Source organism: Leuciscus leuciscus (genome assembly GCF_965113295.1).
Source record: "Leuciscus leuciscus genome assembly, chromosome: 8".
Lineage (NCBI taxonomy): Eukaryota > Metazoa > Chordata > Actinopteri > Cypriniformes > Leuciscidae > Leuciscus > Leuciscus leuciscus.
The window spans coordinates 41,306,884-41,367,831 of NC_138732.1; the positions used below are offsets into that span (position 1 = coordinate 41,306,884).

Genomic DNA, 60,948 nt, shown 5'->3' on the forward strand with positions numbered 1-60,948 from the left:
CAGTGTAAATAGAGCTTGAAAACAGTAAAAAATCAACCTCATTAATTATTCAAGGCCCAGTGCATGATATGAACACCAGTATCAGAAAAGTTGAGTAATTTTACTTAATTTTATAACGTTGATATTTACGTGAATAGCACATAACAGGCACAATACTGGTATAAACATGAATATCTATTGGTACAATATGCGTCACATGACTAAATTTACGTCATCGTTTTTAAATCCCTCCGGTTTCACAGTCCACACTACGACGCAAAAACGGCATTTTCAAATGTATACGCTTTGGAGTGCGTTTTCAAAAAGCTTCGTTTTCATTAATAAAAACGCCGTCTCAGTGTGGACGGAAGACCAAAACGGAGAGAAAAAGATGCGGTTTCAAACGAAAACGTATTAGTGTGGACATGGCCTAAGGGCCCGTCCACACGGAGACGCGTTTCGCTGTATACGTATACATTTTTTATCGTATTGGTGTTTCGTCCACACGGATCCGGCGTTTTCGGGGACTGAAACCGCTATTTTTTGAAACCGGGTCCCAAGGTGGATAAATCTGAAAACGCCGCCCTTGCGTTTTCGTGTGTACGGCCAATCCGTATATTTTGTGAAACGATGATGTCATCACACCAAGTGTCAACTAGTCAGACACCGTTAAGTCACAGCAACTACATTTATGGTTTTTCATATTGTTCAACAAAGTTCTTGATTAAAAAAGAAAAAAGAAAAAAAGAAGCTACTGTGCCTAATATTATTGTTGTATACAGCGCGCAAGGTTTATGCGCGAGCTCCAAGTCTTCTTCTCCGTTTTTAGTGCATGTCTGTGGCAGAATTACAGCGCCACATTCTGGTCTGACATGTATACTACATCGTTTTGAGTCGGTTTCAGTGGTTTCGTGTGTACGCAGATATTTCTTGAGACAACGGCGTGTTTACGGAATTTTTTTTTTGAACGGGGAAAAAAAATTTCGGATAGGGAAAGCTCTGGCTTCGTGTGGATGTGGCCTAAAACACAACCCGCGTTCTTTGGGCTTATTGAAGTGCGATATGTGAATTGCATACAGACAGAGAGAGCACTGGAGGACATCACAAACTCCGATTCTTTCTTGACCTAAGAAATTATTAAAACGTGTTCCCATCTCGTGCAGCAGTACAGTCAAAATGCTGCATCTGTAACATGAGAGGATAATGTGTGTCCGTAAATTTCCCGCTGACATGTTGAAATACTCTAGGATCTTTTTTTTTACCTCACTATACCGGGAAATAACCTGATTTAGCCTATTAATAAACACTCCACCTTTGCTAGCAAAATAGAAAACAATTCTCATATATAAAACGAACTAATAAAACAAGCAAATTAACGAGTAAATAAGCAAGTTAATAATCAAATAAGTAAGCCCCGCCCCCTCACGATAATATCGTGTATCGCCGATCTCAAAGGCTGACGATAGGACGATATGAAAATAGAGCATATCACCCAATACTACTTCCAGCACAGAACACCAACTGACCTTCCAAACCTAATCAAACACACCTGAACAAGCTAATCAAGGTCTTCAAGATTAGGCTACTAGAAAGCTACACACAGGTGAGTTTCATCAGTTACCCATCAGTTACCGTTTTCAGAAAACCTTTATACAGTGATTTATGTTGTGGGATTCAGCAGCACATGTTTGCTTTGTAGTATTGTGTGCCTCACTGTTCATTCTGACTGACTGATTCAGCGTGTTTTCCAGCAGAGCTCATTGTGAGATCACAGGTCGAGAGGATGACAGCTCGAGTGTACTGCTGGTTGGGTGTTGTTTTATTGTGCCTGTCTGCATGTTTGAGCACAACACACGCCGGAGTTGCAGGTGAGAAGATATTTTAGCTTCATTACACAGTCTGAAGAAGTGCATAAATAAGTGACTTACAAAACAATTTCTTATGAACATGTACTGTAGCTACAGTACATTTTTGCAATGGTACACCACATTAACTGTCCATGTCTTCTGCATTGTGCTTGTATTACACACCTCACTACTCTTTGTTTTTAAAACTGATTGACAGTTTAGTGATAAATGGAATTTATTCTTGTTTTTTTTTAAGCAGGTAAATATACATATTTTCAAGTTTGAGACCTATATTTCAAACCTCTGACTTATAAATACTTAAGCCATTACAACACTCCCTGGTCCCTTTAACGATCCTCTTGAATCCTCTTCTGTAGAGTCCGGTCAGTGTCTGGAGATGCTGATGGTCGTGCCGTCCCAACGAGGAAATTTTGCACATAGCAAAGTTTCACAGAATAGCTTAACAAAAAAAAGAATATTTAAAATACAATTCACTCTTGATGTTCTCGATTGAGTTTTGTGCTGAATGCCACAGAAAGGACAGACTAAAGATGACTCTGTATCCCTCCAGTGAAGCCTGTGGCTGGACCGCCAAAGCCTGCCGTGAAGCCTGTGGCCGGACCGCCAAAGCCTGCCGTGAAGCCTGCGGCCGGACCGCCAAAGCCTGCCGTGAAGCCTGCGGCCAAACCGCCAAAGCGGTTACTAGTGAAATTTGGTCCCTGCCTTGATGGCCAGTGTGAATGTGAATCATGACATTGATTTAGTCAAACTCATGCTGAAGTTCTTTTACAGATCAATTCAGTGCTTTATTCGTATGGAATGTTCCCTGATTTAGTCAAACTCATGCTGAAGTTCTTTTACAGATCAATTCAGTGCTTTATTCGTATGGAATGTTCCCTGTTTATCACCAAATAAATCATTTAATGAAATATTTGTGCTTTTTTGGTAGGCTACAAAAAGTACTTCTCTTTCTGTGGAGTACATGTGGTTATCCTCTTGTGTCGACAGAAGTGTTTCATCCTCCATAGTCAAGGAAGTTGGTTTATCCTGTCTAATCAGGGAAGGTTGTGTTTACGTTCTCCTCTGCAATGCAAGAGAAGAGTCATTCTCTGTAAAGTAAGGGAAGATTTATCCTCTGCTCAATCAGGGAAGGTTAACTGCTTTTACAGTTCATGTTAAGGTGTTTTATTCTCTTTGTCAGGAAAACATCACAAAGGTTAAAAGAAATTCTACGTTAACCCTCTGAGGTCTGAGGGGTTTTTGGGGTCCTTGCGATGTTCTGACATGCCCTGACATTTGTGCTTTTTTCAGTTGCTTATAAACATATTAATGGCAAAGGTATAATTACACTCTATTTAGCACAAACAGGGCTACCATAATATGTGAGCAACATGCATGTACATGTTTGTATTTTTGAGAGAATAATGTTTATGCATGGTTATTGAAAAAACTAAAGTTTCTGAAATAAGGCCACAAAACACATACTAAATACGTGTCAATAAGACTTTTGACTAATTGATGTCTTTGCCTAGAGTTTTTTCTTCAAAATGATGTGAAAATCATCCTGCCCTTATCATTCACATAACACAATACATTGATTTAAATCTTGTAAAACACTTTTTGTTTGTAAAGGCAATATGCGCAAGGGGCGTCAACCATTCAACAGCATCATGCATATGTAGTGGTTCACACCTAGGGTTGGGTACTGAAACCCGGTTCCAATAGGGAACCGGTTCCGACGTAAACGGTAGTAACCAGACCGAATAAGAACGAAACTTTCGGTGCCTGATTTCGGTGCCTGACTTTTTTCACCGCCCCCTATAAAACATCTCGCGGCACGAATGATCCAATAACAAAACATCTCCAGTTAACCAGCAGAGCATTCATTTCGTTCGTTTGTTAAATAAGAGACGATCTAGCGCTGAAAATTCTTTTCTCTTGTGGCTCGCGCACACCGCACTCGGACGCGCGCTTCAATACGTTGCAGAGATCGATCTATTTATGAGGCGCCGTCTATATAAGAGTATGTGCTTGGAGAGTTTGTGTGTGCGTGCTCGCGTCTCAGATGAGTATGTGCGCGAGTTTGTGTGTGTGTGTGCTCGCGTCTCAGATGAGCATGTGCGCGAGTTTGTGTGTGTGTGTGTGTGTGTGTGCTCGCGTCTCAGATGAGTATGTGCGCGAGTTTATGTGTGTGTGTGATGTGCTCGCGTCTCAGATGAGTATGTGCGCGGTTTGTGTGTGTGTGTGTGTGAGCGACTTTAGATGTGACGTTGTGCATTTCATATAGTTGGAGCATTCAGCAGTATACATGTATGTGTGACTACTTAGTATATGTGTATGCAAGCGTTTTATGTGTGCGTGAATGAAGTTCGATTTAAGCCCTAGACGGCGCCTCATATCTATTCGTTCTGGTGAAATCACAACATATAATGCACACAAAGTGTCCCTGCTTGATATACAACCACTGATGAGCATTATCGGTTTAAAAAAACTACGCATGCAGATTAGAACCCAAAACCTCTGACATTCTTGACTAAAGTTCAAGTTCAGCTGCAGTGTTCCTCTTCGGGTAAGTCTAGTATTTTAATGCCAACTGCAAATCTTGCATATCAAGTATGAAGTATATCAAGTATATTTATATGAGGCTATACTTTGTGTGTTAAATATTTCTGCTCAGTGTCAGATATTTCTCTGTTTTGTAAAAGTCTATAATATATAATATGTAATATAATTGATATATAATATATATATATATATATATATATATATATATATATATATAATGTATATAAATAATATTAGAAGACAAAATTTTTATCTTAACTTAAGTGTTTTCGGCTACATCAGCACAATTTTTTATTTAATCAGAAATCAGAAAATCTTTTTCAGAAAACACACACAGATATAATTTTTTTTTGATAAAGTGTGTGCAGTTTCGTTTTCTTAAGTACCGGTTTAAGAACCGTTTAAGCACCGGAACCGTTTGAAAAATACCGAGTAGGTACTGGTATCGGATAAAACCCAACCAATACCCAACCCTATTCACACCTTAGGAGACAATGGGGCCCGCATACTTAATGAGCCATTCATTCAGGTGTGTCACCTATAGCCACAAGAAAGAATGCAAGAGCAATATATATATACAGTATATATATATATATATATATATTCTACCAAATTGGTTCACAGTTGGAAGCATGTCAATTTTTTTTTTTTTTTTACAAATTTTGCTTGCAAATTGTATAATATCCAAGGAAAACATGTCTATTAATTGTGCAGTTAATTCTCATACTGTATTTTCAGTTTTGGAATATGTATCCTCTCCCCAAATTTGTCAATAATAAAACACAATAAAAATTATTTAAAGAAAATGCTTATATTTACCTTTTAAAATTTGTTTACATCTACCTTGTAAATATATATTTTTTTATTAAAAAGGTTACAATTACAACAACAATTGAAGTGTAATCTTTCTTTGTAAAAACTAAAGTATACATTTTATCATACATATTTCAAACTTCGAATATAGCCTACATTGACAAAACATACTATATTTAACATATTAGCAAAAATTGGCAAACAAAAGCTTATTTGAGGTGGCAGATATTTTACAGTAAAAATGTGTAATCTATCCAAAACTAATCAACGAAATGTTGTCTTTCATTTGTCTGTAACATAGGTCTTTCGTTTTTATTATAAGGAATATAAATGTTAATTTGCAGTTTAATACGTTGCTTATACAAATACATTTTATTTCAACATATTTCAATCGATTTTACTCAGTATAGCAAAATAGTTTGCTAAAAGCAGATCATTTATTCACACACAGAAACGCAATTCAAATTTAAACGTCTTTTTGCGAGTTGTGGTAAACAGCGCATCTCTGCGTTTATTCATTCACACAGAAACGCGATTTACTTGAGAATGAAAAAAAAAACGTACTACATTATTCCATCCGTTGCTCCTCGAAATACCAGCACTTCTGAGGTAAGTTTTCCATTATTATTATTCCTCACAGCGCTGCGAGACAGTGTAGACAAGTACACTGATCTGAATAAACTTGATGTGTTTTCTCGAGCTGATATGTGGGCGTTCACAGTTTGTATGGGATCGTCTCAGTCATTTGCGTTTGAATAGCGCGCGCTCTCCGTGGGCGTGGCCGATTATAACGTAATGAGATGAGATGAGCTCGACTGGAATCGCTCTCTTTTAATACAGATTTCACAAGATGAGAATATTTGTTTTTCATATAAATTACTTCATTTAAAAGAAGAGAATTCAAGCTTCATGCCTGTGTGTCTGTATGCCTGTTTGACTGAGTATTCGCTCAGTTATTGTTCATTTTCGGACGCGTTTCAGAATGGACTTCACTGGCAGAGAGAAGGCAGAACTCGCTTCGTGTTTATTTTTCTTTATTTGGCAAAAAGCACAACACTTTGTTTTTATTGTGAGTATACACAAAGATAATACACATTTAACAGAATCGATTGATGTATGAAACTCCTATGGAAAATCAAAGTCAACAGAGTATTTATGAGTTTCTTTTACATTGATAAAAAAAAAGCGAGCTGGTATCGCCGGCGATACCGTAGACCTCAGGGGGTTAATCTCCAACAACTGATAAATCAAGTGAAAAGAAGACCTGGTCTTTTCAGCTTGCCACTATAAATTGCTCTTTTTCTGCACTAAACTAGTGAATTTTGCCAAGATATATTCAGAGATGATAGACAAGATGCTATAGAATAATAATTTAATAAAAACCCAATTTTGACACAACTGACATTCAATCTATTTTTAGATCTCACAGAAAACATACCAGTGTGACGGGTTTTCCCAGAGTTCAATTGCTTTCCTGTATTTATGTAGCCTTTCTATCTTCCTCTTTTTGCTTTGTGTTTGGAACCTACCAAAAGGCAAGCTGGTGAGCTGCTTTAATGTTATATTGGGCCAATGAAGGATTATAACTTTCGCTGTCACACCAACTAAATCTTTGAGCATTTTCCGGATACAGTGCTGTGTCAGTGCTGTGTCTGTGCTGTCCAATTGTGGCAGTGTATTGTCTGAATGAATGTGCTCTGTCTCATCATTGATTTCACTTCTGACTGTCTGACTTTCATAGACTTTATTTGCCACCAACACACACATAATTCACCCAAACTGTTAGTTAAACAAGAGCACTGTAGTTTAGAAACAAAGACTATGCCCACGTGGTCATTATAGTGGACCACAATCGTGTTCCCATCAATCAAGAATCGTCTCTGCTTTTTGTTGTTGCAGTGCAACTATGTCCACCTTATCCTTTGCCACCTCTAGAGCTAATGCTAAGTGCTTGCACTTTTGACCCTGTCCATTGACTGGACATTGGCACAAACAGTGCAGCAAATCAACCTCATAAAAAATACCAGGTTTATTTTCTGAGGGTACACGAAAGAGACCTCCAGACAGATGACTGACATTTTGATCAAGTCCATGAGACCTCATCCTCTCAGCTGCTTTATCACTGTCATTGGGATGTGACACTTGGGATGGGACTCGGCCAGCAAGTTTAAGCTCATCCAGATGGCTAAAGACATAAGGGTTTAGAATCAACGGGTAGCCAGTGTTTCATAGAGTTAGACTAACCACCACCCACCCACCTATACAAATTCTGGCTATACAAAATATGAACTTTTTACATTTACATTTACATTTACATTTTTAATGACCTTGAACTTGTTAATGTTCTTCAGTGTTAGTATTTATTCTGTTTACAGTACTGAATATTTGAACCAAGAACCCACATAAAGGTATGGATATAGAGACTTACCAGTAGTATTTCACAACATGGTTATGAAGGATAAATAATACTTCAAGAGCAGTTCCCCCTTGAATTTGTTGTTGCATTTAGGCACATTGAAAGATTTGCCCACCACTCAACAACATTATTTGTTTCACTCTGGTGGTGGAAAAACATCCGGCCAAAATTGGACCACATGGCACCACACTGTATCCAATTGTCCTTCAGGTAGTTCAGCACTCTGTCTGACCCCGTCACTTTGTGATTATTTTTAAGGACCGTAGAAGCTGTCTGGTGAAATTCTTTCTCCTAGAAATGTAGGTGAAATTAGGACAATGATTAGACCATTTTTATAATTACGATCCCCCACCCGCCCTTACTCCATTTTCTTACTCTGCACACAAATACAGCCCATCAGATGGGAGGGGTATGAACTCAGCCTACTGTTACACTGACAAATTCCTGCTGAATTCTTAGTGGGCTTGACTGGATAATGGCTGACAGGACATTTTATGTGAGCACAATCCCGTCTATCATGGTGAAGTTTCAGAAGGAAGAACACTTAACTGTACGTCATTGCTTCAGTGAACATACTCCTTGAATAATGATGTTTCTCACAGCTGGATCGTGGACATGGCCTCCATCTTCAGAATCAGAATCAGAATCAGAAAGAGCTTTATTGCCAAGTGTGCTTGCACCCACAAGGAATTTTTCTTGGTACTGAAGCTTCCAGTGCACATATACAAATACAAATACAACAAGAAACATAGTAATACAAATTCTAAGAATAAAATATATAAAAAAATAAAATAAAATAAAATAGTATAAAAAGTAAAAAAAAGGGGTCACAGTTGGGTTTAGTCTGAATAAACATTTACAGATTATGAACATATTTACAGTATTTTGAGAAGTATGAATAATATAAATATAAATATCACCTGAGTTAGAGAATATTACACTAGACAGTGGGAGTCTAGTGCATGTTACAGATTATGAACATATTTACAGTATTTTGAGTAGTATGAATAATATAAATATAAATATCACCTGAGTTAAGAGAATATTGCACTAGACAGTGGGAGTATTGCACTTGCAGGCATATGCCTTGGGGGGCATGTTAAGTGTTCAGAAGGGAAATGGCCTGTGGAAAGAAACTGTTCCTGTGCCTGGATGTTCTTGTGGCCAGTGATCTGTGTCGCCGTCCTGACGGTAACAGTTCAAACAGGGGGTGTCCAGGGTGAGTGGAGTCTGTGATGATTTTACCTGCTCTCTTCCTCACTCTGGAAGAGTACAGGTCCTGGAGGGTTGGCAGGGGGGCACCAATAATCCTCTCTGCTGTCCGGACTGTCCGTTGTAGTCTCCTGATGTCCGATTTGGTAGCTGAACCAAACCAGACAGTGATGGAAGTGCTTAAAACAGACTCAATGACGGCTGAGTAGAACTGGATCAGCAGCTCCTGTGGCAGATTGAACTTCTTCAGCTGGCGAAGGAAGTACAGTCTCTGCTGGGCCTTTTTCACAATGGAGTCAATGTGATTTGCCCACTTCAGGTCCTGAGAGATGGTAGAGCCCAGGAACCTGAATGACTCCACTGCTTCCACAGTGCTGTTCATGATGGTGAGAGGGGGGAGTGCTGGGGATTTTCTCCTGAAATCCACAATCATCTCCACTGTTTTGAGCGTGTTCAGCTCAAGGTTGTTATAGCTGCACCAGACAGCCAGCTGTTCAACCCCCAGTCTGTAAGCAGACTCGTCACCATTTTGGATGAGACCGATGACGGTGGTGTCGTCTGCAAATTTCAGGAGCTTGACAGAGGGGTCTTTAGAAGTGCAGTCATTAGTGTACAGGGAGAAGAGCAGTGGGGAGAGAACGCACCCTTGGGGGGCGCCAGTGCTGATGGTGAGGGTCCTGGATGTGAGCTTCCCCAGTCTCACTCGCTGCTGCCGGTCTGTCAGGAAGCTGGAGATCCACTGACAGATTGAGGATGGCATGGAGAGCTGAGTCAGTTTGGCTGTGAGAAGATCAGGGATGATGGTATTGAAGGCCGAACTGAAGTCCACAAATAAGATCCGTGCATAAGTCCCAGGTCTGTCAAGATGTTGCAGGATATAGTGCAGTCCCATGTTGACTGCATCATCCACAGACCTGTTTGCTCTGTAAGCAAACTGAAAGGGATCCAGAAGGGGTCCAGTGATGTCCTTCAGATAGGCCAACACCAGTCTTTCAAACGACTTCATGACCACAGACGTGAGAGCGACAGGTCTGTAGTCATTAAGTCCAGTGATTTTAGGTTTTTTGGGAACCGGAATGATAGTGGAGCGTTTGAAGCAGCAGGGAACTTCACACTGCTCCAATGATCTGTTGAAGATCTGCGTGAAGACTGGGGCCAGTTGGTCAGCGCAGGCTTTTAGACAAGCAGATGAGATGCCGTCTGGGCCTGAAGCTTTCCTAGTCTTCTGTTTTTTGAAGACTCGGCTCACGTCCTCCACACAGACCTTAAGCTCAGGTTGGATGGCAGAAGGGGGGAGGAGAGGGGTTGCAGGAGGTGATGGTGGATGTGTGAAGTGCACATCAGAGCGGGTGTGAGGTGTGAGTCTGGGCTTCTCAAACCTGCAATAGAATGCATTGAGAGTGTCAGCCAGTTGTTGATTCTCCACAGATCGGGGGGATGGTGATTTGTAGTTGGTGATGTTCCTCAGGCCTCTCCAGACTGATGCCGGGTCGTTGGCTGAAAACTGGTTTTTCAGCTTTTCAGAGTAGCTTCTTTTAGCAACTCTGATCTCCTTTGTCAGTCTGTTTCTGGCCTGGTTATACAAGATTTTATCTCCACTTCTGTAAGCATCCTCTTTGGCATGACGAAGCTGTTTGAGTTTCCCAGTAAACCATGGTTTATCATTAGTGAATGATAAGAATGTCCTGGTAGGAATGCATGTATCCTCACAGAAACTGATATATGATGTTACAGTATCTGTGAGCTCATCCAGATCGGTGGCTGCAGCTTCAAAAACAGTCCAATCAGTGCAATCGAAGCAGGCCTGTAGATCCTGCTCTGCTTCGTTGGTCCATCTTTTTACAGTCCTTATTACAGGTTTAGCTGATTTCAGTTTCTGCCTGTAGGTCGGTATAAGATGAACCAAACAATGATCAGAGAGCCCCAAAGCTGCCCGTGGGACGGAGTGATACGCATTCTTTATCGTGGTGTAACAGTGGTCCAATATATTACTGTCTCTGGTAGGACATGTAACATGCTGTCTGTATTTTGGCAGTTCACGGGAGAGATTTGCTTTGTTAAAATCCCCAAGAATGATTAAAAGAGAGTCTGGGTACCTTTGTTCCATTTCAGCTATATGTTCAGCCAGCTGTTGTATCGCCGCGCTCACACACGCGTCTGGAGGAATGTAAACATTCGCGAGAATGAATGAGGAAAACTCCCGCGGCGAGTAGAAAGGTTTACAGTTTATGAAATGTGCCTCTAAATTAGGAGAGCACATCTTCTTCAGTGTTGTTACATCTGAACACCAACTTTCGTTAATGTAGAAACACAATCCACCACCTCTCGTTTTCCCCGTTAGTTCCGCGATGCGATCCGCTCGGAACAGCTGAAAGCCCGGCAGATGTAGTGCGTTGTCCGGTATGGCTTCACTCAGCCAGGTTTCAGTGAAGCACAGAGCAGCGGAGTTTAAAAAATCCTTGTTAGTGCGGGTGAGGAGAAGAAGTTCATCCATTTTGTTAGGAAGAGATCGGAGATTCGCAAGATGAATACTGGGGAGTGCAGTACGGAGGCCGCGCTCGCGGAGTTTAACCAGCGCGCCAGCACGCTTCCAGCGTTTGCGTCTGACCGCACGTTTGAACAACACCGCTGCCCCTCCGACGAGAATGTCCAGTAAAACGTCTGAGTAATCAAAATCTGTAAAAAAGTTGTCTGGTGTGTGTTTCCTAATGTCCAGTAGTTCGTCTTTGGTGAAACTGATAGGAAAAGAATGACTAAACGCAGAACAAACCAACAAAAACAACACAATAACTGGAGAGCTCCACACCGAGGCAGCCATCCACGGCGCCATCTTGGATATATAAAAAAATCTTGCTTGACAAGTCAACGATGGATTGCCTTCATGTCAACAAAATTAACAATGACAGAATTACTGATGACTCTTTAGATCTTTTTACAAATCCTACCATTAATTTAGGAAGTAATCTTTGAAATCTTGAAAACAGCAATATATTTTTTCAAGGTTACACATCTCCATTACTCCTATAAGTTATGCTTACTTGGAGGACATGAAACCAGCAAAGCAACAGAGGCATGCGGGAAGACAGTCTTAATTGCCTTGATTTCTTTCTGGTCCTTGTCAACCATAACACATCTAGGAATGGAAATTGAACTTGTTGAACTTGGAAATTGAAGTGTTAAGTTCATAAAATTATCATTATTCATAATTCAAAGTTCAGACTGAAACCCAACCAACTAGAACCATTAACCATTAATACCTTGGTGTGAGGTCATCTGCTGCCTCTTTAAGTGTCTTAAGGCAAACTTCTAGAATAGATGTCGTCTCTTCACTCAAAATAAAAAATGACACAGGTACTCCTTTACCTTCTTCATTTTTCACCATGACTGCATAAAAGGCAAATCCATATTGAGTGATACTTTTGTAGGTAGCATCCAAAAACAACATTTGTCCCCCAAATTTTTTAAGCTGCTCCAGCTGCCATGTGGAACTGTAGACAATCATCAGGGGCTGATCCTCACTATGTGAGAGTGGTTGAAAAAGTAAAATACTGTCTTTCAACTCAGACTGGATTAGTTTTTCAACAGATACACTGTCATTTCCGTCCACTCTAATGCATTTATTGAAGCTAGCTCTAATTTGTGTTATGTCCTCTGGAGAGACAAAGAATGTTCTGTCCATAAAGTCTGTTTTTCCTTGGCTCTGACACCAGTCAATGCATTTTAAAAGAATGGCGCTATTTGAGAGCCCTTGAGAAATACTACTATGAATGAATTCTACCAAGTTCTCGTCTATGCGGTTCATTCTATTTTCTTTTGTGTTAGTTAGGTCATGGCCACTATGCTCAGACATCTGCCTCACAACACAACCCCTGATATTGGCAGATGTTAGGAAATGGAAGGACACATATGCCAGAAAGGAATTTGCCCTTGTCGTCTCAGGGTCACCAGCCGAAGAACCTGTTTGATGGTTTGACCGCTCACACCTCCACTGGATTACATTTTTCCTGGTCTTCATATAGCAGAATCTCCCTTTTCCATCCTCATGTAGGCCATCCAGGTGGTTCCTCATGAAAAAGTCATCTGGAATAGTCCCAACATTTTCTATTGTGCGCTGTATTCTCGGATCTCTTTCTTTCCTAAGACCATCCTCAATGGACTTTCTCCAATATGTCTCCAGACGATTATAGAACAGACGATTATACATAGCACACGTACGCATACCTCCATATCTTGTCAACTATTAGCAACCAGTATTGTAAAGCAACCTAGAAGTCAACTCCTCATCTAATTCTTCAGTCCCTTATAGGTATTCCCATGACCACACATGATGTAAAAATCACTGCACCATCAAGTATATTTGATATTTTTCTTGTGCTATCCTGATTATGCAGTACAGACCCTGTCACACCTGAGGAAGTCAGAGCCGCTCTGGAAAAAACGTAACAACAGGAAAGCCCCCGGCATCTGTGCAATAACCGCTGAGATGCTAAAATCAGGCAGTGAAAGCATCGTCGAGTGGCTTACCCACATATTCAATGAGGTGTGGGAGACAGAGAGGCTTCCCAGCGACTGGACCAGAGGAGTCATCTTGCCCTTCTGGAAACGTAAGGGTGACAGGCTAGTCTGCGGCAACCACAGAGGCATTACCCTTCTCTCCATCCCCGGCAAGCTCTTTACCAGGATCTTGCTCACTCGTGCTCTCCCAGCCATCAGAAGCAGCCGCCGTCCCCAGCAGGCTGGCTTCATGCCTAACCGCTCCACAACAGACCAAATCTCCGCCGTTCGCTTGCTGATAGAGAAGACCTATGAATTCCGTAAAGATCGCCATCTTTACATCAGGTTCATAGATCTGAAGGCTGCCTTTGACACCGTTTACCACACTTCACTGTGGAATATCCTACATGCCCTTGGAGCACCACCCAAGATTGTTGCCCTGTTCAAGCTGCTTTATAGCAACGCTCAGAGCTGTGTCCGCATCAACGGCAGAGACTCAGACTGGTTTCCCATCTCCAGTGGCGTTCGCCAGGGCTGCGTGGCTGCTCCTGACCTCTTCAACTGCATCATTGACCATCTGATGTCCAGGGTTTGTGAGCGGGTCCCCGGAGTGTCCTTCGGCAGTTACAACCTGACTGACCTGGAGTACGCTGACGACACCATCCTGCTCAGCACGTCCTACAGCCAGCTGAGAGACGCTCTGGGTATATACAGTGAAGAGGCTGAAAAACATGGCCTCCAGGTGAGCTGGACGAAAACCAAGTTCATGTATGTCGGTGACAGACCACATCCACCTTCCCTGCGGCTTGGCAATAACATTGTAGAGCCTGTCAAGAACTTTGTGTATCTGGGATCCATAGTGACAGACAATGGGGACCTAAAACCAGAGATTACCCGCAGAAGAGCCCTGGCTGCGTCAGCCCTGCAGTCCCTCTGGAAACCACTCTGGCGGCACCAGACCATCTCACGCAAGACGAAGCTCCGGATTTACAACTCAGCAGTACTCTCCATCCTGCTTTATGGCTTGGAGACTTGGCCCTTAAATAAGACACTGGCTGCAAGATTAGATGGCTTTGATAGCAGGGCTCTCAGAACCATCGAGAACATCAGGTGGCCCCAGCGGGTTTCCAATCAAGTGCTTAGAGCCCGCACGTGCCAGCCCAGAGCATCCTGCCTGGCTGCGCAACGTCGCACCTGCTGGTTCGGCCATGTCCTCCAGCTCCCTCCTGACCATCCGACGAGAGCCATTCTCCAGTTTGATCCGAGGGCCGCAGGCTGGAGACGACCACGAGGTAGACCCCGGACCCGATGGCTTGACGTCCTTGCGGGCGACCTCCAACAACATGGAGTTGCTGTGGAGGATGCAGAGCAGCTGGCACAAGACCGTCAGCACTGGAAACAACTGGTTCATCTGGTCGGCTCTACGCACAGGGATGGGACGCCTCCCTACCCATCGCAGGAGCCAAAATAGAATAAAATAGAATATCCTGATTATAAATTATCTACTTCGCAACACTGCGTGTGAGTAACTTGGAACTTGCCCAAGGTGCCATAGTTATCTGAAATTCAACAGGCTGCCTCAGAGGTAGCCAGCGTTGCAAAGCTAGGTGGAAGTCAGTTGGTCTTAACCTACTTATGTCAAGGTGTCTTACAGCTATCTAGCAACAACTGGATGTCTGTGAGTAACTCATTGTGACAACATCCCCTCAACTGCCTTGAACTGCCAATTCAATAGGCTGCCTCAGAGTTATCCGGGATTACAAAGCTGCTTGGAAGTTAGTCTGTCTTAACTACTTATGTCTGGGTACCTTCCAGTTATCTCACAACCAATGGCTACCTGGGAGGTACCAAGTAAAGGAGCTACCTACGTCTAGGTGCCTTCCATTTATCTATCAACAACAATGTCTGTGAGTTACCCAGTGTGACATCACCCAAACTGCATTGAAAATATCTACAACACAACAGGCTGCCTCTGAGGTAGCCAGCATTACAAAGTTAGCTGGAAGTCAATGTCTGCACCTACCTCTGTCTAGATGACTTCCATTTATCTAATAACAAATGGCTGCCTGCAAGTTAGCCAGTGTTACGACATCACCTCAGCTGCCTTCCAGTTATCTACAATTTAACAAGCTGCCTTAGAGGTAGCCAGTATTACAAAGCTGCCTGGAAGTTAGTCTGTCTTAGTCAAGTCAAGTCAAGTCAAGTCAAGTCAAGTCAAGACATCCTCATTTATATAGCGCTTTTAACAATGTAGATTGTTTCAAAGCAGCTTTACAGAGATAAGCATATAATCTAAGGTAACAGAGATTGTTTTGGCTTTATAGCGGTTCTTTAATAAAGTTATTTTCCAGCTAAAGTTAGTTTTGATTGATTCGCTTCCGTCGCAACGATCATTTGTTATTAAATTAGGGGCCGCCAAGACGACACCATTCTCTCTACATAGAATTTAAACGCGAACCTGTGATAAACGCTGATGGCGTTCACATGCGCATTAAGAATTGGTTCTATAGTTATGTGCGTTTGAATATATGTACGCAGGTTTGGATTTCCCTACAGACCAAGCCTAAATAAAGTACTGGTCTTTCCTTATAAATTTTAATACATTATTTTATTTTATTTTGTCACTTCAGGGTAGGTACGCGAAACTAATTTACCCGACAACGCTTTATCTGTAGAGTGGTAAAGGGATCCTCCATAGGGAGAGACTAGTTGGCACTTCAGCACTGCGTTGTCATCGGGTCCAGGCGAAGGTCCTTCGTCAGATCTGGATACGGCCTGGATCCGGCAGGCTGCGGGAAAACCTCGGGATAAACAAAGACACTAAAATTAGCGTAGATGCCATTCTTCTTCTTTTTTTAAATTTTTAAATTTTTAATTTTTTAATTTTAGGATCTACAGATTTTTATATCATTTATTTATAAACTTTTTCAAAGCATTAACAGAAAGTTTCATACAATTTAAGTTATAGTTTTTCCCCCCTTTATAACCCTTTCCGCCAAAATAATTAACCATACATTACATAAAGTAAGACAATAATAATACTCATAATAACAAAAAAAAAGATTATATATAAAATAACAATAAGAAATATACATGTATACACAAATACATAGCCAATAATAAAATTTCCTGACATATTCGTGGTCCGTACACAATTATAAAACAAAACTCCAATTGGTGATTAATATTTAACATTGATCAATAAGTGGGAGAGTCTTCATCTTCTCAAAATATGTAATCATGGGTTGCCAAGTCTTATAGAAAATTTGGACAGATCCTTTCATTAAATATTAAATTTTTTCTAATTTTAAGTATGATACTAGATCACATAACCACATTGAGGCTTTAGGCGGGCTTGTTGACTTCCACTCCAATAATATTCTTCTTCTCGCTAATAAGGTGGCAAAAGCAATAACATTTTTTACTTTATTTGTCAGTGATACTCCGTGTTCTGGTACTCCAAAAATAGCAACTTCAGCACTGGGTTTTACATCCAAACTAAAGGCCTCATTTAATGTTTTAAATATGAATGTCCAATAGTCACTCAACTTTTCACAAGCCCAAAACATATGAAAAAAGTCTACTTTGTCACCTTTACATCGATCACACAAATCATCAACATTTGGGTACATTTTTTGAAAGTCTACATTTTGTGTAGTAGACACGATGAAGGACTTTAAGTTGTAGCCAGTGTTGCCAGATGTACGATAATTATCGTATTTGTACGATAATTTTGACCTCTGTACGATGTACGATCAATAATGGAAAAAATCCTATAATGTACGATCATTTCAGACCTATGTGACACTTCAAATGATGGTCATTGTAATCATAGGGTTTCTCATTGATCTAGCTGTGGATTCTACGTCTACCGGGGGAAGAACGTGTAGAGAGAGGGAGCGAGAGACCTTGCGTGTGTGTGCTAGTGTGCCTCACGAAGCACATGTAAGGACCCAACCAATTAATTGTAAGAACTGCCCAATTTTGAGATCGCAATAGACGTGAAGGACTATAATGCGTTAAGAGCTCGCTCAAGTACTGCGGAGCTAAACCATTTAGTGCTTTGTAAGTAATCAGCAATATTTTAAAATGTATGCGATGTTTAATAGGGAGCCATAAGTTGACAGAACAGGGCTAATATGGTCAGACTTCCTGGTTCTGGTAAGAACTCGAGCTGCTGCGTTTTGAACTAGCTGTAGTTTGTTTATTAAGTGTCACAGTGTCTGGTTGTGTTTCCCTGGGTAACCACTAGAGGTCCTTGTCCCCCACGGTGTCATTCTCTCATGCACTACATTTCCCATCATCCTGTTCTGTCTAATCATTGATCATTGCACACAGCTGTTTCCCGTCACCTTGTTAGTATCTGTGTGTATATATACCCTGTTTGTTTCAGTGTTTATCACGGAGTCCTTGTTTAATGTCATATCACTTCTGTAGTTCTGGTCTTTTGGTGTTCTTGTTTTATTCTTGTCTTTTGGATTGCTTGTTTGGTTTTGACCCTTGCCTGGTAGGGATGGGGAAATGAAGCCTCATGAATCACTGAGGCTTTCCCCTGACTGTTCCGGGAAAAGATTCAAAGCTTCGAGAGTGTCGAGAACTGGTCGAGAACAGCGCCATCTGGTGGTTATTTAAAATAAAGCAGCCAGAAGCCTGTGTTAGAAGCTCTGGCAGATGAAGCAACCACAACACACACACCTTACATGTTTGTGTTTGATTTGTTCATTAAATAAATTCATTTTCCCATTAAAGTGTGACAATAAAATATAATATAAGCTTATATGATTCAACAAGATTTAATGTAGGCCTACTCTCTCTCTCTCTCTCTCTCTCTCTCTCTCTCTCTCTCTCTCTCTCTCTCTCTCTCTCTCTCTCTCCACACACACACACACACAAAATGAATAAGGACATTGTCTGATAGGATCATCTGTTATTAAATGCGCTTATGACACTTGTTACTGATAGTGCTTAACTGTAGGAATGACAGAAAGGTGATAAAGTTTTTAATTATATTTATTATTTGTGGCTGTTGCCATTGCTTTAAATACAAACCCTTCACCAAACACCAACACCCTATCCCTTCCCCCCTAATCCCACCTTAAACCCAAATACCAACACCAAATGACCTAAAATCACCAAAAAAATGCAAAGATTTTATAATAACAAAAAGACACAAAAACAACAAAAAATAATAGCCTAAGTAGTGAAAAATAAATGTTGGTTATTTAAATGTAATATATTGATTAATTTTCAAAGTACAACACTCTCCTCACAAACACATCAACCAGACTGAGGCAACAATGACTCGTTAAATAAGATCTGGAGTTCGAGCCTTCTGACACCCAAAGCGAAACGTGCACGTGATTTGACAGAAAGTGAGGCTTCGTTTGTCATCGATCACGTGACTCTAGTAAACCGATACACGCCCCGATACGGGGCTTCACTAGAAACTGTGTCGCTTGTGTGATACGCGCATCGAAGCTTCAGTGTCATATGTAACATCACTATTGCCTGGACTGGTTTATGATTTCGGATTACCCAATAAATACTGCACTTGGATCTACCTTGTTTCATCTGTGTGTGGATCGTGACAGAAAGCGTGTAGGGCAACCTCCCAGTAGAGCATTACAATAATCTAGCCTTGAGGTCATGAACGCATGAACTAATTGTTTCGCATTTGTCAATGAGAGCATATGGCGTAATTTGGATATATTTTTAAGATGGAAAAATGCGGTTTTACAGATACTAGACACGTGACTTTCAAATGAAAGATTGGTATCAAAGAGCAAACCCAGTTCTCTTACGAGAGGTCTCTCGTACTGCGTAAGTATCTTACGCTAGGGGAAAATCCCTTTTCCGCGAGATATTGAAGCCAAAAAATTATCCTTAATTTTGTATTATTGTAAAACGCGTTGCGGCAGCATACAGACATAGGCAAGACGGCTCGTGTGCCAATTGGCTGTTCTGCGGCAACTGCAGCAGCCTATCGAGCGAGGCCTAGCGTGACGTCAGACCCAATGAGGGTGCTTCGCGCCCACTGCGTCACGTCCCGCCGAAACGGGCGTGGCTTAGGCCTATAAATACTGCTCGCAGGCAGCTGATATCTGATTTTTCATCTCTTCAGCGAAGCACACGCATCGCTGGATCCGGGGAGAAGCCGCGGCGTCTGAGGAAGCACTTGCAGCTGGACGAGTCGTCACTGAAATCGCTGGCCGCGCCGCCTTCAATCGCCTTCCTGCTGCGCTATCCGGCGCCTATATCCTTTACACTCTCTGTTGTGTGTGTGTTCGCCGCCGCGACACACACTGTCTAAAAGAGCTTGCGTCTTTTTAAAGATGCCTTCCTGCGGCTCGTGCAGAGCCACACTCAGCGACGGGGACCGCCACGTTATCTGCGTTTCCTGCCTGGGTGAGGATCATGCAGCTCTCGCGCTCGCTGACGGCGGCTGCCATCACTGCGAGCTACTGCCTATGGCGACTCTGAGGACTCGCCTGGCATATTTCCTATGGCCACACTGCAAATTTTCCAGGCCGATCTCCTCCGAAAGCTGCACGAGAATGGACCAGATGCAATTTGCGTGCCAGACTTGAGAAGTGCTACGGACCTCGCTCTCCGCGCTACTAAGTCTGCTGCACAGGCCATAGGATGGAGCATGGCCTCTCTCACTGTGACTGAGAGACACCTATGGCTAACGCTCTCTGAGATGTCTGAGTCTGAGCGCGCCGCGTTCCTCGACGCTCCGCTTTCTCCCGCTGGCCTCTTCGGAACTTCCGTCAAAGATTTCGCGGAAAGATTCGCCGAGGTACAGAAAGCGTCACAGGCTATGAAGCACTTCATGCCGAAGCGCTCCAGTTCAGCAGCAGGCCGTGCGAAACCGTCTGCTCAGAGCTCACAGCCTCAGCCTCCGCCGCCACTTCGCAGCGCCGACAGGCCCGAAGCGCGAGACCGCGCTCTCGCTCATCTGGCCGCCGCCCCGCCCCGCGTGGGCCGCGGCCCAGGATTGCGGTAAAGCCCGAGGCCCCGAAGTCGTCTTAGCACGCCTAGGGAAACGACGGTGTCCAAGTCCCGCTGCGGCCGGACTTCCACCGAAACTCATCGCTCGTTCAGTTCCAAGAAATGTGACTGTTCCAGTGTATTTTGCAGTCAACAAGCCGGTTCCACTGCCCGCTTGCCTGCACACAAATGCCTATTTTTACGGCCACCCAGATAAATCCCATAAAGAGTGTATTTTCTGGTGTCCCGGCCACGGCCGATGGTGTTATGAGTGTAGACAAAATGCCCACTGCCCAGTGCCCATTCCTACACACAAGCACAGCCCGTCACACAGGGCTCGCGCACATAAAATCGACCCAGTTCGATTGCGCATTAAACGTAGCAGATGTGCCCACTGCCCAGTGCCCACAATCACTACGTCCTGCATGTCTCGAGGTTTCTGTAAAAACAAAACCAACGTGCATTCGCTCTGCTCAGGCGGACAATGCTCTCGGTGTGGTAAATGTGCCCGCTATCCCGCGCCCACATCCACACACAGACATGACAAGTCCTACGGGACTCGGCCAGCCCTCCCCCTCTCGGTTAACCACCGCAGAGGAGCCGAGCGCGGGCAATATGCCCGCTGTTATCAGCGCGCCCTCTGCCTCAAATGTCATAAGCACGACGCTTGTGTTACAGCACACCGAAGCCCCTCTGTCACTGAGCGACCAGAGCGCGCTTCGCATTCAACCCCTAGCCATTCATGCAGATGCATGGGCGAGGCTACCCGGGGTTTCGAAGTGGGTGCTAGACATTATAAAAAGAGGCTATTCGCTACAGTTTCGCCAGCACCCTCGTCGCTATGCGACGCGCGTCGAGACCATGGTAAAAACAGAAGTAGCACACCTACTTCGAGCCGAAATTTTGAAACTATTGAGCAAAGGGGCCATAGAGCCGTTATCTCTAGCTCAGAGCGAAGGAGGGCTATACAGCAGATACTTCCTGGTACCGAAAAAAGACGGGGGTCTCAGACCCATAAAGCAACTGAACAGAGTGCTTGCAAAGCGACAGTTCAGAATGCTCACGACCAGAAAAATCCTCGCGCAGATTTGCCGAGGAGATTGGTTTGTGTCAATAGATCTGAAAGACGCGTATTTTCAAATACAGATAGCGTCACGTCACAGGCGATATTTGAGATTCGCCTTCGAGGGCCAGGCATATCAGTACACAGTCCTACCATTCGGCTTGTCCCTAGCACCCCGTACATTTACGATGTGCATGGACGCAGCGCTCGCACCCCTCAGGCTACAGGGCATGCGAGTATTGAACTACTTGAACGATTGGCTGATTCTAGCTCAATCTCACTCGATGCTCATAGAGCACAGGACCATTTTACTCGATCACCTTGAGAATCTGGGTCTCAGAGTCAATTGGGCGAAGAGTTCTCTGTCCCCCAGACAGATAATATCTTTTCTGGGCACAGAACTGAACTCGCTGTCTATGATAGCGCGACTGTCTCCACAGCACGTGCTAGACATTCAGTGCGCAGCGAGCTCTTTCCGCTGCGGCGCATCTGTCCCGCTCAAGAAATTTCAGAGGATGCTAGGTCTCATGGCCTCAGCATCATCAGTTCTTCAGCTGGGCTTGCTTCGCATGCGCCCGCTACAGTTCTGGCTGAAAGCGCGAGTGCCGCGCCGAGCGTGGGCTTCCGGTCTGCTTCGTCTCAAGGTCAATCAGAAATGCATCGCAGCTCTGAAACCTTGGAAAGCAAACGACTGGTACCAATCAGGTGTAAGCCTGGGGACTTCCTCGAGTGTGAAGGTGGTGTCTACAGACGCATCCACCTTGGGATGGGGAGCGCTGCTCGAGGGCAGACTGTTCTTCGGCCAGTGGTCAGAACGGGAGAAGCTTCTGCACATAAACTGCCTCGAAATGCTGGCAGTAGACAACGCGCTGACGCGTTTTTGTCCCCAAATACGAGGACACCACGTCCTGGTCCGTTCGGATAACATGTCAGTGGTGTCCTACATAAATCGCCAGGGCGGCCTCAGGTCCCGAAACCTGCACAGGCTGACAGAACGCCTCCTGGTGTGGGTTCAGCGCAACCTGCTCTCGCTGAGAGCAGCGCATGTGCCAGGGCTCCTAAACGTAGGACCGGACAGACTGTCCAGGAACAATGTTCCGACAGGCGAGTGGTCTCTACACCCACAGACAGTCCAGCTGCTGTGGAAGAAATTCGGCAGAGCGGAAGTAGACCTGTTCGCGTCTCAAGAAAACGCTCACTGTCTGGAATTTTTCTCCAAGAGCAGGGACGCGCTGGCTCATGTATGGCCCCGCCGCCCGCTCTATGCCTTTCCTCCCGTCTCTCTCCTGCCTCAGGTGATAGAGCGGATCAGGGAAGAAGGATGCTCAGTGCTACTCGTAGCGCCGTTCTGGAAAAACCAACCCTGGTTCCCAGTTCTGATGCAGCTAGCGAGCACTGCCCCATGGCCAGTGCCAGTGAGGAGGGACCTCCTCTCTCAGGCCAAGGGCTCGATTTGGCATCCGCGCCCAGAGCTGTGGTCCCTTCATGTTTGGGCCATCAACGGGTACCCGCTGACCTCCCAAGCGGAGTGTTAAACACGATCACGCAGGCTAGAGCTCCGTCTACGCGACGTCTCTATTCCTCGAAATGGTCAGTGTTCTCCGGCTGGTGCACAGCTCGTGGCGTGTCGCCCCCAGACTGTGGGGTGACGGAGGTTCTCTCCTTCCTACAAGAGCTATTGGACAAGGGCAGGTCCCCTTCCACGCTCAAAGTTTATGTGGCGGCCATAGCAGCGTTCTCAAAAACAACGCTTGGTCAGTCAATAGGAAGGAACGATTTAGTCATCCGCTTCCTTAGAGGAGCTAAGAGACTGAATCCTCCCAGACCTCCCTCAGTCCCTGTATGGGACCTTTCTGTGGTACTGGAGGCCATGAAAGGTGACCCATTCGAGCCTTTACAGACGATTGATCTTAAACACCTGTCTTTCAAGACAGTGTTTCTTCTGGCTCTCGCTTCGGTGAAGCGCATAGGGGACTTACACGCGCTCTCAGTAAGCGCGACGTGCATGGAGTTTGGGCCTAATGACTCAAGAGTTATACTCAAACCTAAGCACGGTTATGTTCCAAAGTCCCTCAACACACCGTTTAGGGCACAGGTAATTTCCCTGTCAGCCCTACCGGTCTCTGACGAGGAAGGAGACGCGAGCTTCCTTTGTCCAGTCAGGGCATTAAGAGCTTATGTGTCTCGCTCATCTGTCTTCAGACAGACGGAGCAGCTCTTCGTTTCGTTCAGCGGACGTTCCAAGGGACTAGCCGCGTCGAAACAGAGCCTATCCAGATGGATAGTTGACGCCATTGCGCTGGCGTACACTTCCAAGGGTATGCAGTGCCCGTTGGGTGTCAGAGCGCACTCCACGAGAAGCATGGCTTCATCGTGGGCCTGGTCAAGTGGGATTGCCTTGCAAGATATATGTATGGCGGCAGGCTGGGCCTCCCTGTCTACATTTATAAGGTTTTATAACCTAGAGGTTCCCGCCTTACAGGCCAGGCTGTTGTCGGTCTAAATATACCAGTACTGTCTGTTCTGATGCTATCGGTTCAGAATACTGTGTCTGCTGAGCACTGCTCGATGAGCACTGCCCGCTGATCGACCGCAAAATGCTTATGGGCAAATAAATAAGACCCACAATTTTCCATCAGCTCAGGCCGTACTCCGCCCTGTCTGTATGATGTAATTTGCGTCTAAGGGACGCTGCTATATGTGGAAGAGCGCGGCTCCGCCCCTCCCTCTTCCCGGACTCCCTGTGAGTTCCCCTGGTGATTATGCACTATATGAACCCCGGGCTTTCGCCCTTGGGTCTTTGGTGTCAGATCCCAGCACGCACAGCGTTTTACATTGGGTCCCCTTGCGTAAGATACTTACGCAGTACGAGAGACCTCTCGTAAGAGAACGTACTCGGTTACTAACGTAACCTCGGTTCTCTCTAGAAGAGGGAACGAGTACTGCGTATCTTGCCGTGCATGCACACGCTCTGGTTAGCTTCGGCGATGAAAAACCAGATATCAGCTGCCTGCGAGCGGTATTTATAGGCCTAAGCCACGCCCGTTTCGGCGGGACGTGACGCAGTGGGCGCGAAGCACCCTCATTGGGTCTGACGTCACGCTAGGCCTCGCTCGATAGGCTACTGCAGTTGCCGCAGAACAGCCAATAGGCACACAAGCCGTCTTGCCTATGTCTGTATGCTGCCGCAACGCGTTTTACAATAATACAAAATTAAGGATAATTTTTTGGCTTCAATATCTCGCGGAAAAGGGATTTTCCCCTAGCGTAAGATACTTACGCAGTACTCGTTCCTTCTTCTAGAGAGAACCGAGGTTACGTTAGTAACCGAGTACGTTTTCTGCTGAAAAATCAAAAGTGATGCTCTTCTCTGGAAAGAAAAATAAAGATGTCAAACTGAAGTTATACAGGAATAATTTGGAAAGAGTTGAAAGTTTTCGTTTTTGGGGGTGTGGTTTGATTCACGATTAACATGGAGATCACACATTAAACAAGTAGAGGATAAATGTAAAAAAGTAATAAATATTATGAGGTGTCTTACAGGAGTGGAGTGGGGAGCAGACTTTAAGTCATTAATATATATATATATATATATATATATATATATATATATATATATATATATATATATATATATATATATATGTATCACTAATAAGATCTAGGTTGGATTATGGGAGTCAGGCATTTGGATCAGCAGCAAAATCAGTATTAGCGAGGTTGGACAATCTTCTGGCACAGGCACTGAGATTATGTCTTGGTAGAGGCAGGAGAAATGCCTTTGAGTCTAAGGCGGAAGCAGCTGCTTGTAAATTACTGGATTAATTTAAGGGGACAAATAGATAGTCACCCAACCAAAAGAGTATTACAAGATAGTTGGGAAAAGGGAAAGGGGAAAAAAATTCGTTTTGGTTGGACAGGAGATGATGCAGCACGTGACTTGGGAGTATATGGAAAGGAGTTTTGTAAAACTGTGGTATGGCCCAATATCCCTATCTGGAGGTTTGAAACTCCAATAGTGGATGTAGAGGTATTACAGACCAAAATAGTAAATAATCAAGTTGATGTGGTGAGTGAATTTTATAGACATGTGAACCAAAAATATAGTAATTTTAAGCAAGTTTTTACAGATGGATCTAAAGACCCAATAACCGGAGTTACAGGTGTTGTAGTTCCCAGCCAGACAATTGAGATGAGCAGGTCATCTTCAGATCACTTAAGTGTATGCTGTTGAGATGTTTGCCATTTTGATGGCATTAGAATGGATAGAAAGCACTAAGTTAAATAAAACTTTAATTTGCAGCGACTCTGTTTCTGTACTGCAGAGTCTTAAGACCGGTATGATCAAGAATCATCAGGAGATGTTTTATGATATTATGGCTATCTATTTAAAAATAAAGAATAAAGGTGATAATGTTATATTTATGTGGGTCCCAGCACATATGGGTATTATAGGAAATGAAAAGGTAGATAAAATTGCTAAGGAAGCACTACAAAAAGAGAATATAGAAGCAGTCATCAGCCTTTCAAGATCAGAAGGAAAGAGTATAGTGTGGGGAGAAATTACCAAAAAATGGCAACAAAGGTGGGACCAAGAAATTAAAGGAAGACATCTATACTCAATTAAAAGAAGAGTTGGCAATGTAGAAAATAAGAGAGGAAACAGGAGAGAATAAACTATTGTAAAATAAAACACCTTGGAAATGAAAGGTATGTACAATGTTTTTAGGAATGGCACAAAGGTCTCTGTCTTTGGATCATTGTTTTCAATGTGCTCTTTTGTCATTTGTTGTGTATTTTTGGATTATGTTGTGTTGTAAATAAATCCAAACAATCTAAAAGCCATTCTTTTTTAAATCTCCTCATTCTTTGTGCAAGGTTGCTCTGAATGACAGGGCCTGATAGCTCCTAATAGGGCAGTTAGGGGAGTGTCTTTGTCTTTCTCAGGTGTTGAAGGCTTACATATTCATGAGATGATCACGCCTCTTCGCATATGGCTTTCTCACACAAAAAACGTCTTAGAAATTTTAAATCAATATATTGTCTTATCTGAATGAGCAGTCAGGGTGATTTTCACATAGTTTTGGAGCAAATATTCTAGGCTACGTGATACAATTTTCAAAAGTCTTGTGAAGAAATAATCAGTATGGGTTTCATGGCCTTATTTCAGTGACAATTTTTTTTTGGTATTTTCACAAACCACGCATAAATGTCATTATCTCAAAACTACAAACTTTTACACACATGCTGCTGATATATTATTGTAGCAGAGTTTGTGCTAAATACAGTGTAATAAGACTTTAGCCATGACAATGTCACAAGTAACAGAAATAAGCACAAATGTCAGAGCATGTCAGAACACCTCCAGGGCCAGAAAACAGCTCAGACCCCAGAGGGTTAATGACTCTTGGTGCAATAACTTCACAATAAAAGACAGGGTGTTTACTCCTGATCTTGAACTTATTTGCATTAGTTTAAGACTGATTTATCTACCTAGAGACTATGGGAACATCTTTATATGTTCGGTATATATTCCGCCCAGTGGGAAGGGAACACATCCAAAGCAGCTTCACGTGTAGCAGACTGCTTCCACCAGCAGCTAAAGGACAAGCCCGATTCCCCTATATTTGTTCTCGGAGACTTCAACCATTGTAAACTGGAACTGGCTCTTCCTGGATTCCAGCAATATGTCAAAAACAGCACATGTAAAAATAGGACACTGGATAAATGCTATGGCAACATTAAAGATGCATATGCTGCCAGAATTAAACCTCCCCTCTCAAACTCGGATCATAATACCATCCATCTGATCCCCACATTTAAGTGTGCCATTAAAAAAAAAAAAAGCATTCCAGAACAATGATTTAATGGAGTTGAGATCAATTCAAAAAGACCTCAGGGGGAAACTTAAAAAGGCTCGGGAGGAACACAGCACACGAGTTAGGGAAGCCTTTTCAACGAATAACTCGAAAAAAAATTGTAACACTGAAAGAAATGACTAACATGAACCCTGGATAGAAGGAATTGAATGTGTGGAACGAGTTAGACAAGGCCAATGATCTCAATATTTGTTACAAACGTTTTAACCTGGATTCTGAAACAAATGTGACCTGCTGCAAAGATCTGTCTTTGTCAATACCATGTGACCCAATACAGGACAGAATAATAATTAACCCTAATGCTGTCACATACAGTTTTTAAAAAGCTGAACAGAAATAAGGCCAGTGGGCCTGATGGTATTTCATCTTTCATTCTGAAAACCTTTCGGATGAGCTAACTCCTGCTTGGAGCCCTCTATTCCAACTCTCTGCAGATACATATACCATCCCTACTATCTGAAAGACATCTGTTGTTATTCCGGTGCCTAAAAAACACTGGCCACAGCATAAGGATGATTATAGACCAGTAGCGCTGACATCAATAGTGATGAAATCATTAGAACGTATAATGGTTGGTAATTTAAGGAGTGATGTACAGCATCTCTTGGACCCTTACCAATTTGCCTATAATAATGGCAGGGGTACTGACAATGCCTTAATCACAACGGTACACTCTATATTATAGCACCTTGAAAATCCATCAGGTTATGTTTGATTATTATTTATGGACTTCAGCTCTGCATTTAATTGTATTCTTCCTCAGACAATGTTATGTAAATGACAACAGATGGAAGTGAACCCCTTCATTATTAGATGGTATGGTTCTTTTCTGACAGACAGGAAGCAGCAGGTGAGAGTCAACTCTACTCTTTCTGATACTCTGAACATAAGTACAGTTGCCCCTCAAGGCTGTGTATGCTCTCCCTTACTTTTTATAATATACACAAATTATTGCAGAAATAGAAATAGAAATAACCACATTATAAAATGTTCAGATGATACGGCCATACTTAGTCTACTTACAAAAAAATCTGACATTTCTATCTATAAACAGGAGATAGAGGAGGTAGTGAAGTGGTGCAATAGGCATAACTTGCTCCTTAATGTAAATAAAACCAAAGAAATGATATTTGACCCCAGGTCTTTAGGAGATCACAGCACACTTCCAATTGAAGGTGTACTCGTTAAGCAGGTAACAACATATAAGTATTTAGGTATACAATTGGATTGTCAGTTGCAGTGGTCCCATCATGTGGAGTATGTTTGCTCAAAGATAAGTGAGCGTCTATATTTCTTAAGACGACTTAGAGTTCATGGAGTGGACAAGGATATCATGTTACTGTTTTACAAGGCAGCCATTGAATCTATTGTGCGGTATGGTATTGTGGCTTGGTTTGGTAACCTGTCCGTTAAATTAAAATCACAGCTCCAAAAATGTATAAAAAGGGCTTGGAAAATACCGTATTTTCCGGACTATAAGTCACACTTTTTTTCATAGTTTGGCTGGTCCTGCGACTTATATTCAGGTGCGACTTATATATCAAAATTAATTCAGACTGAGATGAACCAAGAGAAAACATTACCATCTACAGCCGCGAGAGGGCGCTCTAGTTGGCGGAGTTATTCAGAAGCGACACCATATGAAGAAAATTCAATGGATTCAGTGATGTGGAATGAGATCGCGGGAGCTTGGTGAACTTGTTTACTGGTAACTTGCTTGTTGGACTCCCTGGCTTATGTTAATTTAGCCTATTCAGCTTCCCAGGTATATGTTCTTTATGCTATTGTGTAGCTGAATAACTGTTAATGTGCTGCGTTAACATACCGGACACCTACTCAGCCTGTTGTTCTGTGTGCTACTGTGTAGTTAAATAACTTGCCTTTCCAGATTAAATGTCTGTTCTTGGTCTTGGATTTTGTGAAATAAATTTCAAAATAAATGCGACTTATACTCCAGTGCGACTTATATATGTTTTTTTCCTCTTCATGACGCATTTTTTGACTGATGCGACTTATACTCCGGAGCGACTTATAGTCCGGAAAATACGGTAATTGGCCAAATGCCACCTACTACTCTTCAGGAGCTTTTCGAGAAGGCGGTGAGGAAACAGGGTTTCAAAATCACCAACGACCCAAAGCACGTCCTGTTTAGTGAGTATGAGCTGATGCCTTCAGGCAGAAGGTACAGGTTACCAAACTGCAAGCTTAACAGGTATAAATTCTCATTTGTGCCACTTTCAATTAAATTAATGAATAATAATAGATAAGGTGTGTGTGTGTGTGTGTATCAGCTTCAGTGATGTATGTGTGACAAATACTACTAAATAAGAATGTGATGTGATGTGGGTTTTCTTCTGTTTTTCTGTGAATGTGAGGAAAGTTATTATGGGGGGTACTGTATGTGGTTGTTGGATGTTAATTGAAGTTCTGGATGGGATAATTATGAGCATGTTTTGTGTAGGTTAACTGTGTGTTGGGTGTGTGTTATACGGAATGTGTCGCCATTGTTCTCTCGAATGCCCAAGATGAATTTCTCCAATAGGATACAATAAAGGCTTATCTTATCTCTTATCTTACACCAGTCCTCAAAAAAACGCAATTTAAGGCCATACAGCTGATGGGGCTCTAGCGCTTTGGATAGTGTTTATAACCTTCTGCGGAAGCCCGAATGTGTTTAAATTGAACCCTTCACGGGCGTAGACACAAAGATCGACTTGTTCTGGGTGTGGGTAAAATATTTGCCAGTGCAGTGCATCTGACAGTGCAGGTCCAGCTGGACAATCTCTGCCAGCCACAGCCTCCCCGGCCAACGAGGGGCTATCAGAAGGATAGATCATTAGTTTTCTCTTACTCTGTCCAGGGTGAGAGAAATTAGACCCAGCGGTGGGAATGCATAGCAACACGTTCAGCCACGTTTCATCCCTGAAAGAGAAACATACAGCAGACACTTTGCGCTTGCCTGCAAGGTGAAGAGATCTACGGCAGCCCTGCCGCACATCCCCCAAAGAGATGAAATGTGAGCACCCGTGAGTTAGTGCATATAAGCAGATATTCTGAGCTCATAGTGTCTCAGCGCTGATAACGCTACCTCTCTGCACCTGCTGAACCCATGCAGAGTTAGGCTGAGCCTGAATGGAAGAGTAAAAAAATGTGTACATATTGCTCTGAAAGGAACTGATATATTTCCTGTGCGCAGAATAGATGCTTATATGAAAGTAAGCATCCTTGAGATCACCCCTGCAGATTGTGTAAGCAAGAGCTTTGTACGCACTACTGCAACTCTTTACTTTGCAACTGACAAAGCATTGGCACGTCTTCAAAAGTACAGAATGCTGGCGAGAATGCTCAAGTCAGCCAAAAGAAATTTGAGTCAATTACTCCGTTTTTAAAATAGTTGCTGTTTCGATAGAATTATCTATAAGATCATGTTTCTTGTTTATAAGATGCCACACAATTTTGCCAGTTCTTATCTCTTTAGCATGCTGGCATTTTATAATCCATCTTGAGATAATGGCGACAGAGTGTTCTCATGTCGGAACCAAACTTTGGAATGAACTCCCACTTTCTGTAAAGTCACTACCGAAATTTAAGGCCATGTTAACCCCCTGAGGTCGGCGGTATCGCCGGCGATACCAGCTCGCTTTTTTTTTATCAGTGTAAAAGAAACTCATAAATACTCTGTTGACTTTGATTTTCCATAGGAGTTTCATACATCAATCGATTCTGTTAAATGTGTATTATTTTTGTGTATACTCACAATAAAAACAAAGTTTTGTGCTTTTTGCCAAATAAAGAAAAATAAACACGAAGCGAGTTCTGCCTTCTCTCTGCCAGTGAAGTCCATTCTGAAACGCGTCCGAAAATGAACAATAACTCAGCGAATACTCAGTCAAACAGGCATACAGACACACAGGCATGAAGCTTGAATTCTCTTCTTTTAAATGAAGTAATTTATATAAAAAACAAATATTCTCATCTTGTGAAATCTGTATTAAAAGAGAGCGATTCCAGTCGAGCTCATCTCAGCTCATTACGTTTTAATCGGCCCCGCCCACGGAGAGCGCGCGCAATTCAAACGCAAATGACTGAGACGATCCCATACAAACTGTGAACGCCCACATATCAGCTCGAGAAAACACATCAAGTTTATTCAGATGATCAGTGTACTTGTCTACACTGTCTCGCAGCGCTATGAGGAATAATAATAATGGAAAACGTACCTCAGAAGTGCTGGTATTTCGAGGAGCAACGGATGGAATACTATAGTAAGTTTTTTTTCATTCTCAAGTAAATCGCGTTTCTGTGTGAATGAATGAACGGCAGAGATGCCCTGTTTACCACAACTCGCAAAAAGACAGTTTAAATTTGAATTGCGTTTCTGTGTGTGAATGAATGATCTGCTTTTAGCAAACTATTTTGCTATACTGAGTAAAAATCGACTGAAATGTGTTGAAATAAAATGTATTTGTATAAGCAACGTATTAAACTGCAAATTAACATTTATATTCCTTATAATAAAAACGAAAGACCTATGTTACAGACAAATGAAAGACAAAATTTAGTTGATTAGTTTTGGATAGATTACACATTTTTACTGTAAAATATCTGCCACCTCAAATAAGCTTTTATTTGCCAATTTTTGCTAATATGTTAAATATAGTATGTTTTGTCAATGTAGGCTATATTCGAAGTAATGAATCCTTAACTTTGAAATATGTATGATAAAATGTATACTTTAGTTTTTACAAAGAAAGATTATACTTCAATTGTTGTTGTAATTGTAACCTTTTTAATAAAAAATATATATTTACAAGGTAGATGTAAACAAATGTTAAAAGGTAAATATAAGCCTTTTCTTTAAATAATTTTTATTGTGTTTTATTATTGACAAATTTGGGGAGAGAATACATATTCCAAAACTGAAAATACAGTATGAGAATTAACTGCACAATTACTAGACATGTTTTCCTTGGATATTATACAATTTGCAAGCAAAATTTGTGGAAAAAAAATAAAATAAAAAATTGACATGCTTCCAACTGTGAACCAATTTGGTAGAATATATATATAGCTCTTGCATTCTTGTGGCTATAGGTGACACACCTGAATGAATGGCTCATTAAGTGGCCCCATTGTCTCCTCAGGTGTGAATCACTACATATGCATGATGCTGTTGAATTGTTGATGCCCCTTGCGCATATTGTCTTTACAAACAAAAAGTGTTTTACAAGATTTAAATCAATGTATTGTGTTATGTGAATGATAAGGTCAGGATGATTTTCACATCATTTTGAAGAAAAAACTCTAGGCAACGACATCAATAAGTCAAAAGTCTTATTGTCACATATTTAGTATGTGTTTTGTGGCCTTATTTCAGAAACTTTAGTTTTTCGTTTTCAATAACCATGCATAAACATTATTCTCTCAAAAATACAAACATGTACATGCATGTTGCTCAGATATTATGGTAGCCCTGTTTGTGCTAAATAGAGTGTAATTATACCTTTGCCATTAATATGTTTATAAGCAACTGAAAAAAGCACAAATGTCAGGGCATTGTCAGAACATCTCAAGGACCCCAAAAACCACTCAGACCCCAGAGGGTTAAAAGCACATCTTTTCAGACTTCCTAGGCATCTTCATGATGGGTGTTTGATCATTACCTTGTCTATGTTTTGTTTTTTTCTCTGTACTGTTATTTGTTTTTAGTTATTGTGAACCACTTTAGGCAACAACTGTTGCAATATAAAATGAAACTCTTCAGGCAAATAAAAATAATCGAGACTTAAAGTAGGAGATTTATTTGTTAGACAGGAAAAACATCCCATATATCAGTGGTAAACATCAACACCGTTAACTGCATGCATGGCCACATTCTTTATGGCCAGGAGGACACCCCTTAGGGCCAGGACATGGGGCATCAGGGTGACTTTTTTGGCAGTTTTCGGCACACACTGCAGGCTTTGCTGGTTCGGCCTCGTACTTCACTGGAGGCTTTGCTGGTTCGGCCACGTACTTCACTGGAGGCTTTGCTGGTTCGGCCACGTACTTCACTGGAGGCTTTGCTGGTTCGGCCACGTACTTCACTGGAGGCTTTGCTGGTTCGGCCACGTACTTCACTGGAGGCTCTGGAGGACCCCCCTTAGGGTCAGAACATGGGGCATCAGGGTGAGTTTTTTGCCAGTTTTCGGCACACACTGCAGGCTTTGCCGGTTCAGCTGCAGGCTTCACTGCATGGATTCAGATAGTCAGCTTTAATCAGTCCGTTTAACAACATTCAGTCTTAGATGTACAGCACAAAACACGCAAAGCATGAACAACAAGTTGTACATACAGAAATACATTTAATTTTAATTATTATTCATCATCTATTAAATTTGTAAAGCAATCCTGTGCTTGAAACTGTGCTATCGGCTCAATACACGGTGAACGATAAAATAAGTCCAACTGAAATAACGAGAAGGCTGACTCAAACACTAATAGAACATAAATACCTGTAAATGGAGCCATACACTGACGTCCACATCCATTGCTGCAGCATTTCTCATGTTTCGGACAGTCACTATCATAGGAACACAACTCAGCACACGTTCCTCCTCCAGATTTTGTGCTTGGACACTGTCCTGGCTTTTCTGTGATAGAGACACATGACAGAAACATACAGTAATGAGACTTTCAGCATTCAGTGATATGAAAAGAGTAGTCAAAGATCAGAGTAGGTTTTACAAGAAAATACTAGTTCAGTCTTTCTACTTTATAGTTTCATATTTAGTTCAGTTGAATTAACAATGTCCTCCAGAGCAGTCTCGATCACAAGTACATCCTCCACAGCACGACCGTCAGCTTTACCAGACACCACATGAGTGTTGTTGTAATAGTTTCAGTATTTATAAGTCAGGGGTTTCGCAGTGTGCGTCTCAAACTTGAAAATATTCATACATTTATCAGCTTCAAATCAAGTAGAAATACCATTTATAACTAAACTGACAATTAGTTTCAAAGACACAGAGTGCCATTACAACCTACCCCACTACTGGTGAGGTGTGTTATAGAAGCACAATGCAGAAAGAAGACATCCATCAATATGTTGTTCATAAGTTTACCATTACAACTAATTGTACTGTACATCATATTTTGTAAGGCATTTATTTATGCATTTCTTCAGGTGGTGTAATGAAGCTAAAAGATCTTCTCACCTATGACTCCAGCATGGTTTGTGCTCAAACATGCAGACAGACACAATAAAACAACACTCAACGAGCAGTACACTCGAGCTATCATCCTCTCGACCTGTGATCTCACAATCAACTCTACTGGAAAACGCGCTGAATTAGTCAGTCAGTAGGAACAGTGAGGCACACAAAACTACACTGAAAACATGTGTTGCTGAATCCCTTAACATAAAGTGCTGTCCAAAGATTTATAGATCCAAGGAAGTCTGGGTAACTCCAACCCTGATGAAACTCACCTGCGTGTAGCTTTCTAGTAGCCTAATCTTGAAGACCTTGATTAGCTTGTTCAGGTGTGTTTGATTAGGTTTGGAGGAGTGGAGCACTGCGGTCACCCAGATGACATAATTAGAAGATTGAGTGTTTCTATGGCAACACTATCAATGACAAAATGGTCAGGTGGTACAGCGATCACATGGTACAAGTCGGAGCTCTCAGAAAATTCCACGTTTACAAGTTGTTGTTATGAATACACCTCTTACACCTAAACTCTACTGGAAGTGGATCTCTACTGGCATAAATTTGCGTAGAATATGAAGAGACACAGCATACACAGACACAGGGGCATGTCTAGAAATGGAAACTGAATTACAATTGCTGATTGACTTGCGATGCGGATCCAAGTAATTATGACTAACAACAATGTTTCAAGCAACTAGGGAATACAGCCATTCTTATATCAACGCCACTTTAAAAAAAATATATATATATATATATATATATATTGATGATGAACAGATAGAATTTAGGCTGAAATTTTTTTTATTGAGTTAACAATAGGGGAATACAGAGCCATAAAAACACTTGAATCTATAAAACAATGAAATCAAAACTTTGCATCTTGTATCAAAATCATTCATCTAAAACATAAGCTATATTTTTCAACAGCCTGTATGTCTTAACAACTTTATAATTGTCCTCTATTGAGGTTAGGGAATTGTGAAAGATCTTTAAGTCAGTGGAAAACTGTCTACCATTCGGTACAGTTGACGTACTTTGCTTTATGTATATTATATTTCCCAAATAAAATATGAATTTAATTAAATTGTCAATTTCCAATAAACCGGTATCACATTCCATAAACAAGACCATAGATCTTGCACCTTGGAAACATATATGTTTCTGGATATATCTATCATAAACGGCAACACTTCTGTCATCTCTCAATAATATTTCATCTCATTCACTCCTGTCGTCATTATCTTAAAATCTGTAAATATGCACATTATTAGCAAACCTTAGGTTACTTGTGTAACCCTGGTTCTCTGTGAACAGTGCGATGTATCTCACTATACATCCCCAGGCGTGATAGACTTTGGAAGCACCAATTACGCCACAGCTCACAGTTACAATCACAGCTCATGATAAGGAGCCCACCCCCTCTCTATATATACAGCTATGAAACCCAAAACGGCATTCTAAGCACGCTCTTCCCCTGTGTTATGCGAGTAGGGAAGCTTGGTCAGATACCTTGCTCTGTTCCCAGAGAGCCGGAGTTACGCAAGTGACCTAACGTTCTCTTTCAAGCAAACACTCGGTATATCTCTATGGAAATGATATAGCCAACTCCCGTAACGCATGCTTTCCAAAGTTGCCGAACAGACCCAGCAAGAAAGAAAGAGAACCTTTCGATTCTCCAAAGAACCAACATTGAGAACTTCATGAGCCATAGAGGTTGCAGTTAGAGACCTGCACTCCCGCGGGACTACCGCGGGACCCGCGGGACCCAGCGCAACCGAGTGCGGCGCGGGACAATATTTGATGGGTGAATGCGGGTGCGGGCGGCAAGATATTATTGTGTGCGGGTTGCGGGAAAATAAAATTATTTGCGGGAAATATCGAACAAAATAAAATAACTAGAAACAAATAAAGCGTTATTTATCTAATGCACAAGCAACAAGGATAACTAAAATAAAAACGATTTACAGGCGCAAGGTCGGAAGCTAACTCTCGCGTGGTTCATAGGCGCGGAACAGCCAAGCCTTGCACCGCATTACTCAGGTGGATCGTTTAGTGTTACAGATATTAGTTCGTTATTAAAGAAAGGAACCTGCAAAACTACAAAACCAAACAAAGGAAAATCTGATATTTGGAAATGTTTTAGTATGCGACAGCGATGGAAAGCACCTTCCTTTTGCGAGCTGTGACAAATGCAGCAAAATACTCACAAGTCTGGAACTTCAGGTCTGAAGCGTCATGTGTGCACCGTTTTGAAAGGACAAAATCTTGCGGGAGCGAGACGGAGAAATCCGTCCCATGCAGGTCTCTAGTTGCAGTGACATTCAGACAGTAAAATCTGACAAATGTATGAGGGGAAGTCCAGCTTGTAAGGGTGGAATTCCTGCAGAGGTTCAAGCTGCAAGACTGCCGAATGACAAAAAAAAAGTTGTCAGTAATATGGTAGAAAACTGTACATTTCTTGTCTTTTCCACCCACTGCCACTTATACCACTGACGGATATAAGCGCAGTTACAACAGCTTAATATGTGGGAGAGCGTTGCTATAGAGAGTGACAATATTGCATTGCAATATGTAACACTTCAAAGTCAATACCAAATCAAAACTAGTTAGCACATTATTTGTAAATGAAAAGGTTTAATGACAAAATATGGTTATGGTTACACTTAAAATAGTTACAAAATAGATGTATGAGATGATGATAACTTATACCATTAATCTTACCCAGCATGTAAATGTTACCTGAGAGAGAGAGAGAGAGAGAGAGAGAGAGAGAGAGATTAAGAGGAAAGAGGATGTAAAGAGAGAGAGCCCCAAGAAAGGGATCCAGAGAAGAAGAGAGCCAGAGCATAAAAGAGACAGAGCAACAGTTTCAATCTTCTTTTATCCTTTCCCGACCATGTGACTAAAACCCAATTGTGAGACATTCAAACTGACCAATCAGATAATTACACTTCCCCCACCTTACTAAAGGTGTGACAATTCATCGACCCACATATTGTACACACATATTGGCCTACAGGCTTTGATCACTATCTGTGTCTTTGGGAACTCCAAATGGCCCTTGTGTTGGAAAGAGGGGGTAGAAAAACAGTCAAGCAAATGTCTTTGTTCGTTTCGAATATCTTGGATTATTTCAATTCTACAAGCTTGCCGCTGCACAAATATCTCATACCGAAATCCTCTTGAACACTTCCCTGAGGTAGCCATACCCCTTGTAGAATGAGCCCTTAAGCCCACTGGGGAATGAAGACTCATAGAAGTATAGGCCAATTCAATCGCCTCCACCATCCAGTGGGAAAAGCGCTGCGAGGAGATCGGCTTATGAGATCGGTCCATGAAACGAATTACTGATCATTCTTAATGAATGATCATGTCCTGTTTACATAATGCCGTAGCGCTTGTACAGGACACAAAGTGTGCAATTTCTGCTCCTCTGAAGAAAATGGAGGGGGGTAAAAGTAGGGCTGGGTATCGAGTTCAATACTTTTTAGGCACCGACCGAATTGACTCGATACCATTGAGTATCAAAAAACGTCTTGTTGTTCGTACCAAATTTCAATACCTAAGGGGTCAATCTCGTCAATATCTGTGAGCCAATAATCATGAAGCGTGATTGGCTGTGGCGAGGCATCAAGGAAAAACACTAGTTTACTCCGGGCGGTTACACCCAGAGACGTGGCTCACATGTGAGGCTGTAGTATGTAAGCGTCCCACACAAACCATGTAAAAGATGTGCTTTGTGACAATACACTTGAGAACTTGTGATTGTGCCCATCAGACCACATTCTTTTGGTGGATGAGTATTCTGGACTGTCAGCAATCCACGGAACATTGTGTGTTGAGGGGAAGCTGAACTGGGCCGAACACAACTTAGAACCATTTGCCCGCCCAAATTCCACATCCTCCGCTTCTTCGCAGGTGGGGAAACAAATGTGGTGGAATCGGGAGTGGAATTTATCCCTGTCCACAATGCTCCAGAGATTTAGCCACAGTGACCTCTCAGGGTGGTAAGAGGAACTAATAGGTTCAGTGGCTTTGGCCACATTCAAATAAATTGACATTGGATGGTTAGCGGACTTGGACTTTGCAGCCGCCGCGAATGACTGCTTTCCCCACACCTTTTGCAGTCCTGGACTGGTGAAACAGGACACGGGGGAACAGGAGGACGTGGTGATCTCTTACACACTCATGTGACTGAGCGCATATAAGAAAATCGTCCAGATAAGCAGATATTCTGAGCTCATTGCCTCTCTGCACCTGCTGAACCCATGCAGAGTTAGGCTGAGCCTGAATGGAAGAGTAAAAAAAAAAAAAAAAAAGTGTACACATTGCTCTGAAAGGAAAAACTGATATATTTCCTGTGCGCAGGATAGATGCTTATATGAAAGTAAGCATCCTTGAGATTGCCCCTGCAGATTGTGCGAGCGAGAGCTTTGTACGCACTACTGCAACGCTTTACTTTGGAATTGACAACAAAGCATTGGCACGTCTTCAAAGTACAGAATGCTGGCGAGAATGCTCAAGTCAGCCTAAAGAAATGAGCCAATAACTGTATTTTTAAAATAGTCGCCGTTTCGGTATAATTATCTATAAGATCATGTTACTTGTTTAGAAGATGTCACACAATTTTGCCAGTTCTTATCTCTTTAGCATGCTGGCATTTTATAATCCATCTTGAGATAATGGCGACAGTGTTCTCATGTCGGAACCAAACTTTGGAATGAACTCCCACTTTCTGTAAAGTCACTACCGAAATTTAAGGCCATGTTAAAAGCACATCTTTTCAGACTTCCTAGGCATCTTCATGACGGGTGTTTGATCATTACCTTGTCTATGTTTTGTTTTTTTCTCTGTACTGTTATTTGTTTTTAGTTATTGTGAACCACTTTGGGCAACAGCTGTTGCAATATAAAAATGAAACTCTTCAGGCAAATAAAAATAAATCGAGACTTAAAGTAGGACATTTATTTGTTAGACAGGAAAAACATCCCATACATCAGTGGTAAACATCAACACCGTTAACTGCATGCATGGCCACATTCTTTATGGCCAGGAGGACACCCCTTAGGGCCAGGACATGGGGCATCAGGGTGACTTTTTTGGCAGTTTTCGGCACACACTGCAGGCTTTGCTGGTTCGGCCACATACTTCACTGGAGGCTTTGCTGGTTCGGCCACGTACTTCACTGGAGGCTTTGCTGGTTCGGCCACGTACTTCACTGGAGGCTTTGCTGGTTCGGCCACGTACTTCACTGGAGGCTCTGGAGGACCCCCCTTAGGGTCAGAACATGGGGCATCAGGGTGAGTTTTTTGCCAGTTTTCGGCACACACTGCAGGCTTTGCCGGTTCAGCTGCAGGCTTCACTGCATGGATTCAGATAGTCAGCTTTAATCAGTCCGTTTAACAACATTCAGTCTTAGATGTACAGCACAAAACACGCAAAGCATGAACAACAAGTTGTACATACAGAAATACATTTTATTTTAATTATTATTCATCATCTATTAAATTTGTAAAGCAATCCTGTGCTTGAAACTGTGCTATCGGCTCAATACACGGTGAACGATAAAATAAGTCCAACTGAAATAACGAGAAGGCTGACTCAAACACTAATAGAACATAAATACCTGTAAGTGGAGCCATACACTGACGTCCACATCCATTGCTGCAGCATTTCTCATGTTTCGGACAGTCACTATCATAGGAACACAACTCAGCACACGTTCCTCCTCCAGATTTTGTGCTTGGACACTGTCCTGGCTTTTCTGTGATAGAGACACATGACAGAAACATACAGTAATGAGACTTTCAGCATTCAGTGATATGAAAAGAGTAGTCAAAGATCAGAGTAGGTTTTACAAGAAAATACTAGTTCAGTCTTTCTACTTTATAGTTTCATATTTAGTTCAGTTGAATTAACAATGTCCTCCAGAGCAGTCTCGATCACAAGTACATCCTCCACAGCACGACCGTCAGCTTTACCAGACACCACATGAGTGTTGTTGTAATAGTTTCAGTATTTATAAGTCAGGGGTTTCGCAGTGTGCGTCTCAAACTTGAAAATATTCATACATTTATCAGCTTCAAATCAAGTAGAAATACCATTTATAACTAAACTGACAATTAGTTTCAAAGACACAGAGTGCCATTACAACCTACCCCACTACTGGTGAGGTGTGTTATAGAAGCACAATGCAGAAAGAAGACATCCATCAATATGTTGTTCATAAGTTTACCATTACAACTAATTGTACTGTACATCATATTTTGTAAGGCATTTATTTATGCATTTCTTCGGGTGGTGTAATGAAGCTAAAAGATCTTCTCACCTATGACAGCAGCCATGTCACCCTGTAGCCCAAGACCAGTTGCCCACTGAAGCTAAGCAGGGCTGAGCCTGGTTAGTACCTGGATGGGAGACCTCCTGAGAAAACCAGGTTGCTGCTGGCAGAGGTGTTAGTGAGGCCAGCAGGGGGCGCTCACCCTGTGGTCTGTGTGGGTCCTAACGCCCCAGTATAGTGATGGGACACTATACTGTCAAAGAGCACCGTCCTTCGGATGAGACGTAAAACCGAGGTCCTGACTCTCTGTGGTCATTAAAAATCCCAGGATGTCTTTCGAAAGAGTAGGGGGTGTAACCCCGGCATCCTGGCCAAATTTGCCCAGTGGCCTCTGTCCATCATGGCCTCCTAATCATTCCCATATACTAATTGGCTTCATCACTGTCTCCTCTCCACCAGTAAGCTGGTGTGTGGTGGGCGTTCTGGCGCAATATGGCTGCCGTCGCATCATCCAAGTGGATGCTGCACATTGGTGGTGGTTGAGGAGATCCCCCCTTCTATGTAAAGCGCTTTGAGTGCCGAGAAAAGCGCTATATAAATGTAATGAATTATTATTATTTATGACTCCAGCATGGTTTGTGCTCAAACATGCAGACAGACACAATAAAACAACACTCAACGAGCAGTACACTCGAGCTATCATCCTCTCGACCTGTGATCTCACAATCAACTCTACTGGAAAACGCGCTGAATTAGTCAGTCAGTAGGAACAGTGAGGCACACAAAACTACACTGAAAACATGTGTTGCTGAATCCCTTAACATAAAGTGCTGTCCAAAGATTTATAGATCCAAGGACGTCTGGGTAACTCCAACCCTGATGAAACTCACCTGCGTGTAGCTTTCTAGTAGCCTAATCTTGAAGACCTTGATTAGCTTGTTCAGGTGTGTTTGATTAGGTTTGGAGGAGTGGAGCACTGCGGTCACCCAGATGACATAATTAGAAGATTGAGTGTTTCTATGGCAACACTATCAATGACAAAATGGTCAGGTGGTACAGCGATCACATGGTACAAGTCGGAGCTCTCAGAAAATTCCACGTTTACAAGTTGTTGTTATGAATACACCTCTTACACCTAAACTCTACTGGAAGTGGATCTCTACTGGCATAAATTTGCGTAGAATATGAAGAGACACAGCATACACAGACACAGGGGCATGTCTAGAAATGGAAACTGAATTACAATTGCTGATTGACTTGCGATGCGGATCCAAGTAATTATGACTAACAACAATGTTTCAAGCAACTAGGGAATACAGCCATTCTTATATCAACGCCACTTTAAAAAAAAATTATATATATATATATATATATTGATGATGAACAGATAGAATTTAGGCTGAAAAATTTTTTATTGAGTTAACAATAGGGGAATACAGAGCCATAAAAACACTTGAATCTATAAAACAATGAAATCAAAACTTTGCATCTTGTATCAAAATCATACATCTAAAACATAAGCTATCTTTTTCAACAGCCTGTATGTCTTAACAACTTTATAATTGTCCTCTATTGAGGTTAGGGAATTGTGAAAGATCTTTAAGTCAGTGGAAAACTGTCTACCATTCGGTACAGTTGACGTACTTTGCTTTATGTATATTATATTTCCCAAATAAAATATGAATTTAATTAAATTGTCAATTTCCAATAAACCGGTATCACATTCCATAAACAAGACCATAGATCTTGCACCTTGGAAACATATATGTTTCTGGATATATCTATCATAAACGGCAACACTTCTGTCATCTCTCAATAATATTTCATCTCATTCACTCCTGTCGTCATTATCTTAAAATCTGTAAATATGCACATTATTAGCAAACCTTAGGTTACTTGTGTAACCCTGGTTCTCTGTGAACAGTGCGATGTATCTCACTATACATCCCCAGGCGTGATAGACTTTGGAAGCACCAATTACGCCACAGCTCACAGTTACAATCACAGCTCATGATAAGGAGCCCACCCCCTCTCTATATATACAGCTATGAAACCCAAAACGGCATTCTAAGCACGCTCTTCCCCTGTATTATGCGAGTAGGGAAGCTTGGTCAGATACCTTGCTCTGTTCCCAGAGAGCCGGAGTTACGCAAGTGACCTAACGTTCTCTTTCAAGCAAACACTCAGTATATCTCTATGGAAATGATATAGCCAACTCCCGTAACGCATGCTTTCCAAAGTTGCCGAACAGACCCAGCAAGAAAGAAAGAGAACCTTTCGATTCTCCAAAGAACCAACATTGAGAACTTCATGAGCCATAGAGGTTGCAGTTAGAGACCTGCACTCCCGCGGGACTACCGCGGGACCCGCGGGACCCAGCGCAACCGAGTGCGGCGCGGGACAATATTTGATGGGTGAATGCGGGTGCGGGCGGCAAGATATTATTGTGTGCGGGTTGCGGGAAAATAAAATTATTTGCGGGAAATATCGAACAAAATAAAATAACTAGAAACAAATAAAGCGTTATTTATCTAATGCACAAGCAACAAGGATAACTAAAATAAAAACGATTTACAGGCGCAAGGTCGGAAGCTAACTCTCGCGTGGTTCATAGGCGCGGAACAGCCAAGCCTTGCACCGCATTACTCAGGTGGATCGTTTAGTGTTACAGATATTAGTTCGTTATTAAAGAAAGGAACCTGCAAAACTACAAAACCAAACAAAGGAAAATCTGATATTTGGAAATGTTTTAGTATGCGACAGCGATGGAAAGCACCTTCCTTTTGCGAGCTGTGACAAATGCAGCAAAATACTCACAAGTCTGGAACTTCAGGTCTGAAGCGTCATGTGTGCACCGTTTTGAAAGGACAAAATCTTGCGGGAGCGAGACGGAGAAATCCGTCCCATGCAGGTCTCTAGTTGCAGTGACATTCAGACAGTAAAATCTGACAAATGTATGAGGGGAAGTCCAGCTTGTAAGGGTGGAATTCCTGCAGAGGTTCAAGCTGCAAGACTGCCGAATGACAAAAAAAAAGTTGTCAGTAATATGGTAGAAAACTGTACATTTCTTGTCTTTTCCACCCACTGCCACTTATACCACTGACGGATATAAGCGCAGTTACAACAGCTTAATATGTGGGAGAGCGTTGCTATAGAGAGTGACAATATTGCATTGCAATATGTAACACTTCAAAGTCAATACCAAATCAAAACTAGTTAGCACATTATTTGTAAATGAAAAGGTTTAATGACAAAATATGGTTATGGTTACACTTAAAATAGTTACAAAATAGATGTATGAGATGATGATAACTTATACCATTAATCTTACCCAGCATGTAAATGTTACCTGAGAGAGAGAGAGAGAGAGAGAGAGAGAGAGATTAAGAGGAAAGAGGATGTAAAGAGAGAGAGCCCCAAGAAAGGGATCCAGAGAAGAAGAGAGCCAGAGCATAAAAGAGACAGAGCAACAGTTTCAATCTTCTTTTATCCTTTCCCGACCATGTGACTAAAACCCAATTGTGAGACATTCAAACTGACCAATCAGATAATTACACTTCCCCCACCTTACTAAAGGTGTGACAATTCATCGACCCACATATTGTACACACATATTGGCCTACAGGCTTTGATCACTATCTGTGTCTTTGGGAACTCCAAATGGCCCTTGTGTTGGAAAGAGGGGGTAGAAAAACAGTCAAGCAAATGTCTTTGTTCGTTTCGAATATCTTGGATTATTTCAATTCTACAAGCTTGCCGCTGCACAAATATCTCATACCGAAATCCTCTTGAACACTTCCCTGAGGTAGCCATACCCCTTGTAGAATGAGCCCTTAAGCCCACTGGGGAATGAAGACTCATAGAAGTATAGGCCAATTCAATCGCCTCCACCATCCAGTGGGAAAAGCGCTGCGAGGAGATCGGCTTATGAGATCGGTCCATGAAACGAATTACTGATCATTCTTAATGAATGATCATGTCCTGTTTACATAATGCCGTAGCGCTTGTACAGGACACAAAGTGTGCAATTTCTGCTCCTCTGAAGAAAATGGAGGGGGGTAAAAGTAGGGCTGGGTATCGAGTTCAATACTTTTTAGGCACCGACCGAATTGACTCGATACCATTGAGTATCAAAAAACGTCTTGTTGTTCGTACCAAATTTCAATACCTAAGGGGTCAATCTCGTCAATATCTGTGAGCCAATAATCATGAAGCGTGATTGGCTGTGGCGAGGCATCAAGGAAAAACACTAGTTTACTCCGGGCGGTTACACCCAGAGACGTGGCTCACATGTGAGGCTGTAGTATGTAAGCGTCCCAAACAACCCATGTAAAAGATGTGCTTTGTGACAATACACTTGAGAACTTGTGATTGTGCCCATCAGACCACATTCTTTTGGTGGATGAGTATTCTGGACTGTCAGCAATCCACGGAACATTGTGTGTTGAGGGGAAGCTGAACTGGGCCGAACACAACTTAGAACCATTTGCCCGCCCAAATTCCACATCCTCCGCTTCTTCGCAGGTGGGGAAACAAATGTGGTGGAATCGGGAGTGGAATTTATCCCTGTCCACAATGCTCCAGAGATTTAGCCACAGTGACCTCTCAGGGTGGTAAGAGGAACTAATAGGTTCAGTGGCTTTGGCCACATTCAAATAAATTGACATTGGATGGTTAGCGGACTTGGACTTTGCAGCCGCCGCGAATGACTGCTTTCCCCACACCTTTTGCAGTCCTGGACTGGTGAAACAGGACACGGGGGAACAGGAGGACGTGGTGATCTCTTACACACTCATGTGACTGAGCGCATATAAGAAAATCGTCCAGATAAGCAGATATTCTGAGCTCATTGCCTCTCTGCACCTGCTGAACCCATGCAGAGTTAGGCTGAGCCTGAATGGAAGAGTAAAAAAAAAAAAAAAAAGTGTACACATTGCTCTGAAAGGAAAAACTGATATATTTCCTGTGCGCAGGATAGATGCTTATATGAAAGTAAGCATCCTTGAGATTGCCCCTGCAGATTGTGCGAGCGAGAGCTTTGTACGCACTACTGCAACGCTTTACTTTGGAATTGACAACAAAGCATTGGCACGTCTTCAAAGTACAGAATGCTGGCGAGAATGCTCAAGTCAGCCTAAAGAAATGAGCCAATAACTGTATTTTTAAAATAGTCGCCGTTTCGGTATAATTATCTATAAGATCATGTTACTTGTTTAGAAGATGTCACACAATTTTGCCAGTTCTTATCTCTTTAGCATGCTGGCATTTTATAATCCATCTTGAGATAATGGCGACAGAGTGTTCTCATGTCGGAACCAAACTTTGGAATGAACTCCCACTTTCTGTAAAGTCACTACCGAAATTTAAGGCCATGTTAAAAGCACATCTTTTCAGACTTCCTAGGCATCTTCATGATGGGTGTTTGATCATTACCTTGTCTATGTTTTGTTTTTTTCTCTGTACTGTTATTTGTTTTTAGTTATTGTGAACCACTTTGGGCAACAGCTGTTGCAATATAAAAATGAAACTCTTCAGGCAAATATAAATAAATCGAGACTTAAAGTAGGACATTTATTTGTTAGACAGGAAAAACATCCCATACATCAGTGGTAAACATCAACACCGTTAACTGCATGCATGGCCACATTCTTTATGGCCAGGAGGACACCCCTTAGGGCCAGGACATGGGGCATCAGGGTGACTTTTTTGGCAGTTTTCGGCACACACTGCAGGCTTTGCTGGTTCGGCCACATACTTCACTGGAGGCTTTGCTGGTTCGGCCACGTACTTCACTGGAGGCTTTGCTGGTTCGGCCACGTACTTCACTGGAGGCTTTGCTGGTTCGGCCACGTACTTCACTGGAGGCTTTGCTGGTTCGGCCACGTACTTCACTGGAGGCTCTGGAGGACCCCCCTTAGGGTCAGAACATGGGGCATCAGGGTGAGTTTTTTGCCAGTTTTCGGCACACACTGCAGGCTTTGCCGGTTCAGCTGCAGGCTTCACTGCATGGATTCAGATAGTCAGCTTTAATCAGTCCGTTTAACAACATTCAGTCTTAGATGTACAGCACAAAACACGCAAAGCATGAACAACAAGTTGTACATACAGAAATACATTTTATTTTAATTATTATTCATCATCTATTAAATTTGTAAAGCAATCCTGTGCTTGAAACTGTGCTATCGGCTCAATACACGGTGAACGATAAAATAAGTCCAACTGAAATAACGAGAAGGCTGACTCAAACACTAATAGAACATAAATACCTGTAAGTGGAGCCATACACTGACGTCCACATCCATTGCTGCAGCATTTCTCATGTTTCGGACAGTCACTATCATAGGAACACAACTCAGCACACGTTCCTCCTCCAGATTTTGTGCTTGGACACTGTCCTGGCTTTTCTGTGATAGAGACACATGACAGAAACATACAGTAATGAGACTTTCAGCATTCAGTGATATGAAAAGAGTAGTCAAAGATCAGAGTAGGTTTTACAAGAAAATACTAGTTCAGTCTTTCTACTTTATAGTTTCATATTTAGTTCAGTTGAATTAACAATGTCCTCCAGAGCAGTCTCGATCACAAGTACATCCTCCACAGCACGACCGTCAGCTTTACCAGACACCACATGAGTGTTGTTGTAATAGTTTCAGTATTTATAAGTCAGGGGTTTCGCAGTGTGCGTCTCAAACTTGAAAATATTCATACATTTATCAGCTTCAAATCAAGTAGAAATACCATTTATAACTAAACTGACAATTAGTTTCAAAGACACAGAGTGCCATTACAACCTACCCCACTACTGGTGAGGTGTGTTATAGAAGCACAATGCAGAAAGAAGACATCCATCAATATGTTGTTCATAAGTTTACCATTACAACTAATTGTACTGTACATCATATTTTGTAAGGCATTTATTTATGCATTTCTTCGGGTGGTGTAATGAAGCTAAAAGATCTTCTCACCTATGACTCCAGCATGGTTTGTGCTCAAACATGCAGACAGACACAATAAAACAACACTCAACGAGCAGTACACTCGAGCTATCATCCTCTCGACCTGTGATCTCACAATCAACTCTACTGGAAAACGCGCTGAATTAGTCAGTCAGTAGGAACAGTGAGGCACACAAAACTACACTGAAAACATGTGTTGCTGAATCCCTTAACATAAAGTGCTGTCCAAAGATTTATAGATCCAAGGACGTCTGGGTAACTCCAACCCTGATGAAACTCACCTGCGTGTAGCTTTCTAGTAGCCTAATCTTGAAGACCTTGATTAGCTTGTTCAGGTGTGTTTGATTAGGTTTGGAGGAGTGGAGCACTGCGGTCACCCAGATGACATAATTAGAAGATTGAGTGTTTCTATGGCAACACTATCAATGACAAAATGGTCAGGTGGTACAGCGATCACATGGTACAAGTCGGAGCTCTCAGAAAATTCCACGTTTACAAGTTGTTGTTATGAATACACCTCTTACACCTAAACTCTACTGGAAGTGGATCTCTACTGGCATAAATTTGCGTAGAATATGAAGAGACACAGCATACACAGACACAGGGGCATGTCTAGAAATGGAAACTGAATTACAATTGCTGATTGACTTGCGATGCGGATCCAAGTAATTATGACTAACAACAATGTTTCAAGCAACTAGGGAATACAGCCATTCTTATATCAACGCCACTTTAAAAAAAAAAAATATATATATATATATATATATATATTGATGATGAACAGATAGAATTTAGGCTGAAAAAAATTTTATTGAGTTAACAATAGGGGAATACAGAGCCATAAAAACACTTGAATCTATAAAACAATGAAATCAAAACTTTGCATCTTGTATCAAAATCATACATCTAAAACATAAGCTATCTTTTTCAACAGCCTGTATGTCTTAACAACTTTATAATTGTCCTCTATTGAGGTTAGGGAATTGTGAAAGATCTTTAAGTCAGTGGAAAACTGTCTACCATTCGGTACAGTTGACGTACTTTGCTTTATGTATATTATATTTCCCAAATAAAATATGAATTTAATTAAATTGTCAATTTCCAATAAACCGGTATCACATTCCATAAACAAGACCATAGATCTTGCACCTTGGAAACATATATGTTTCTGGATATATCTATCATAAACGGCAACACTTCTGTCATCTCTCAATAATATTTCATCTCATTCACTCCTGTCGTCATTATCTTAAAATCTGTAAATATGCACATTATTAGCAAACCTTAGGTTACTTGTGTAACCCTGGTTCTCTGTGAACAGTGCGATGTATCTCACTATACATCCCCAGGCGTGATAGACTTTGGAAGCACCAATTACGCCACAGCTCACAGTTACAATCACAGCTCATGATAAGGAGCCCACCCCCTCTCTATATATACAGCTATGAAACCCAAAACGGCATTCTAAGCACGCTCTTCCCCTGTGTTATGCGAGTAGGGAAGCTTGGTCAGATACCTTGCTCTGTTCCCAGAGAGCCGGAGTTACGCAAGTGACCTAACGTTCTCTTTCAAGCAAACACTCGGTATATCTCTATGGAAATGATATAGCCAACTCCCGTAACGCATGCTTTCCAAAGTTTTTTCGAACAGACCCAGCAAGAAAGAAAGAGAACCTTTCGATTCTCCAAAGAACCAACATTGAGAACTTCATGAGCCATAGAGGTTGCAGTTAGAGACCTGCACTCCCGCGGGACTACCGCGGGACCCGCGGGACCCAGCGCAACCGAGTGCGGCGCGGGACAATATTTGATGGGTGAATGCGGGTGCGGGCGGCAAGATATTATTGTGTGCGGGTTGCGGGAAAATAAAATTATTTGCGGGAAATATCGAACAAAATAAAATAACTAGAAACAAATAAAGCGTTATTTATCTAATGCACAAGCAACAAGGATAACTAAAATAAAAACGATTTACAGGCGCAAGGTCGGAAGCTAACTCTCGCGTGGTTCATAGGCGCGGAACAGCCAAGCCTTGCACCGCATTACTCAGGTGGATCGTTTAGTGTTACAGATATTAGTTCGTTATTAAAGAAAGGAACCTGCAAAACTACAAAACCAAACAAAGGAAAATCTGATATTTGGAAATGTTTTAGTATGCGACAGCGATGGAAAGCACCTTCCTTTTGCGAGCTGTGACAAATGCAGCAAAATACTCACAAGTCTGGAACTTCAGGTCTGAAGCGTCATGTGTGCACCGTTTTGAAAGGACAAAATCTTGCGGGAGCGAGACGGAGAAATCCGTCCCATGCAGGTCTCTAGTTGCAGTGACATTCAGACAGTAAAATCTGACAAATGTATGAGGGGAAGTCCAGCTTGTAAGGGTGGAATTCCTGCAGAGGTTCAAGCTGCAAGACTGCCGAATGACAAAAAAAAAGTTGTCAGTAATATGGTAGAAAACTGTACATTTCTTGTCTTTTCCACCCACTGCCACTTATACCACTGACGGATATAAGCGCAGTTACAACAGCTTAATATGTGGGAGAGCGTTGCTATAGAGAGTGACAATATTGCATTGCAATATGTAACACTTCAAAGTCAATACCAAATCAAAACTAGTTAGCACATTATTTGTAAATGAAAAGGTTTAATGACAAAATATGGTTATGGTTACACTTAAAATAGTTACAAAATAGATGTATGAGATGATGATAACTTATACCATTAATCTTACCCAGCATGTAAATGTTACCTGAGAGAGAGAGAGAGAGAGAGAGAGAGAGAGAGAGAGAGAGAGAGAGAGAGAGAGAGAGAGAGAGAGAGATTAAGAGGAAAGAGGATGTAAAGAGAGAGAGCCCCAAGAAAGGGATCCAGAGAAGAAGAGAGCCAGAGCATAAAAGAGACAGAGCAACAGTTTCAATCTTCTTTTATCCTTTCCCGACCATGTGACTAAAACCCAATTGTGAGACATTCAAACTTACCAATCAGATAATTACACTTCCCCCACCTTACTAAAGGTGTGACAATTCATCGACCCACATATTGTACACACATATTGGCCTACAGGCTTTGATCACTATCTGTGTCTTTGGGAACTCCAAATGGCCCTTGTGTTGGAAAGAGGGGGTAGAAAAACAGTCAAGCAAATGTCTTTGTTCGTTTCGAATATCTTGGATTATTTCAATTCTACAAGCTTGCCGCTGCACAAATATCTCATACCGAAATCCTCTTGAACACTTCCCTGAGGTAGCCATACCCCTTGTAGAATGAGCCCTTAAGCCCACTGGGGAATGAAGACTCATAGAAGTATAGGCCAATTCAATCGCCTCCACCATCCAGTGGGAAAAGCGCTGCGAGGAGATCGGCTTATGAGATCGGTCCATGAAACGAATTACTGATCATTCTTAATGAATGATCATGTCCTGTTTACATAATGCCGTAGCGCTTGTACAGGACACAAAGTGTGCAATTTCTGCTCCTCTGAAGAAAATGGAGGGGGGTAAAAGTAGGGCTGGGTATCGAGTTCAATACTTTTTAGGCACCGACCGAATTGACTCGATACCATTGAGTATCAAAAAACGTCTTGTTGTTCGTACCAAATTTCAATACCTAAGGGGTCAATCTCGTCAATATCTGTGAGCCAATAATCATGAAGCGTGATTGGCTGTGGCGAGGCATCAAGGAAAAACACTAGTTTACTCCGGGCGGTTACACCCAGAGACGTGGCTCACATGTGAGGCTGTAGTATGTAAGCGTCCCAAACAACCCATGTAAAAGATGTGCTTTGTGACAATACACTTGAGAACTTGTGATTGTGCCCATCAGACCACATTCTTTTGGTGGATGAGTATTCTGGACTGTCAGCAATCCACGGAACATTGTGTGTTGAGGGGAAGCTGAACTGGGCCGAACACAACTTAGAACCATTTGCCCGCCCAAATTCCACATCCCCCGCTTCTTCGCAGGTGGGGAAACAAATGTGGTGGAATCGGGAGTGGAATTTATCCCTGTCCACAATGCTCCAGAGATTTAGCCACAGTGACCTCTCAGGGTGGTAAGAGGAACTAATAGGTTCAGTGGCTTTGGCCACATTCAAATAAATTGACATTGGATGGTTAGCGGACTTGGACTTTGCAGCCGCCGCGAATGACTGCTTTCCCCACACCTTTTGCAGTCCTGGACTGGTGAAACAGGACGCGGGGGAACAGGAGGACGTGGTGATCTCTTACACACTCATGTGACTGAGCGCATATAAGAAAATCGTCCAGATAAGCAGATATTCTGAGCTCATTGCCTCTCTGCACCTGCTGAACCCATGCAGAGTTAGGCTGAGCCTGAATGGAAGAGTAAAAAAAAAAAAAAAAAGTGTACACATTGCTCTGAAAGGAAAAACTGATATATTTCCTGTGCGCAGGATAGATGCTTATATGAAAGTAAGCATCCTTGAGATTGCCCCTGCAGATTGTGCGAGCGAGAGCTTTGTACGCACTACTGCAACGCTTTACTTTGGAATTGACAACAAAGCATTGGCACGTCTTCAAAGTACAGAATGCTGGCGAGAATGCTCAAGTCAGCCTAAAGAAATGAGTCAATAACTGTATTTTTAAAATAGTCGCCGTTTCGGTATAATTATCTATAAGATCATGTTACTTGTTTAGAAGATGTCACACAATTTTGCCAGTTCTTATCTCTTTAGCATGCTGGCATTTTATAATCCATCTTGAGATAATGGCGACAGAGTGTTCTCATGTCGGAACCAAACTTTGGAATGAACTCCCACTTTCTGTAAAGTCACTACCGAAATTTAAGGCCATGTTAAAAGCACATCTTTTCAGACTTCCTAGGCATCTTCATGACGGGTGTTTGATCATTACCTTGTCTATGTTTTGTTTTTTTCTCTGTACTGTTATTTGTTTTTAGTTATTGTGAACCACTTTGGGCAACAGCTGTTGCAATATAAAAATGAAACTCTTCAGGCAAATAAAAATAAATCGAGACTTAAAGTAAGACATTTATTTGTTAGACAGGAAAAACATCCCATACATCAGTGGTAAACATCAACACCGTTAACTGCATGCATGGCCACATTCTTTATGGCCAGGAGGACACCCCTTAGGGCCAGGACATGGGGCATCAGGGTGACTTTTTTGGCAGTTTTCTGCACACACTGCAGGCTTTGCTGGTTCGGCCACATACTTCACTGGAGGCTTTGCTGGTTCGGCCACGTACTTCACTGGAGGCTTTGCTGGTTCGGCCACGTACTTCACTGGAGGCTTTGCTGGTTCGGCCACGTACTTCACTGGAGGCTTTGCTGGTTCGGCCACGTACTTCACTGGAGGCTTTGCTGGTTCGGCCACGTACTTCACTGGAGGCTCTGGAGGACCCCCCTTAGGGTCAGAACATGGGGCATCAGGGTGAGTTTTTTGCCAGTTTTCGGCACACACTGCAGGCTTTGCCGGTTCAGCTGCAGGCTTCACTGCATGGATTCAGATAGTCAGCTTTAATCAGTCCGTTTAACAACATTCAGTCTTAGATGTACAGCACAAAACACGCAAAGCATGAACAACAAGTTGTACATACAGAAATACATTTTATTTTAATTATTATTCATCATCTATTAAATTTGTAAAGCAATCCTGTGCTTGAAACTGTGCTATCGGCTCAATACACGGTGAACGATAAAATAAGTCCAACTGAAATAACGAGAAGGCTGACTCAAACACTAATAGAACATAAATACCTGTAAGTGGAGCCATACACTGACGTCCACATCCATTGCTGCAGCATTTCTCATGTTTCGGACAGTCACTATCATAGGAACACAACTCAGCACACGTTCCTCCTCCAGATTTTGTGCTTGGACACTGTCCTGGCTTTTCTGTGATAGAGACACATGACAGAAACATACAGTAATGAGACTTTCAGCATTCAGTGATATGAAAAGAGTAGTCAAAGATCAGAGTAGGTTTTACAAGAAAATACTAGTTCAGTCTTTCTACTTTATAGTTTCATATTTAGTTCAGTTGAATTAACAATGTCCTCCAGAGCAGTCTCGATCACAAGTACATCCTCCACAGCACGACCGTCAGCTTTACCAGACACCACATGAGTGTTGTTGTAATAGTTTCAGTATTTATAAGTCAGGGGTTTCGCAGTGTGCGTCTCAAACTTGAAAATATTCATACATTTATCAGCTTCAAATCAAGTAGAAATACCATTTATAACTAAACTGACAATTAGTTTCAAAGACACAGAGTGCCATTACAACCTACCCCACTACTGGTGAGGTGTGTTATAGAAGCACAATGCAGAAAGAAGACATCCATCAATATGTTGTTCATAAGTTTACCATTACAACTAATTGTACTGTACATCATATTTTGTAAGGCATTTATTTATGCATTTCTTCGGGTGGTGTAATGAAGCTAAAAGATCTTCTCACCTATGACTCCAGCATGGTTTGTGCTCAAACATGCAGACAGACACAATAAAACAACACTCAACGAGCAGTACACTCGAGCTATCATCCTCTCGACCTGTGATCTCACAATCAACTCTACTGGAAAACGCGCTGAATTAGTCAGTCAGTAGGAACAGTGAGGCACACAAAACTACACTGAAAACATGTGTTGCTGAATCCCTTAACATAAAGTGCTGTCCAAAGATTTATAGATCCAAGGACGTCTGGGTAACTCCAACCCTGATGAAACTCACCTGCGTGTAGCTTTCTAGTAGCCTAATCTTGAAGACCTTGATTAGCTTGTTCAGGTGTGTTTGATTAGGTTTGGAGGAGTGGAGCACTGCGGTCACCCAGATGACATAATTAGAAGATTGAGTGTTTCTATGGCAACACTATCAATGACAAAATGGTCAGGTGGTACAGCGATCACATGGTACAAGTCGGAGCTCTCAGAAAATTCCACGTTTACAAGTTGTTGTTATGAATACACCTCTTACACCTAAACTCTACTGGAAGTGGATCTCTACTGGCATAAATTTGCGTAGAATATGAAGAGACACAGCATACACAGACACAGGGGCATGTCTAGAAATGGAAACTGAATTACAATTGCTGATTGACTTGCGATGCGGATCCAAGTAATTATGACTAACAACAATGTTTCAAGCAACTAGGGAATACAGCCATTCTTATATCAACGCCACTTTAAAAAAAAAAAATATATATATATATATATATATATTGATGATGAACAGATAGAATTTAGGCTGAAAAAAATTTTATTGAGTTAACAATAGGGGAATACAGAGCCATAAAAACACTTGAATCTATAAAACAATGAAATCAAAACTTTGCATCTTGTATCAAAATCATACATCTAAAACATAAGCTATCTTTTTCAACAGCCTGTATGTCTTAACAACTTTATAATTGTCCTCTATTGAGGTTAGGGAATTGTGAAAGATCTTTAAGTCAGTGGAAAACTGTCTACCATTCGGTACAGTTGACGTACTTTGCTTTATGTATATTATATTTCCCAAATAAAATATGAATTTAATTAAATTGTCAATTTCCAATAAACCGGTATCACATTCCATAAACAAGACCATAGATCTTGCACCTTGGAAACATATATGTTTCTGGATATATCTATCATAAACGGCAACACTTCTGTCATCTCTCAATAATATTTCATCTCATTCACTCCTGTCGTCATTATCTTAAAATCTGTAAATATGCACATTATTAGCAAACCTTAGGTTACTTGTGTAACCCTGGTTCTCTGTGAACAGTGCGATGTATCTCACTATACATCCCCAGGCGTGATAGACTTTGGAAGCACCAATTACGCCACAGCTCACAGTTACAATCACAGCTCATGATAAGGAGCCCACCCCCTCTCTATATATACAGCTATGAAACCCAAAACGGCATTCTAAGCACGCTCTTCCCCTGTGTTATGCGAGTAGGGAAGCTTGGTCAGATACCTTGCTCTGTTCCCAGAGAGCCGGAGTTACGCAAGTGACCTAACGTTCTCTTTCAAGCAAACACTCGGTATATCTCTATGGAAATGATATAGCCAACTCCCGTAACGCATGCTTTCCAAAGTTTTTTCGAACAGACCCAGCAAGAAAGAAAGAGAACCTTTCGATTCTCCAAAGAACCAACATTGAGAACTTCATGACCCATAGAGGTTGCAGTTAGAGACCTGCACTCCCGCGGGACTACCGCGGGACCCGCGGGACCCAGCGCAACCGAGTGCGGCGCGGGACAATATTTGATGGGTGAATGCGGGTGCGGGCGGCAAGATATTATTGTGTGCGGGTTGCGGGAAAATAAAATTATTTGCGGGAAATATCGAACAAAATAAAATAACTAGAAACAAATAAAGCGTTATTTATCTAATGCACAAGCAACAAGGATAACTAAAATAAAAACGATTTACAGGCGCAAGGTCGGAAGCTAACTCTCGCGTGGTTCATAGGCGCGGAACAGCCAAGCCTTGCACCGCATTACTCAGGTGGATCGTTTAGTGTTACAGATATTAGTTCGTTATTAAAGAAAGGAACCTGCAAAACTACAAAACCAAACAAAGGAAAATCTGATATTTGGAAATGTTTTAGTATGCGACAGAGATGGAAAGCACCTTCCTTTTGCGAGCTGTGACAAATGCAGCAAAATACTCACAAGTCTGGAACTTCAGGTCTGAAGCGTCATGTGTGCACCGTTTTGAAAGGACAAAATCTTGCGGGACGGAGAAATCCGTCCCGTGCAGGTCTCTAGTTGCAGTGACATTCAGACAGTAAAATCTGACAAATGTATGAGGGGAAGTCCAGCTTGTAAGGGTGGAATTCCTGCAGAGGTTCAAGCTGCAAGACTGCCGAATGACAAAAAAAAAGTTGTCAGTAATATGGTAGAAAACTGTACATTTCTTGTCTTTTCCACCCACTGCCACTTATACCACTGACGGATATAAGCGCAGTTACAACAGCTTAATATGTGGGAGAGCGTTGCTATAGAGAGTGACAATATTGCATTGCAATATGTAACACTTCAAAGTCAATACCAAATCAAAACTAGTTAGCACATTATTTGTAAATGAAAAGGTTTAATGACAAAATATGGTTATGGTTACACTTAAAATAGTTACAAAATAGATGTATGAGATGATGATAACTTATACCATTAATCTTACCCAGCATGTAAATGTTACCTGAGAGAGAGAGAGAGAGAGAGAGAGAGAGAGAGAGAGAGATTAAGAGGAAAGAGGATGTAAAGAGAGAGAGCCCCAAGAAAGGGATCCAGAGAAGAAGAGAGCCAGAGCATAAAAGAGACAGAGCAACAGTTTCAATCTTCTTTTATCCTTTCCCGACCATGTGACTAAAACCCAATTGTGAGACATTCAAACTGACCAATCAGATAATTACACTTCCCCCACCTTACTAAAGGTGTGACAATTCATCGACCCACATATTGTACACACATATTGGCCTACAGGATTTGATCACTATCTGTGTCTTTGGGAACTCCAAATGGCCCTTGTGTTGGAAAGAGGGGGTAGAAAAACAGTCAAGCAAATGTCTTTGTTCGTTTCGAATATCTTGGATTATTTCAATTCTACAAGCTTGCCGCTGCACAAATATCTCATACCGAAATCCTCTTGAACACTTCCCTGAGGTAGCCATACCCCTTGTAGAATGAGCCCTTAAGCCCACTGGGGAATGAAGACTCATAGAAGTATAGGCCAATTCAATCGCCTCCACCATCCAGTGGGAAAAGCGCTGCGAGGAGATCGGCTTATGAGATCGGTCCATGAAACGAATTACTGATCATTCTTAATGAATGATCATGTCCTGTTTACATAATGCCGTAGCGCTTGTACAGGACACAAAGTGTGCAATTTCTGCTCCTCTGAAGAAAATGGAGGGGGGTAAAAGTAGGGCTGGGTATCGAGTTCAATACTTTTTAGGCACCGACCGAATTGACTCGATACCATTGAGTATCAAAAAACGTCTTGTTGTTCGTACCAAATTTCAATACCTAAGGGGTCAATCTCGTCAATATCTGTGAGCCAATAATCATGAAGCGTGATTGGCTGTGGCGAGGCATCAAGGAAAAACACTAGTTTACTCCGGGCGGTTACACCCAGAGACGTGGCTCACATGTGAGGCTGTAGTATGTAAGCGTCCCAAACAACCCATGTAAAAGATGTGCTTTGTGACAATACACTTGAGAACTTGTGATTGTGCCCATCAGACCACATTCTTTTGGTGGATGAGTATTCTGGACTGTCAGCAATCCACGGAACATTGTGTGTTGAGGGGAAGCTGAACTGGGCCGAACACAACTTAGAACCATTTGCCCGCCCAAATTCCACATCCCCCGCTTCTTCGCAGGTGGGGAAACAAATGTGGTGGAATCGGGAGTGGAATTTATCCCTGTCCACAATGCTCCAGAGATTTAGCCACAGTGACCTCTCAGGGTGGTAAGAGGAACTAATAGGTTCAGTGGCTTTGGCCACATTCAAATAAATTGACATTGGATGGTTAGCGGACTTGGACTTTGCAGCCGCCGCGAATGACTGCTTTCCCCACACCTTTTGCAGTCCTGGACTGGTGAAACAGGACGCGGGGGAACAGGAGGACGTGGTGATCTCTTACACACTCATGTGACTGAGCGCATATAAGAAAATCGTCCAGATAAGCAGATATTCTGAGCTCATTGCCTCTCTGCACCTGCTGAACCCATGCAGAGTTAGGCTGAGCCTGAATGGAAGAGTAAAAAAAAAAAAAAAAGTGTACACATTGCTCTGAAAGGAAAAACTGATATATTTCCTGTGCGCAGGATAGATGCTTATATGAAAGTAAGCATCCTTGAGATTGCCCCTGCAGATTGTGCGAGCGAGAGCTTTGTACGCACTACTGCAACGCTTTACTTTGGAATTGACAACAAAGCATTGGCACGTCTTCAAAGTACAGAATGCTGGCGAGAATGCTCAAGTCAGCCTAAAGAAATGAGCCAATAACTGTATTTTTAAAATAGTCGCCGTTTCGGTATAATTATCTATAAGATCATGTTACTTGTTTAGAAGATGTCACACAATTTTGCCAGTTCTTATCTCTTTAGCATGCTGGCATTTTATAATCCATCTTGAGATAATGGCGACAGAGTGTTCTCATGTCGGAACCAAACTTTGGAATGAACTCCCACTTTCTGTAAAGTCACTACCGAAATTTAAGGCCATGTTAAAAGCACATCTTTTCAGACTTCCTAGGCATCTTCATGACGGGTGTTTGATCATTACCTTGTCTATGTTTTGTTTTTTTCTCTGTACTGTTATTTGTTTTTAGTTATTGTGAACCACTTTGGGCAACAGCTGTTGCAATATAAAAATGAAACTCTTCAGGCAAATAAAAATAAATCGAGACTTAAAGTAGGACATTTATTTGTTAGACAGGAAAAACATCCCATACATCAGTGGTAAACATCAACACCGTTAACTGCATGCATGGCCACATTCTTTATGGCCAGGAGGACACCCCTTAGGGCCAGGACATGGGGCATCAGGGTGACTTTTTTGGCAGTTTTCGGCACACACTGCAGGCTTTGCTGGTTCGGCCACATACTTCACTGGAGGCTTTGCTGGTTCGGCCACGTACTTCACTGGAGGCTTTGCTGGTTCGGCCACGTACTTCACTGGAGGCTTTGCTGGTTCGGCCACGTACTTCACTGGAGGCTTTGCTGGTTCGGCCACGTACTTCACTGGAGGCTTTGCTGGTTCGGCCACGTACTTCACTGGAGGCTCTGGAGGACCCCCCTTAGGGTCAGAACATGGGGCATCAGGGTGAGTTTTTTGCCAGTTTTCGGCACACACTGCAGGCTTTGCCGGTTCAGCTGCAGGCTTCACTGCATGGATTCAGATAGTCAGCTTTAATCAGTCCGTTTAACATTCAGTCTTAGATGTACAGCACAAAACACGCAAAGCATGAACAACAAGTTGTACATACAGAAATACATTTTATTTTAATTATTATTCATCATCTATAAAATTTGTAAAGCAATCCTGTGCTTGAAACTGTGCTATCGGCTCAATACACGGTGAACGATAAAATAAGTCCAACTGAAATAACGAGAAGGCTGACTCAAACACTAATAGAACATAAATACCTGTAAGTGGAGCCATACACTGACGTCCACATCCATTGCTGCAGCATTTCTCATGTTTCGGACAGTCACTATCATAGGAACACAACTCAGCACACGTTCCTCCTCCAGATTTTGTGCTTGGACACTGTCCTGGCTTTTCTGTGATAGAGACACATGACAGAAACATACAGTAATGAGACTTTCAGCATTCAGTGATATGAAAAGAGTAGTCAAAGATCAGAGTAGGTTTTACAAGAAAATACTAGTTCAGTCTTTCTACTTTATAGTTTCATATTTAGTTCAGTTGAATTAACAATGTCCTCCAGAGCAGTCTCGATCACAAGTACATCCTCCACAGCACGACCGTCAGCTTTACCAGACACCACATGAGTGTTGTTGTAATAGTTTCAGTATTTATAAGTCAGGGGTTTCGCAGTGTGCGTCTCAAACTTGAAAATATTCATACATTTATCAGCTTCAAATCAAGTAGAAATACCATTTATAACTAAACTGACAATTAGTTTCAAAGACACAGAGTGCCATTACAACCTACCCCACTACTGGTGAGGTGTGTTATAGAAGCACAATGCAGAAAGAAGACATCCATCAATATGTTGTTCATAAGTTTACCATTACAACTAATTGTACTGTACATCATATTTTGTAAGGCATTTATTTATGCATTTCTTCGGGTGGTGTAATGAAGCTAAAAGATCTTCTCACCTATGACTCCAGCATGGTTTGTGCTCAAACATGCAGACAGACACAATAAAACAACACTCAACGAGCAGTACACTCGAGCTATCATCCTCTCGACCTGTGATCTCACAATCAACTCTACTGGAAAACGCGCTGAATTAGTCAGTCAGTAGGAACAGTGAGGCACACAAAACTACACTGAAAACATGTGTTGCTGAATCCCTTAACATAAAGTGCTGTCCAAAGATTTATAGATCCAAGGACGTCTGGGTAACTCCAACCCTGATGAAACTCACCTGCGTGTAGCTTTCTAGTAGCCTAATCTTGAAGACCTTGATTAGCTTGTTCAGGTGTGTTTGATTAGGTTTGGAGGAGTGGAGCACTGCGGTCACCCAGATGACATAATTAGAAGATTGAGTGTTTCTATGGCAACACTATCAATGACAAAATGGTCAGGTGG

The 60,948-nt window shown here is 42.1% G+C and overlaps 3 protein-coding genes and 2 long non-coding RNA genes across 5 annotated transcripts; 1 reads left to right on the forward strand and 4 right to left on the reverse strand.

Moving 5' to 3' along the window:
- The first annotated feature begins 1,617 nt into the window (after window positions 1-1,617).
- LOC309505119 lies at window positions 1,618-2,755 on the forward strand. Its single transcript, XR_014208295.1, has 2 exons — window positions 1,618-1,847; window positions 2,398-2,755. It is a non-coding gene; the product is annotated as an uncharacterized lncRNA (long non-coding RNA).
- A 30,634-nt stretch (window positions 2,756-33,389) lies between these two features.
- On the reverse strand, window positions 33,390-34,649 carry LOC309505164. Its single transcript, XR_014208342.1, has 3 exons — window positions 34,455-34,649; window positions 33,753-33,890; window positions 33,390-33,488 (listed from the first exon to the last, which is right to left on the reverse strand). It is a non-coding gene; the product is annotated as an uncharacterized lncRNA (long non-coding RNA).
- Window positions 34,650-46,303: 11,654 nt separating this feature from the next.
- On the reverse strand, window positions 46,304-47,891 carry LOC309505074 (uncharacterized protein). Its single transcript, XM_082178459.1, has 3 exons — window positions 47,697-47,891; window positions 46,995-47,132; window positions 46,304-46,730 (listed from the first exon to the last, which is right to left on the reverse strand). The coding sequence occupies exons 1-3, from the start codon at window positions 47,779-47,781 to the stop codon at window positions 46,354-46,356; spliced, it is 600 nt and encodes a 199-aa protein (XP_082034585.1). The 5' UTR covers window positions 47,782-47,891; the 3' UTR covers window positions 46,304-46,353.
- Window positions 47,892-51,798: 3,907 nt separating this feature from the next.
- LOC309505301 (uncharacterized protein) lies at window positions 51,799-54,320 on the reverse strand (the record flags this gene model as incomplete). Its single annotated transcript, XM_082178677.1, has 4 exons — window positions 54,126-54,320; window positions 53,424-53,561; window positions 52,852-53,159; window positions 51,799-52,017 (listed from the first exon to the last, which is right to left on the reverse strand). The coding sequence occupies exons 1-4, from the start codon at window positions 54,208-54,210 to the stop codon at window positions 51,799-51,801; spliced, it is 750 nt and encodes a 249-aa protein (XP_082034803.1). The 5' UTR covers window positions 54,211-54,320.
- A 3,869-nt stretch (window positions 54,321-58,189) lies between these two features.
- LOC309505302 (uncharacterized protein) lies at window positions 58,190-60,707 on the reverse strand (the record flags this gene model as incomplete). Its single annotated transcript, XM_082178678.1, has 4 exons — window positions 60,513-60,707; window positions 59,811-59,948; window positions 59,242-59,549; window positions 58,190-58,408 (listed from the first exon to the last, which is right to left on the reverse strand). The coding sequence occupies exons 1-4, from the start codon at window positions 60,595-60,597 to the stop codon at window positions 58,190-58,192; spliced, it is 750 nt and encodes a 249-aa protein (XP_082034804.1). The 5' UTR covers window positions 60,598-60,707.
- Window positions 60,708-60,948: the final 241 nt, after the last annotated feature.

Coding starts and splice junctions, on each gene's coding strand:
- LOC309505074 (XM_082178459.1), bottom strand. CDS start 47,781: ATGATAGCTCGAGTGTACTGCTCGTTGAGTGTTGTTTTATTGTGTCTG. Junction 47,133..47,696: donor AAACCATGCTGGAGTCATAG/GTGAGAAGATCT, acceptor TCTCTATCACAG/AAAAGCCAGGACAGTGTCCA. Junction 46,731..46,994: donor GTGTATGGCTCCACTTACAG/GTATTTATGTTC, acceptor GAATCCATGCAG/TGAAGCCTGCAGCTGAACCG.